General features: G+C 43.1%; 1 protein-coding gene across 6 annotated transcripts; it reads left to right on the top strand.

Moving 5' to 3' along the window:
• The first annotated feature begins 11,253 nt into the window (after positions 1-11,253).
• ldb1a (LIM domain binding 1a) lies at positions 11,254-59,204 on the top strand. Of its 6 annotated transcripts, none has more exons than XM_064934584.1 (12): positions 11,254-11,423; positions 27,614-27,696; positions 48,431-48,536; positions 48,649-48,693; positions 48,821-48,896; positions 49,015-49,117; positions 52,675-52,847; positions 53,109-53,231; positions 53,412-53,495; positions 53,650-53,773; positions 53,924-54,063; positions 55,130-59,204. In XM_064934584.1, exons 2-12 carry the CDS (start codon positions 27,669-27,671, stop codon positions 55,367-55,369), a joined length of 1,242 nt encoding a protein of 413 aa, XP_064790656.1. In that variant the 5' UTR covers positions 11,254-11,423; positions 27,614-27,668; the 3' UTR covers positions 55,370-59,204. The 6 variants fall into 6 exon arrangements, with proteins under 6 accessions (XP_064790656.1, XP_064790658.1, XP_064790657.1 ...); XM_064934586.1 differs by having other exon boundaries at positions 11,256-11,423; positions 53,924-54,057; XM_064934585.1 differs by having other exon boundaries at positions 11,257-11,423; positions 53,418-53,495.
• Positions 59,205-62,728: the final 3,524 nt, after the last annotated feature.

Genomic DNA, 62,728 nt, shown 5'->3' with positions numbered 1-62,728 from the left:
TCCCGCTTTGAACCTCCGGTTCAAGTCCCTGCTGCACCTGGATGCTGCTGCTCGTCTGAGAGACTACATTGAACTCACAGCAGAGATTGTGAACAATATACAACAGGTATTGTATTTATTTGTATAATGTGACATTTTTTATTTGATTAATTAGTAATTTAAGCCACAGATACCACAGGAGCCAACCCCTCTTCAGAGACAGCAGACGACAAGGGTTCTCCTCCAGAAAAGAAGTCTGCCATGGCTGAGATTTTTGGGGAGTTGTTCACGACCCAGGAGCAGGGAACCAAATCAAAGGTCAAGGTCATAGAGGAGGAGGTAACCTCATACAGGGACGTGGACTGTATTCCCCTGGATGCTGATTCACTTACATGGTGGAAGACCAAATAGTTAATATATCCTTGTGTTGCCATGTTAGCACGGCGCTACCTGGCTGTGCCTGGGACCTTTGTCCCTAGCGAGAGGGTATTCTCCTAAGCGGCTGACATTGTCACAGTAAGCCGATCTGTGCTCACTACAGATAATGTGGATAGACTAATCTTCTTAAAGAAAAACTTGAAAATCTGATTATTATTTTTTTTTCAAGTAACTAGTCTCAAGGGGTCCTATTTTGTTTAAGGCACTGCTATGTGACTTAATTTTGATATATGGTGTTGGACTATGCACTCTTGTTGAAGTTCTGTTTTAAATTACTATTTTATTTCATGTTATATGGCAGGCACTGCTGTTTTTTTGTTGTCCCTTTGTTTCCATATGCTACTGGGAATTCAAGCTAGTTTACTATTATAAGTCAAATGGAAAATCTAAATACAAATGACATATTTCTCAGGCATTTATTTTGTCGACGTATCGAAACCGTACTGAACCATGACACCACTGTACCGTATCGTACCGTGAGTTTTGTGAACTGTTTCACCCCTAGTGAATATGTATGTTATTGCCTCTGCAGTATAATATTCTTAGGGTTTTGTTAGTGTACTGTTTTAAAGATGAGATGGGTCCGTACCAAAAAAAATGTATCTATTATATGTATAAAGTATATTCTGACTTTATTTTACCCAGCACTTAATCTATTATTTTACACTATGAATGTAACGTTTGTTTTTGTGTCATATCCAGTACCAGTCAAAGGTTTATACACTCATGAAAGTTTATTTTTATTTTTTATTTTTTTACTATTTTCTACATTGTAGTATAATAGTGAAGACATCAAAACTATGTAATAACACATGGAATCACGTAGTAATCAAAAAAGTGTTAAACAAATCAAAATATATTTTGGAAGGCCTAACAAACAGCAAAAGCACTAGCCTATGTCAATCTACTATCCCCCATAGTCCTAATATTAAAGAGAATCAATGTGCTTTATGTTAGGAAGGTTGAGAAATATAGTAGGCCTAGCTTATAGAAAGCTGATGGGATCTTTCTCTTTTTAATAGACGCCATCACACTGTTTTCAAAACGTGATTGCATAGCCTAAAGAGATGTTGCTCAACATGAGCTCATGGACTCTCGAAGTGTTTGATTAGATTTTGGAATACATTTGCATTGATGTTAGAGTGATAAGAGGGACAATAGAGTGCTGAATACCAGGCAGTTAGCAAATTTGGTAGGTTGCTAATGACCAGCAGCAGCATCAGAGCTTGGAGAAGCCTAATTACCATGACTAAACGGTCACATGGAATTTGACTGCCATCATGACATACCACTGATGTGGCGTTAATACGGCCACCGTAACAGCCCTAGTTCACAACAGTGTAGCCTACTGTTGAGAGTGAACCAGAGCTACGCTACGCAAACACCGCAGAGACGTTGCCTTGGTGGTTGAGTCAGAGAAAGTCAAACATGGTGTGAAGGGCCCGCCTCCTTTACAGTTTCTAAATCACTTTGGATTTTTTTTTAAACAGTCTTAACTTCTTAAACATTCTCTAAACTGTAAGTGCAATTGTCACAACTGTTGCATGTCTCCAAAATGTAGTAACTCAGATGAAACATTTAGTTAATGCTTCAAAACCTAGTCATTGTGTCAGTAAATTGGCCAATGACATAAAAATGGAGAAAAATCATTTTGTGAGCCATACTGGTCTAAATGTTTTGATGTTTTTTCACCATGGCAGTCAAACTGGAAATGTTTGTTTTATACAAATTTCTGTTTTGTTATACTTTGTTGACACTGACTGCTTACTGTACTATACAACAATGTCAGTTTTGTCTAGCTGAATGTTATTGTGTATCACACTGAGATGTTTAGATACCGATTTCAACAGTAGGGAAAGGTTTACGGGGAAAAGGTATTACTGTAGTACACAGAAAAATGATATGCACATTTGTATGTACAGTTGAAGTCGGAAATTTACATACACTTAGGTTGGAGTCATTAAAAGTTGTTTTTCAACCACTCCACAAATTTCTTGTTAACAACCTATAGTTTTGGCAAGTCAGTTAGGACATCTACCTTGTGCATGACACAATTAATTTATCCAACAATTGTTTACAGCCAGATATTTCACTTATAATTCACTGTTTCACAATTCCATTGGGTCAGAAGTTTGCATACACTAAGTTGACTGTGCCGTCAAACAGCTTGGAAAATTCCAGAAAATGATGTCATGGCTTTAGAAGCTTCTGATAAGCTAATTGACATCATTTGAGCAATTGGAGGTGTACCTGTGGATATATTTCAAGGCCTACCTTCAAACTCAGTGCCTCTTTACTTGACATCATGGGAAAATCAAATGAAATCAGCCAAGACCTCAGAAAAACAATTGTAGACATACACAAGTCTGATTCATCCTTGGAAGCAATTTCCAAACACCTGAAGGTACCACGTTCATTTGTACAAACAATAGTACGCAAGTATAAACACCATGGAACCACGCAGCCGTCATACCGCTCAGGAAGGAGACGTGTTCTGTCTCCTAGAGATGAACATACTTTGCGAAAAGTTGCAGTCAATCCCAGAACAACAGCAAAGGACCTTGTGAAGATGCTGGAGGAAACAGGTACAAAAGTATCTATATCCACAGTAAAACAAGTCCTATATCGACATAACCTGAAAGGCCGCTCAGCAAGGAAGAAGCCACTGCTCCAAACAGCAATAAAAAAATCCAGACTACAGTTTGCAACTGCACATGGGGACAAAGATCATACTTTTTGTAGAAATGTCCTCTGGTCTGATGAAACAGAAATAGAACTGTTTGCCCATAATGACCATCGTTATGTTTGGAGGAAAAAGGGGGAGGCTTGCAAGCCAAAGAACACCATCCCAACCATGAAGCATGGGGGTGGCAGCATCATGTTGTGGGGGTGCTTTGGAGGAGGAGGGAATGGTGTACTTCACAAAATAGATGGCATCATGAGACAGGAAAATTATGTGGATATATTGAAGCAACATCTCAAGACATCAGTCAGGAAGTTAAAGCTTGGTCGCTTAATTGGGTCTTCCAAATGGACAATGACCCCAAGCATACTTCCAAAGTTGTGACAAAATGGCTTAAGGACAACAAAGTCAAGGTATTGATGTGGCCATCAAATCCCTGACCTCAATCCTATAGAACATTTGTGGGCAGAACTGAAAAAGCATGTGCGAGCAAGGAGGCCTACAAACCTGACTCAGTTATAACAGCTCTGTCAGGAGGAATGGGCCCAAATTCACCCAACTTATTATGGGAAGCTTGTGGAAGGCTACCCAAAACGTTTGACCCAAGTTAAACAAACAATTTAAATGCAACGCTACCAAATACTAATTGAGTGTATGTGAACTTTTGACCTACTGGGAATGTGATGAAAGAAATAAAAGCTGATATAAATAATTCTCTGCAATTATTCTGACATTTCACATTCTTAAAATAAAGTGGTGATCCTACCTGACCTAAGACAGGGAATTCTTACTCCGATTAAATGTCAGGAATTGTGAAAATGTAGTTTAAATGTACTTGGCTAAGTTGTATGTAACTTTCAACTTCAACTGTATACAGTACATTTATTTTTTGAACAATGTGTTACATGTAAACATAATTCACATTTACATGTCCATTTTTACATATAAAGTCATACAGTGAACAGAATTTGCCACAAAATTATATCCATGCAATTAAAAAAAAAATTCAACATGCAACAATGAAAAAACATGCAGTAGTTCTGTAAAAACAATAAATTGTACCTCCTCACAGTCCGTAACACTACAAATTCCCATCTTCTTGGTGGACATCCTGTCGCTGTTGTTGGTCTGGCCAGAGATTTTCGACAACATCACATCTGATGTTTTCCCTTGTGATGCACCGGGGGAGAAATCTCCTTGCGTGGCACAACCATCCCCTGCAATGATCACCTGTGATGTCCTCACAAGCAGCATTCATGGCATCTAACAGAGACATCTGATCTTGTGCCTGATAGTCATATACTTTCCACCTCCATGCTGAAAAAAACTCTTCTTTCGGATTCAGGAATGGGGAGTGTGGTGGATGAACTCCATTGCTATCTTTTCATGTGGAGCAAACCATTCCCTAACAATGTTGATTCGGTGGAAGCTGACATTATCCCACACAATTACATGATTTGGCAAATCTGGTCTAACTTAATTTAACCTCTTTCATATTCTGGTATTAGTTCTCTGTAAAGTGCATTTAGGAAGGTCAGGAGAAGTTGGGTGTTATAGGGCCCAATGTGTGGAAAATGTGTGCTCACACCATTCTCAGAAATGGCAACACACGTTGGCCTGGTGTGCCCATTTTGTTTCGGTGTCCAATGAGATTGCAGCCACGTCTCCTGCCTTTGGCCAGATTGAACCCAGCCTCATCCACAAAAACAAGAATGTGGGTCATTTCATGTCCTTCCAGCTCCGTTATTCTCTATATAGTAACACAGAAACAAAATATAGTTAGTCTATTCTAGAATCAGACAGTTTAGTAAAGTAGAAATGCTTTCTGTTCTTATGGGTATCTACAACTTCAAGAAGTATATACAGGCATCATTGAAGTACAGTAAAACTCCCTGTACAATATACCATGTGCACACCAATGGTTTTGCTGGACATACTTGTACCGCAGCTCCTTCAAATCGGTCACTATTCCTCTCAAATGGCACCTTGTAGAGCTGTTTCATAGTCAGTCGATTTTTTTTTTACCAAACTGTCTGTGGAAATGCTGACAAAATTGATATTTGCAAAGCTATTGTTGTCATTTATGATTGCACTTTTTGCACAATTGTTGGCACAATTTTTTTGCACAATTGTTGGCTATGACCATGTTGCAAATTTCTTGTTGATGGCTGAATACTGCTGCTCTGCCACCAGCATGAGGTCGTTGTGCAATCCTATATATATGACATGTAGAATTCACAATTAGATCACTGTTGCAGATAGTATATTGTATTCAGATGGTGCAGTATTACTGTATATTCCTCATACGTGATTTTCAGACTTGTGTGTACCTTTACAATAGTTGCTGTATTGTTGTGAATTAAATGCTGTAACAAAAGTAAAGAACGAGTACATATTTATCTGTTTTCACTACGGAATGTTTGCATAATTGATGACACCGTGGACCTGTTTACATTAGGCTGTACTCTCCAACCAACCTCTTCCATTGTAAGACCATGGTTTATGATATGGTCAACAATTGTGACTCTGATTTCATCAGGGATTCTTATTCTTTGCCTCTACCTCTTCCTCTATTATGTCTTCCTATGACACCACCACCACACATTCTTACACATCTTCTTATTTCTCTTCCACGAGCATGTAGCTGCTGCTCAGGGTTGTGATGTTCCGCCATGTTCAAAAATGGTAGTGATTGTGCTGTGGGCAAGCTTATATATGCCATATATATTCCATATATATGCTTCCAAACTTGATTGGTTGATTGGTAAGATTATGATTCCTATTTCATTACTATGTCACCTGGCAGGTGCCAATTTAGCAGACATCACAAACATTCCATGTCATAGATATTTATGGAATATACATGTATGTCTGACAGATTTTGATAATTGAATGGATCATTTTGTGATGGCTCACACGATGAAAGAATGTTTAAAAGTTGTGAAGAGTATGACAATTTCACTGAGAATCAACTCATCAGTTTTGATCAGCAAGCCATGTGCATGTATTTATTGTGCAAATTGTTGACAATTGTACTTAACTCTTTTGCCCACGTGCCGAAACATATGCAATTTACTTAAATGAATAAGAAATTCAATCTGGTGTAAACAAGAAACAAATTGTTCAGAAATTTGAGAATTGAGCCAAAGCGATTTGAGAAAAACTGTAATACTTCTAACATTTTTCAACATGATTGCATTTGACTACATGCCCTGTACCTTACTCTGCATATGTTGGCAAATGACCACACTATGTTTTGACTCAAAGTATTACCTGGTACACTGAGTCCTGGTACATGGGATGAGACATAGAACAAATCGACAAGAGGTTGCTTGCCATAAAACCACCAGTAAATGTCACAAGACCTCCACGCTCAATACGTTCACACAAATTCTGGAAAGCCTCAGACACTTCTTCTTGTTTTACAGTCTTTCTTGCTTAAAATGAATTATACCGTGGCAGTATCTAGAGCACTTACTGCTCCTTGTACAAGGAAGCTGCTGTTTCCTGATAGAGTTCCCCTCCTGCCATTGATGAAGCTGAAATGCTCCTCAAGATATTTATTTGTTGGTCGTTTTGAAAAATTGTATGGGAAGTGTCATGTTTCTTTCAACATCTACATACTTCTACAAACTGCATCATCAGTAAGAAATTGGGATCCTTTAAGGTGTCAGTGCCTTCATATTTGAGAGCCACAATGGGAACTTTCTGAAACTCTTCCATGGCACAGATTGTTGAGATGTCCTGTCTTTACCAACATGCACCAAGGCTTGTCGCAGTTGTTTCTGCCAGTAGTTCCAACCAGCAAAGTAAAAGCTTAATAGAAAGAATGCTGAGAGACTATAAGCTATCAACAAAGTGTGCAATGAAAAAGGATGTGAGAATGCCAACACCAAGGGAGGCTTCTCTCCTTGGAGAATCATGCTTAGTGAATGACCAGCCTTGCCGATTTCATCTGAGCGCAATAGTGCATGGCAATCACATTCATGCAAAATCTAGCGCCACACTATCAAAACAGGTCAAACATGCAGTTGTCACAAACTTATGGTCAGTGGTTCTGATAAGGAGTTTTGCAGGCGTGGGTCATAGCTGTGACGTGGGGTATGTATTCAATGACCCATTTAATACAAACAACTATACCGCAGAAGACAGAGACACAGGGGCTACTGCTTCAGGAATAAAAAGTGCGCAGTTAATAAAATGCTCAGACATCCGCACAACCTGTGTCTACATAAAAGACATCCCGGGTCTTGAGAGCAACTTGTTATGTATTCAGCCCAACAGATGGGAGGTAGATAAGGGTTGGGAATTTGAGGGTTATGCTACATTAAAGCCAGGTTAATAGTTTGTTCTGACCGTGCAGTACGCAATAAGTTGGTACTAGGAGGGGGGGTGGGGGGATAGGGGGGTGCTGTAGGTGGGGGGAGGAAAGGTGACGGGGGTGGATAATGGCAGTTTTAGATGGCAGTTGTGTAAGCACAGCACACTCATCCTTTTTATAAACAGCTTTGTTACTGAGAGCATGGCCTGACACTTCAATAATTTCAAATACAAAATGGTTGAGACTCTTCACAAAACTTGGTATAATAATGACATAGTATTTGCCTCTAGGGTCGATGGCCTCACCATGATGGATCATATGGCATTTTGGCCTGCTGAACCAATTTCCATGAAACTTCAGCATCTATAGACCAGGATCTTATTAATACGTTCCAAAAACTGAGATGATATTAAATGTCATGGTCGCTGTGAGCCAATGAATTTGAGTGAATGCGTGGCCTGACACCTCAAGTCTTTCAAATACAAAATGGTTGAGAATTTTCACAAAACATGGTAAAACAATTATATAGGAGCCCAAATGTAAAAGTTCCTATGATGGTAATATTGGAGGCATATATTCTGCCGTTCATACATACATGTATCATCGTCCATGGTTTTCAAACACGATATGTTCTATGAGGCATGCGTTGTGAATAAGGTTAGTGTCCTTTTCTGGTAATACATATTGAGTTCAAATCTGTTGTTTTTTTCCTTCAGATTTTCACAAATCTTTTAATAACAATTACACAGAGGTCACAAATGAGCCCAAATGCTAAATATGAATAAGATGTCAATATAGGAAGTATATTCTGCAATTCATACATGCATGCTCTTCCATGGTTTTCGAGCCTCAGATTTGCCTGAGGCGCTCATCTAGCAATAAATATAGACCCATGGTGGGCCAGGTTTGAATCATGTCACTGCTGCTTTCAGAAAGGGATCACTTGACAGTGAGGGATTGTTGATGTTGTGCCTAAACCAAGTTTGGTGACAAAATAATAAATAGCTTAAAATAAGGGTGTTATAAGAAAGCAAAAAGGGTAAAAGAACCCTGGGTCATCACTGCTTGAAGCTTTATTTATAGTTTTTTTTGTTGGATAATTTATTTGTTCATAAACACTTAATTGCCTACACATAAATACGGTCACTCACTTCACGGTGGTGGGCTTGGGACAGGGAGTTGAACTACGCAGTGACCCAGACCCTACACTGTCGGAGACAACACACTCGCGCAGCGGTTGAAGGCACTAAATAAAAAAGGATACACTGTACACCTGGCGACCGTGTCAGCATGCATTGACATTATACAGGATTATCAAAAATACTGCATGAATTTGCCATGAATTCATCTAGTCCTAGAAATAATTGTACAGAAATAAATCCTACAGGATCTGCCTCTGCCTATTAACTTAAATTGACCTTTCCCTGCACGAATTTGCTTTGTCTTGCAGAAATAAATTAATCCTGCAGGATCTGCCTCTGCAGTGTTCACTGCAGGAATTTGTCTTGAACGGCAGAAATGTACCTTGTCCTGCAGGAATATTTTTTTTAAACCTGCAGGACAATCAGAAGCATAGGAAAACTTGACAGTTATCAACTTTTGACCTGCATCTCACCTGTACAATTCCTTCACAGAGGCTCAAATTCTTGCAGATTTCCTGTTGGACATTTTTGGAGGGGTCAAATTGCAAGGTCTCCCGAGTGGTGCAGTGGTCTAAGACACTGCATCGCAATGCTAGTTGTGCTACTAGAGATCCTGGTTAGAGTAGAGGCTCTGTCGCAGCTTTCTGCGACCGGGAGACCCATGGGGCGGCGCCCAATTGGTCCAGCATCGTCTGGGTTTGGGGAGGGTTTTGCCAGCAGGGATGTTCTTGTCCCATCGTGCTCTAATGACTCCTGTGCCGGGCTGGGTGCAATGCATGCTGACACGGTCACCAGGTGTACGGTGTTTCCTCCATCACATTGGTGTGGCTGGCTTCCGGGTTAAGTGGACATTGTGCCAAGAAGCAGTGTGGCTCAGCTGGGTTGTGTTTCGGAGGATGCACGACTCTCGACCACCGCCTCTCCTGAGTCCGTACGGAAGTTGCAGCGATGGAACAAGACTGTAACTACCAATTGTATTTTTTTTAAATGCAAAATTACATTTGTACATTGGTTTCCTTACCCTGCAAGCAGTCGATGGACAAGGTTAAGACAGCAATCCATGCTTTAGTTTTGTGTAGCATTTACATTTTAGTCATTTAGCAGATGCTCTTATCGAGGACAATTAGGGTTAAGTAACACAAAACCAATGCAAGTGGATTTCCCTGATATATTATCACCTTCCATGTCCAAATCATCCGAAAGTGTCAAAATGTATTGTGTAGCTCAATAAAGTTTTGCTGACATTTTTTTTTTTTTTCATGTTTTTTTTTGCTATACTGTAAATGCTAAAAAGCTGGAGACAGCTACCAGGTAAACAAAACCCAAGCATGGATTGCTGTCTTATCTTGTTCATAGACTGCTTACAGAGTAAGGAAACCAATATGTAATTCGTGTGAACTATCCCTTTAAGTCCACATCCCAGGCCATTCATTGTGGAAATACACTGATATGCAAAACCCCCAAATGAATAAAAAAGATAAGCACCAAATAAGATCTGGAAATGATATGGTGTTCATCTTTTCCTGTTGGTGTTGAGGCATAGAGCTGGCTCTACACATGTAAATAGCATAGGTTGTGTATTCATCTTCCAAAAAGCATCAGCTGGCGCACACCACAATAAGTTAGTAGAGCTGCTTACTAATGGTGAGAAAATTGTAGGCTATAAAAATAATGAGAGTCGCAAACTCTATATATAATAATCTCCCAGTAATTTATCTTGTATTAATTTTGACAATTTATCTTAGATTTTTCTGTGTAACATCCTTTAACACAGTTTATATCAACCTTTGTCAGATGCTTTAGATTTTTAACTGTCATTTTTTTTAGTGTTTTAGTCTTTTTTTTGTTGCAGTGGTGGGACGCAAAAGCGTTGTGGAGGTGTGTGTGTGTGTGGGGGGGGGGGGGGGTGTTATAGCACTGTTGTTTGGTCAGCGGTGTATCTGTTGTGTACATAGTGTGATGGGGTTACATTATTCATTACTGTAACTGACAACAATGTCATGGTAATGAGAAATGGGCATTATGTTATTGAGAAGCCCTTAGCAAATGTTGCTAACAATGGCAGAATGACTCAGCAAAGCAATTGACATGATCAATTCATGCTCTTTCTAATCTATTATAAAGTTGAATTAATAATTTTGCTCAAACCTGAAGTATTACACAGTTACGTAATGAACATCTAAAATGGGTAATGTGTACGAGGACAATTATCAAATTTAAACTAGTCATATTTTTTGTCTAAAATATGACTAGTTTATGTGAATACCCAGCAATGTTAACTCTTTGCATATGTACCACTTTATACAATATTTCATTGGTTTTAATTAAATGTGTTAGTTATTTCTATAAATTAAATGCATCTAAAGTACATTTTATAAATAAGATTTAAGGCCAAAAAAAGTTAAAGAACCAGAAACCAAGCATAGTGAGTTTTAATGTGAGAGTAAATTATTAAAACATTTTAGAGGCTATATAGCTGAATTTATCACAGACATGGTTTCAGTTGGTTTCACGAGAATCACCCTGCTGTGCCCCAACATCTCAGTAACCACCACCTACTGCTGCTCGTTGTTGCCATGGATACAGTGCCCTCTCTCTGTGGGTATGAAGGGATGGGGTGGAGGAGAGGAGAGGAAAGAAGTGACTCTGGCTGCTGCCTCTGCGTCATATTTATACCAGCAGAGAGCTAGCCGGCTCCCTTCCTCATCATCTGCGCGCTCCACTACATCTCTCTCTTTTTGTCTCTTTTTCTGACAATCTATTTTTCTCTGCAGTTGACTTGGTGGATGTTTTAGTGAACAGGCTCTGGTGTTTCCACAGCCACAGACAGAGGACAGGAGGAGATAAAAGGGGGGGAAAGGTAAGCATGGATGGCGTGTGTGTGTGTGTCGTGAGGTGCCGAGTCGACAGACAGACAAAGAGGAGAGATAAGCATTATTTTGTGATCTCACCTAAAATGTACTGGGACTGGGGGATTAGGCTTGCTATACCAATGTCATTATTGTGTGTTTGTGTGTGTGTAAAATGTCATGTTCATAATGAGTGTTTGTTTACCTCCAGAGAACATGTTCTTCACAAGAGGTGAAGTGTGACCGTTCTCATTCAGGTGTGTGTGTGTGTGTGTGTTTGTGCAAGTACCTGACTCCCCCTGTGACATTGCTGTTGCTGCGTGCCTTCTGACAGGGAAAGATAGACCTACACCATCTTTGTTTTTGGGAAAAACTGCTTTAGAGAGTGAGCCCCAGTGCGAGAGACAATGCCTGTTTGTGCAGTCAGCGAAGTGTATATCTATAGCCTCAACGCCTTTCTGGCGTAGAAACAAAAGCCATTTCCCCAAAGCTGGAGTGGAGACAGACACACAGACATACACAAACAGAAATAAACACACACACTCTCTCTCTCTCTCTCTCTCTCTCTGTGAAATGACTCATATCTGCCTTTGTTCTCAGTGCACCCTTTTAAAAGCAGAGTTCTACTGTCAGCTGAGATAATTCAGTTTGGAGAGAGAGAGCGAGAGAGAGAGACTACAAATAGGAAAGGCCTTAGGGATGGTGTTAATAGTTCCTCAGAAATGTGTCTAACAGTATGTATGACATTCAGCTCCGATGGCTCTGAAAAAGCACGTAATAGCATTTAGGGAATGTCGTGTCCCACTTGTTATTTTTGTAAATTGGTTGTTTTGTTTCCTCAACGTATTGATCCTGACAGACGGATAACAAAGAGGTTGTTAAGAGCAGGAGGTTGTTAAGAGAAGCCCCGCTCCTACTGTGTGTGGTCTGTCTGTCTGTCTGTCTTGGTTTTGATGTATTAGGATCCTCATTAGCCGATGCCAATGGTGACAACTCGTCTTACTGGGGTCTGACATAACGGAAAATAAATTACAGGCAAAAGATTTTACAGTTTACATACATGTAATGTGTGTCAGTGACACATACATGTCAGTACATACACACAACAAGTAGGTCACATAGGGGAGAGGCGTTGTACCGTGAGGTGTTGCTTTATTTGTCTTTTGAAACCAGGTTTGCTGTTCAGTTGCGCTATATAAGATGGAAGGGAGTTCCATGCACTCATGGCTCTGTATAATACTATACGTTTCCTTGAATTTATTCTGGTGGCATGTCTGGTGGGGTAAGTGTGTGTCAGTGCTGTGTGTAAGTTCATTATGCAAACAGTGTACAAACAAGATTATTGATTTAGAGAGAAGACGCTTGATGGAGAGAGGTGGAGAGGGGAAAAGAGGGGAGGAGAAAGAGAGAAGTGAGCTAGGGTGAGGGACAGCTAAGAAGGCTCATACTGGAGGGTGACGTGTGTGTGTGTGTGTGTGTGTGTGTGTGTGTGTGTGTGTGTGTGTGTGTGTGTGTGTGTGTGTGTGTGTGTGTGTGTGTGTGTGTGTGTGTGTGTGTGTGTGTTTCATGGGTCTCCAGTGTCCCAGCGCCCCAGGTGGGCTTTGCATTTTTAATCAATGCTGTCTGTAGTGATTAACACTGCTGTTATACACACAGATACAAAACAGAGGGAGGACAAGGGTGAGAGTGGGGGGGAGTTGGGGGGTTTTGAGGTTATTTCTATTTTCACCATTTACAAAGTTGAACAAATGAGCTTTACAAAAGGATGCTCAAATCAATGAGCTGCACATTTAACAGTGGAGGCTGCCCAGAGGAGGTCCATCCTCCTCAGTGAAATTAATAAAGTTAAAAATAGTGAAACATTGAAAAGTTTTCCTTTTTAGATAAAACTAATACTAAATATATTCACATCACCAAATAATTGATTAAAACACACTGTTTTGCAATGAAGGTCAACAGTAGCCTCAGCAGCACTATGTAGGGTAGCACCATGGTGTAGCCGGAGGACAGCTAGGTAAAGCTTTTGGTTTTATGAATTTATTGCCACCAGGGCCTGCTGGTGTAACTGCTATCACATCAAATCAAATTTTATTGGTCCCACTCACATGGTTAGCAGATGTTATTGCGAGTGTAGCAAAATGCTTGTGCTTCTAGTTCCGACAGTGCAGCAATATCTAATAAGTAATCTAACAATTCCACAACAACTACCTAATACAGACAAATCTCAATAAAGGAATGGAATAATATATAAATATTTGAAGGAGCAATGACAGAACGGCATAGGCAAGATGCAATAGATGGTAAAAATTTGAAGTCGGAAGTTTACATACACCTCAGCCAAATACATTTAAACTCCGTTTTTCACAATTCCTGACATTTAATCCTGGTAAAAGAATCCCTGTTTTAGGTCAGTTAGGATAACAACTTTATTTTAAGAATGTGAAACGTCAGAATATGTCACGCCTTGGTCTTAGTATTTTGTGTTTTCGTTAATTAGTTGGTCAGGCCAGGGTGTGACATGGGTTTATGTTGTTGTATTTCATAGTGGGGTTTTTTAGTTATTGGGATTGCGGCTGAGTAGGGGTGTTGCATAGGTTTGGCTGCCTGAGGCGGTTCTCAATCAGAGTCAGGTGATTCTCGTTGTCTCTGATTGGGAACCGTATTTAGGTAGCCTGGGTTTCACTTTGTATTTCGTGGGTGATTGTTACTGTCTCTGTGTTAGTTTTCACCGGACAGTTGCGGTCACTTTTGGATTTTCGTTTTTTCTTGTATTGGAAGAGAAAAGAACGAGCGCCATTCTCCTTGCGGAGATGGTGCTAAATACATCATCACGGTTGATCCCTGGGATTGGGCTGGCTAACACGATTCGTTTTGCTTGGAAGGAAAAGGAGTTGGAGCCGTTAGGACGAGAATCTTTTGGAAGAATTATATTGATGGGGATTCTAAAGCTGACGGTGAAGGACGTGTTTTGTTTCCAAGGCAACTCGTTGGAGGGAGCATACGACGTCGCGCTATATACGGAAGAAAAACATGATGATATCCTTAGAAGGGCAAGAGCAGTGGGAGGTGAGAGGCCGATGTGCCACTACGAAATATCAAGTCTGGCGAAGAATAACTTTAGGGTTGTAACTGTTAACATGTACAACCCTTACGTTAAGGATGAAGAGGTGAGGGCTTTTCTGGGGAGATACATGAATAAGGTTTCCTCAGCTAGGCATCTCAAAGACTCCCTTGGGTTTTGGAATGGGAGGAGAGGTTTCCAGGCCCTCCTCAGGGAGGACCCAAAGGGACATGGTGGATACCTTCATCCTCCTGCTATGTTCTCCCTTGGGGCTGACAGGGGGACTTTGTTTTATGCACGTCAGCCCCCATTTTGCAGGCGCTGTATGGCCTATGGACACATTTTCACCTCGTGCAGCATGAGAAAATGCAGATTTTGTGGATCTGAGGATCACAAGGCGAGGGATTGTGACAAGCCTAAGACATGCCATGGGTGTGGCTCGTCAGCACACCTGTGGCGGGGGTGCCCGGCCCGTCAGAGGTCATATGCGTCTGCGGCTGGGGGGAGCAGGAGCGGGGATGGGGGAAGAAGAGGAGGGGAAGGAAACATGCCTCATGACAAGACTACAAGTCCAGAGGGGAAGGCCACAAGGAAGGAAGAGGAGCAAGAAGCGGTGGATGGAAGAGAGAAGGAAACGGAAGGCACGTGAGTAGGAGAACCAGGAAAAGCAGTGGAAGAAGGCAACCGAGTGGAGGAGAATGAGAGAGAAGAAAGTGAGGGAGGAATGGTAGAGAAGAAGACGGTGGAAGAGCAAGTGGACTGGGGGAAAGTGACATGGTGGAAGAGATGAGGGGTATGGTGGAGGAGCTGGCGGGGGGGGGGGTGGTATCTCTCCACTGCCGCCATCACCAAAGAAGAGAATGAAGAGGAGGGTGCGATTGGCCGACAGTGAGGGGGAGGGGATGGCCAAGAGAGTGATGGGGGTGGGAGAAACCTCTGGGTTGCTGCTGGTTTCCCAAGACTCTCAACTTCATTTGGGTGGGGACACACCTAACAAGACTCAGGACTGGGTACAGGAGGAGGTGGGGAGTTTTTTGTTTGGGGACTCAGCCTCCCCAATTTTCTTCCAAACCAGCTGCAACACTGGGGAGGGGGAGGATTGTGGGGGTAGACCCAGGGTGCAGGGCACCCCGTAGCCAAACACTATTCCTGCATCCTGGGATGGTGTGATGGAGGAAGAGGGGGGGATGTCGAGATTACAGATGGTGTTCTCACCGGTAGATATGGAGCAGGGGAGCATCGGGTGAGTCTCCTGTTTTTGTTTTTTTTCTGTCTGGGTTTAGTATTTGTGTGTATTACATGTTTTTTTTTTTTCATGGAGTCTAATTTTACTTTTGTTAGTTTAAATGTAAGGGGTTTAAGAGATATTGTTAAGAGGAGGGTGGTTTTTAGTTATTTGGAGGGTGTGGGGTTTGATTTTTGTTTTTTACAGGAGGTTCACCTGAGGGATGGAGGGGATGTTAGTAGATTTAAGAGGGAGTGGGACAAGGGAGAGTCGGTTTGGGGTGTAGGGGGGGTGCACTCATCTGGGGTAGGGATTTTGTGTGCGCACAGGGAGGTAAAAGTGGAAGATTCCTTTGTTGTAATGCAGGGGAGGGTTATAGGGGTGGATGTCACGATAAGGGATTGTAAATTTAGATTAGTGGTGGTGTATGGGCCACAGGTGGTGGCAGACAGGAAGGAGATGGTGGACTGTCTGACGCCCCTGTGTGTTACAAATAGGAAATTAGTGATAGGGGGGGATTTTAATACAGATTTAGGAAGAGGGGGGGATAACAGTGCAGGCGCCATTGCTAGGCTAATGGCTTGTCATGGTCTGGTAGATGGTGGTATGCACACTACTCCGAAAATGGACGGTCCTACATGGCGTAACTCCAGGGGGGTTGAGCGGAGGCTCGATTATATTTTTGTACCCAGGTCTTTGGGAAAGTTGTCTGGGCGGCTGTTGCCTGTTTTCTTTTCAGATCACGAAGGGGTGCTCCTGCAGGTGGGGTCGTCGGTCTGCCTCTTTGGTAAGGGGTACTGGAAGCTAGATCGGGATGTGCTGGAGGAGCAGGCTTTTGTTGACGGGTTTTATGTTTTCTTTAGGAGGCTTGAGGGTCTCCGGTCCATGTGTGAGGGGGTGTTAGAGTGGTGGGATTTAGTTAAGGTGAGGATTAGGGCTTTTATAATAGGGTATTGCAAGAGGAAAAAAAGGGAGGAGAGGAGGGAGGTGGATCGTATCCAAAGGTTAATTGAACTCGAATACGAGGCAGGCAACCTCGGCGGGTCGTTTGACTGGGAGAGATCCTCAACCCTAAAAGGCGCAGCTCAGGGAGTTGCAGGAGCGGAAGGCTCGAGCTTTCCTGGAGCGTGCGCATAGCGGCTTTCTAGAACATAATGAGACTTGTTCTGCTATGTTCTTTAAGTTGGTTAGGGCAAGACAGAGTAGGAAGGTAATGCATGGTGTTAGGGAAGAAAATGGTAGTATAGTTAGAGAACCAGAGGATATGGTCAGGGTGACAACTGATCATTTCCAAGGTTTATTTAAGGAAAGGGAAATAGATGTAGAGCAGGGAAATGTGTTTTTAGAACACTTGTCCAGGCGGTTGCCGGAGGACATTAGAGAAGTGATGGATGCCCAGATTTCACTAGAAGAGGTTGAGAGCGCTCTTAGGAGGATGGGAAAAGGGAAGGTGCCTGGGATGGATGGGCTGCCGGCTGAGTTTTATCTCAAGTTTTGGGGTATACTTGGACCAGTGGTCCTCGAAGTCTTGAAGGCCATCCTTGAGACGGGGGTCCCGGGGGGATCAATGGCTGTTGGTGTGCTGTCACTTTTATATAAGAAGGGGGAAGTAACTGACCTTGGCAACTGGCGGCCGTTGACCATGCTGTGTGTAGATTACAAGCTACTTGCAAAGGTTTTAGCAGACCGGTTGTGCACAGCCCTTCCCTACGTCGTTCATGAGGATCAGACGTGCGGGGTAGAGGGCCGCTCTATTAGATGGAACCTACAGTTAATCAGGGACTCCATCGCTTGGGTTGAAGATAGAGGACTGCCTTTTATGGTTGCAGCGCTAGATCAGGTGAAAGCCTTTGATCGCGTGAATAGATCCTTTTTATTCAGAGTGTTAGGTCGATTAGGATTTGGGGAGAAGTTTATAGGATGGATTCGTACATTATATGTCAGAGCGGGGTGCCGAGTTAGTGTAAATAGTCACTTGGGTGACGTTTTTGACCTCTCGTCTGGGGTCAGGCAGGGGTGCCCACTCTCGGCTCTCCTCTTCGTTCTGTACATGGAGCCTCTGGGGGCTGCCATTAGGGCAGACACAGGGGTGGAAGGTCTGCTGATCCCTGGAAGTGGTGGACTGCGTGTTAAGATGACGCAGTACGCCGACGACACTTCCTTGTTGTTGTGCAAGGACTCGTGCCTGACAAGGTCCCTTGCCATCTTTGGGGATTTCACTCGAGCGTCGGGAGCAGTTCTGAACCATGCAAAGTCTTCCGTCAAGTTTTTCGGAAGATGGCGCGGTAGAACGGATGTGCCTGGGGGTTTATCTCTCTGTGAGGGGGCCCTGAGGATTCTCGGGGTCCATTTTGAGACCTCCGGCTCTGCGACGCTAAACTGGAACATGCGTATTGCAGTGGTACAGAGGAAGCTAGCAATGTGGAAAGCTAGGTATTTGTCTTTTATGGGCAAAGTCCTGGTCCTAAAGGTGGATGTGTTGCCGTCGCTTTTGTATTTGGCATACATCTACCCATTGCCGGCTTGTCTGAGAAGGCCTCTAGTGAAGCTTGTGTTTCAGTTTATGTGGAGTGGCAGGTATGAGTGGGTCGCCAGGGCACGCATGATCTGTCCCATCGGGGAGGGAGGTAGGGGGTACCACATTTCCCCCTCAAGCTGGACACAATTTTTGTTTCTTTCTTGTTAACGGAGCTTGCTCAGCCAGTGATACACCCGTCCGGTTACCTCCTGCGGGTGTTTTTCTCGTATCAGGCGAGAAGCATAATGGTGTGGTCTAACACGGGTCCTCGGGCGGAACAGCTGCCGTGGCACTTTGGTCATGCGGCCAAGTGGCTGCGTGCGCACCCTGAGGTTGAAGTTGCCCGAGTAGGTTTAGATCATAGGCACCTGTACGAGGAGGTCAGAAAGGCAGAGAGTCGGGCGCCTGTAGTAGGCATCTCGGAAGCGGTCTGGGAGGGAGTGCAGGTGCGGGATCTGGACAACAGGCTCAAGGACCTGAATTGGTTGAGCCTTCATAAGTGTTTGCCAGTACGTTCCATCTTGTACCGGTTTAGTTTAGTGCAATCCCCCACCTGTCCAAGATCCTCTTGTGGCAGGGAGGAGACTGTGCGTCATGTCTTTTGGGAATGTGCCTTTGCTGGAGTAGTATGGGCTAGGGCACGGGGGTTGTTAGGTTTGGTAAAGGGGGATTTTGTATTGACGTGGGCCAGGTTAGAGAGGGGTGTAGGGAGAGCGAGAGGGACGGATAGGGACAGGTTTCTGCTCTGGCTTCTCATTAGTCTCTTTAAAACCTCTTGGAACTCCCCATCCCGGATCCGGGATCGTGACTAAAGCCTCAGGCTCATTAGCATAACGCAACGTTAACGATTTCTGAAAATCGCAAATAAAATGAAAATAATGCGTCTGCTCTCAAGCTTAGCCTTTTCTTAACAACACTGTCATCTCAGATTTTCAAAATATGCTTTTGAACCATAGAAATTGACTAATTTGTGTAAGAGTATGCAAAGCTAGCATAGCATTTTGAGTAGCATTTAGCACGCAACATTTTCACAAAAACCAGATAACCAAATAAATAAAATCATTTACCTTTGAAGAGCTTCTGATGTTTTCAATGAGGAGACTCTCAGTTACATACCAAATGCGCAGTTTTTCCTGAAAGCGTCTGTGTGTAGGAGAAATCGTTCCGTTTTCTACATTGCATCTGGCTACCGAAACGAACCGAAAATTCAGTCACCTACAACGTAAAACTTTTTCCGAATTAACTACATAATATCGACCGAAACATGGCAAACGTTGTTTGTAATCAATCCTCAAGGTGTTTTTTCACATATCTCTTCATTGATATATCGTTCGTGGAAGCTTGCTTTCCTCTCTGAATCGCATGGAAAAATACTGGCAGCTGACTTTTGCGCACCAATTTTGGCGCAGGACACCGGGCGGACACCTGGTAAATGTGGTCTCTTATGGTCAATCTTCCAATGATCTGCCTACAAATACGTCACAATGCTGCAGACACCTTGGGGAAACGACAGAAAGGGTTGACTCACTCCTCTTGCATTCACAGCCATATAAGGAGACAATGGAAAACAGAGCCTCAAAAATCCTGCTCATTTCCTGGATGCCGTCTCATCTTGGTTTTGCCTGAAGCTCACGTTCTAGGGCACGCACAGAAAATATCTTGGTAGTTCTGGACACGTCAGAGTGTTTTCTTTCGAAAGCTACCAATTATATGCATAGTCGAGCATCTTTTTGTGACAAAATATTGCGCTTAAAACGGGCACGTTTTTTTATCCAATAATGAAATAGCGCCCCCATAGATGTAAGAGGTTTTAAACGGGGGCTGTGGGAAGCAAGGCTGAACATGGAGAAGACAGGGAGAGATTGGGGGGTGGAAGGGATAGTGAGGAGAGTGGAAGGAGATTTGAGGGGAGGATGAAGAGGGAGGAGAGGAAGTGGGGGCAGCATGCTGCTCGGGAGAGGTGGAAGGGGGGTTTAGGGCTGGGTGTCATTTAGATTTGTAAGAGGATAGATTAGGGACAGGGAGATAGTGGAAGGTATTTTGTAGGGTGACGGGGAGGGAAGATGCTCCCCTGAGGTTTTGTTTGGGGTTTATGTCTAGTTTAATTTAATTAGTTTAATTAAAAATACCATTATTTGAGTATGTATGTAAATTATGAGTTGTAAAGAATGAATGGTATTGATGATAATAAATTCATTTTTATAAAAAAAAGACAGGCTGTATAGGTTTTTCACGTTCCGTTTGTTGTTTTTGTATTTATAAGTTATTTCATGTATCGCCATTTGTTTAATTAAAGACATGAGTAACCAACACGCTGCATTTCGGTCCGACTTTCTTGCGACAAACGAAGAACGCCGTTACAGAATAATAGTAGAGAGTGATTTATTTCAGCTTTTGTTTCTTCCATCACATTCCCAGTGGGTCAGAAGTTTGCATACACTCAATTAGTATTTGGTAGCATTGCCATTAAATTGTTTGTTTAACTTGGGTCAAACGTTTCAGGTAGCCTTCCACAAGCTTCCCACAATAAGTTTGAGGTCATTCCTCCTGACAGAGCTGGTGTAACTGAGTCAGGATTGTAGGCCTCCTTGCTCGCACACGCTTTTTCAGTTCTGCCCACACATGATCTATACTTTGACTTGGTTGTCCTTAAGCCATTTTATCACAACTTTGGAAGTATGCTTGGGGTCATTGTCCATTTGGAAGACCCATTTGCGACCAAGCTTTAACTTCCTGACTGATGTCTTGATGTTGCTTCAATATATCCACATAATTTTCCTGTCTCATGATGCCATCTATTTTGTGAAGTGCACCAGCCCCTCCTGCAGCAAAGCACCCCCACAACATGATGCTGCCACCCCCGTGATTCACGGTTGGAATGGTGTTCTTCGGCTTGCAAGCATCCCCCTTTTCCCTCCAAACATAACGATGGTCGTTATGGGCAAACAGTTCTATTTTTGTTTCATGAGACCAGAGAACATTTCTTCAAAAAGTACGATTTTTGTCCCCATGTGCAGTTGCACACATTTACATTTACATTTAAGTCATTTAGCAGACGCTCTTATCCAGAGCGACTTACAAATTGGTGAATTCACCTTCTGACATCAGTGGAACAGCCACTTTACAATAGTGCATCTAAATCATTTAAGGGGGGGGGTGAGAAGGATTACTTTATCCTATCCTAGGTATTCCTTGAAGAGGTGGGGTTTCAGGTGTCTCCGGAAGGTGGTGATTGACTCCGCTGTCCTGGCGTCGTGAGGGAGTTTGTTCCACCATTGGGGGGCCAGAGCCGCGAACAGTTTTGACTGGGCTGAGCGGGAACTGTACTTCCTCAGTGGTAGGGAGGCGAGCAGGCCAGAGGTGGATGAACGCAGTGCCCTTGTTTGGGTGTAGGGCCTGATCAGAGCCTGGAGGTACTGCGGTGCCGTTCCCCTCACAGCTCCGTAGTCTGGTCACACCGTAGTCTGGCTTTTTTAATGATGGTTTTGGAGCAGTGGCTTCTTCCTTGCTGAGCGGCCTTTCAGGTTATGTCGATATAGGACTTGTTTTACTGTGGATATAGATACTTTTGTACCTGCTTCCTCCAGCATCTTCATAAGGTCATTTTTCTGTTGTTCTGGGATTGATTGCAACTTTTTGCAAAGTATGTTCATCTCTAGGAGACAGAACGCATCTCCTTCCTGAGCGGTATGATGTCTGCATGGTCCCATGGTGCTTATACTTACGTGCTATTGTTTGTACAGATGAACGTGGTACCTTCATGTGTTTGGAAATTGCTCCCAAGGATGAACCAGACTCGTCGAGGTCTACAATTTTACAGTGAAATAAGGTCTACAATTTTACAGTAAAGTGAAATAATCTGTCTGTAAATTATTGTTGGAAAAATGACTTGTGTCATGCACAAAGTAGATGTCTTAACCGACTTGCCAAAACTATAGTTTGTTAACAAGAAATTTGTGGAGTGGTTGAAAAACAAGTTTTAATGACTCCAACCTAAGTGTATGTAAACGTCCGACTTCAATTGTATATATATATATGATATGAGTAATACAAGATACGTAAACATGAGTAAAGTTGCATTATTAAAGTGACTAGTGATCCATTTATTAAAGTGGCCAATGATTTCAAGTTTGTAGGTAGGCAGCAGCCTCTCTGTGTTAGTGATGGCTGTTTAACAATCTACACTCACAAAACGCATGATTGTAGCAGGTTTACTAATGCGTTAGTTCTAGTAGCTATGTTGACTGTGACATTGGCTAATATGGTGACAATGATGTCGGCTGTGTGTTGCGGTGCACGGTCATAATTTGAAAGTTTGCCTTGGAAAGGTTTTTTTACCTGGTCACAGACAGCTAATGTGTTGTGCACTGAAGTCCACATGCGAAGGGAAAAGGTGAGATGAGGAGTGTGAGTAGATAGTTGCGAGAAGGAATTATATATACAACGAGTGAAGTGAGCATGATGTTTTATGTGGCTACTATAAAAGTGAACTGTGTTTGCATGGGGTGTATTCATTCTGCCAATTCTGTTGAAAAAACGTTTCTTAAACGGAGCGAAATGGGGATAAACATACCTGAATTTGTCCAATAGAACCTCTTATTTTCAGCTGTTGGACTGATTACAGCTAGATCAGCTAGATGCAGGCAAGCGTGTGCAAGGCTGTATTGAATGTGTCACTGTCTGTCACCTTGATTGCAAAACATTATCTCGACCTGTGCACCTATGTTGTAAACTTTCATTCATAGGCTAGGGTACAGGGAGATGGGTACAGGGAGAATTAGAGTATCATGTAGTAGCCTAAACCTATCAATGTTACGTTGAGCTGAGTGAATGGAATATGAATGACAGTCATCCAATATACTTTATTAGAAATCATTTACATTTACATTTAAGTCATTTAGCAGACGCTCTTATCCAGAGTGACTTAGAAATTGGTGAATTCACCTTCTGACATCAGTGGAACAGCCACTTTACAATAGTGCATCTAAATCATTTAAGGGGGGGGGGGTGAGAAGGATTGCTTTATCCTAGGTATTCCTTGAAGAGGTGGGGTTTCAGGTGTCTCCGGAAGGTGGTGATTGACTCCGCTGTCCTGGCGTCGTGAGGGAGTTTGTTCCACCATTGGGGGGCCAGAGCAGCGAACAGTTTTGACTGGGCTGAGCGGGAACTGTACTTCCTCAGTGGTAGGGAGGCGAGCAGGCCAGAGGTGGATGAACGCAGTGCCCTTGTTTGGGTGTAGGGCCTGATCAGAGCCTGGAGGTACTGCGGTGCCGTTCCCCTCACAGCTCCGTAGGCAAGCACCATGGTCTTGTAGCGGATGAGAGCTTCAACTGGAAGCCAGTGGAGAGAGCGGAGGAGCGGGGTGACGTGAGAGAACTTGGGAAGGTTGAACACCAGACGGGCTGCGGCATTCTGGATGAGTTGTAGGGGTTTAATGGCACAGGCAGGGAGCCCAGCCAACAGCGAGTTGCAGTAATCCAGACGGGAGATGACAAGTGCCTGGATTAGGACCTGCGCCGCTTCCTGTGTGAGGCAGGGGCGTACTCTGCGGATGTTGTAGAGCATGAACCTACAGGAACGGGCCACCGCCTTGATGTTAGTTGAGAACGACAGGGTGTTGTCCAGGATCACGCCAAGGTTCTTAGCGCTCTGGGAGGAGGAAACAATGGAGTTGTCAACCGTGATGGCGAGATCATGGAACGGGCAGTCCTTCCCCGGGAGGAAGAGCAGCTCCGTCTTGCCGAGGTTCAGCTTGAGGTGGTGATCCGTCATCCACACTGATATGTCTGCCAGACATGCAGAGATGCGATTCGCCACCTGGTCATCAGAAGGGGGAAAGGAGAAGATTAATTGTGTGTCGTCTGCATAGCAATGATAGGAGAGACCATGTGAGGTTATGACAGAGCCAAGTGACTTGGTGTATAGCGAGAATAGGAGAGGGCCTAGAACAGAGCCCTGGGGGACACCAGTGGTGAGAGCGTGTGGCGAGGAGACAGATTCTCGCCACGCCACCTGGTAGGAGCGACCTGTCAGGTAGGACGCAATCCAAGCGTGGGCCGCACCGGAGATGCCCAACTCGGAGAGGGTGGAGAGGAGGATCTGATGGTTCACAGTGTCGAAGGCAGCCGATAGGTCTAGAAGGATGAGAGCAGAGGAGAGAGAGTTAGCTTTAGCAGTGCGGAGCGCCTCCGTGATACAGAGAAGAGCAGTCTCAGTTGAATGACTAGTCTTGAAACCTGACTGCTTTGGATCAAGAAGGTCATTCTGAGAGAGATAGCGGGAGAGCTGGCCAAGGACGGCACGTTCAAGAGTTTTGGAGAGAAAAGAAAGAAGGGATACTGGTCTGTAGTTGTTGACATCGGAGGGATCGAGTGTAGGTTTTTTCAGAAGGGGTGCAACTCTCGCTCTCTTGAAGACGGAAGGGACGTAGCCAGCGGTCAGGGATGAGTTGATGAGCGAGGTGAGGTAAGGGAGAAGGTCTCCGGAAATGGTCTGGAGAAGAGAGGAGGGGATAGGGTCAAGCGGGCAGGTTGTTGGGCGGCCGGCCGTCACAAGAAGCGAGATTTCATCTGGAGAGAGAGGGGAGAAAGAGGTCAGAGCACAGGGTAGGGCAGTGTGAGCAGAACCAGCGGTGTCGTTTGACTTAGCAAACGAGGATCGGATGTCGTCGACCTTCTTTTCAAAATGGTTGACGAAGTCATCTGCAGAGAGGGAGGAGGGGGGGAGGGGGAGGAGGATTCAGGAGGGAGGAGAAGGTGGCAAAGAGCTTCCTAGGGTTAGAGGCAGATGCTTGGAATTTAGAGTGGAAGAAAGTGGCTTTAGCAGCAGAGACAGAGGAGGAAAATGTAGAGAGGAGGGAGTGAAAGGATGCCAGGTCCGCAGGGAGGCGAGTTTTCCTCCATTTCCGCTCGGCTGCCCGGAGCACTGTTCTGTGAGCTCGCAATGAGTCGTCGAGCCACGGAGCGGGAGGGGAGGACCGAGCCGGCCTGGAGGATAGGGGACATAGAGAGTCAAAGGATGCAGAAAGGGAAGAGAGGAGGGTTGAGGAGGCAGAATCAGGAGATAGGTTGGAGAAGGTATGAGCGGAGGGAAGAGATGATAGGATGGAAGAGGAGAGAGTAGCGGGGGAGAGAGAGCGAAGGTTGGGACGGCGCGATACCATCCGAGTAGGGGCAGTGTGGGAAGTGTTGGATGAGAGCGAGAGGGAAAAGGATACAAGGTAGTGGTCGGAGACTTGGAGGGGAGTTGCAATGAGGTTAGTGGAAGAACAGCATCTAGTAAAGATGAGGTCGAGCGTATTGCCTGCCTTGTGAGTAGGGGGGAAGGTGAGAGGGTGAGGTCAAAAGAGGAGAGGAGTGGAAAGAAGGAGGCAGAGAGGAATGAGTCAGAGGTAGACGTGGGGAGGTTAAAGTCGCCCAGGACTGTGAGAGGTGAGCCGTCCTCAGGAAAGGAGCTTATCAAGGCATCAAGCTCATTGATGAACTCTCCGAGGGAACCTGGAGGGCGATAAATGATAAGGATGTTAAGCTTGAAAGGGCTGGTAACTGTGACAGCATGGAATTCAAAGGAGGCAATAGACAGATGGGTAAGGGGAGAAAGAGAGAATGACCACTTGGGAGAGATGAGGATCCCGGTGCCACCACCCCGCTGACCAGAAGCTCTCGGGGTGTGCGAGAACACGTGGGCGGACGAAGAGAGAGCAGTAGGAGTAGCAGTGTTGTCTGTGGTGATCCATGTTTCCGTCAGTGCCAAGAAGTCGAGGGACTGGAGGGAGGCATAGGCTGAGATGAACTCTGCCTTGTTGGCCGCAGATCGGCAGTTCCAGAGGCTACCGGAGACCTGGAACTCCACGTGGGTCGTGCGCGCTGGGACCACCAGATTAGGGTGGCCGCGGCCACGCGGTGTGGAGCGTTTGTATGGTCTGTGCAGAGAGGAGAGAACAGGGATAGATAGACACATAGTTGACAGGCTACAGAAGAGGCTACGCTAATGCAAAGGAGATTGGAATGACAAGTGGACTACACTTATCGAATGTTCAGAACGTTAAACCTACGTAGCAAGAATCTTATTGACTAAAATGATTGAAATGATACAGTACTGCTGGAGTAGGCTAGCTGGCAGTGGCTACGTTGTTGACACTACACTAATCAAGTCGTTCCGTCGAGTGTAATAGTTTCTACAGTGCTGCTATTCGGGGGCTAGCTGGCTAGCTAGCAGTGTTGATTACGTAACGTTACGTTAAAAGAAAGACAATAGCTGGCTAGCTAACCTAGAAAATCGCTCCAGACTACACAATTGTCTTAGATACAAAGACGGCTATGTAGCTAGCTAGCTACGATCAAACAAATCAAACCGTTGTACTGTAATGAAGTGAAATGAAAATGTGATACTACCTCTGGAGCGAGGCGGAATGTTGACCGGGTTGTTGAAGTTCAATTCGGAAGACGTTGGCTAGCTGTTGGCTAGCTAGCTAGCAGTGACAAATAGCTGGCTAGCTAACCTCGGTAAATTAAGATAATCACTCTAAGTCTACACACTCTAAACTACACAATTACCTTGGATACGAAGACAGCAAAGACAACTATGTAGCTAGCTAACACTACACTAATCGAGTCGTTGAGTGTAATAGTTTCTACAGTGCTAGTGGACGTTAGCTAGCTGCTGTGCTAGTGGACGTTAGCTAGCTGCTGGGCAGAAAGCAGTGTAGACTACGTTAGGACGACGAAATACGATAATTACGCAATTATCTTTGATACAAAGACGGCTATGTAGCTAGCTAAGAAGAAATTGCTAAGATTAGACAAATCAAACCGTTGTACTATAATGAAATGTAATGAAAATGTAATGAAAAGTTATACTACCTGCGGACCGAAGTGTAGATGCGACCGCTCGCTCCAACCCGGAACCGGAAATAATGCCATGCTCAAAAAATTATCAACCCTCCTCTTAAACGGAACCAATCGGCACTGACATTTAGATCACCAATTACATACCAGAGCAGGCAGTGGCCGTTCAATGTTTGCAAAGCATAGCCTCTGCACATCATACGTTTTGAAAAACAGAAGATTTCCCTCTCTGTTGCCCCGTGCAAGAATATCTGTTGCCCTGTATATGCATAATTACTGATATCTTTGCCACAATAAGCAATTTCAAGAGAGCTATGGTTCGTGTGTCTCCCCCCTCTCATATTTATCTCTGACCATGAGGATTGCAATTTGCATATTAATAAACCAACCAGAGTACTATATTTCCTACTTCTTGACTGTTAAATAGAGCTAGAAAGAGAGAGCTCCGATCCTGTTGTACTTCTCATTATATGTCCTGTTCTTCTAACCCCTATTTCTCACTTTCCTCTGTTTCTTGCTCTCTCTCTGCATGTGTATCCTTGCATACGGAGGGAGGACTGGAGGCAGCTGTTTCCAGCAGAGCAGAGACCTACAACATGTGAGAAGATGTCTGTTGGAGGCTGCGCTTGCCCTGGTAAGTCTCACCATTTCTCGCTCTCTGTCTCTCTGCTCTCTCACTCTCTATTGCTCTCTCTGTCTTCTGTCTCTCTCTCTCTCTCATGTGCCTTTTCTGCTGTAAAGGTCAAGTCCAGCAACTGGTTTACAGTGTGTTCCTCACTCAATATTCAGTGTACTTTATTTCTCAGCAACACTGCACAACGGCTACGAGCACTCACTAGCTATTACTAGCGCACATCTCCTACATACACTGATACGTCTTTCCCCCATGTTGAATGACACAAGGTTTTCTTGCTCGGACAAGTTTGGTCAGTGGAATACTCCTGTCACCTCAGAACAACATAGTTCCTTATGGAGGTGTGTCTGGTTTGTGTGAGTGTGTGTTTGTGCGCATGCACGCACATTTGATTGTCACTCTCTCTGGCAGCGTCATCTATTTGTTGCTTACTAAGTGGTTACTAACTGTAACTTAGTCTGAGCTTGATCGATATCTTCATCAATACGCTTTGTCTCTATTCTTTACCTTTCTCTGATTGTCACAAGAAGTCACTGTGTGTGTGCGTGCGTGTGTGCGAGAGAGAGAGAGAGAGAGAGAGAGAGAGAGAGAGAGAGAAAGTGTGTACATATGGGCTTTATTTGTTGAGTGAAATGGTCAGTCTGACATTTTGTACAGTTCGCCTCAATCTCTTATCTGTATCAGTATCTTATCCTGGTCAGTTTCCTGTGCAAATTCAAGTATGTCCAAGTCTGAATCACTCTATTCAGAACAAGCATGAGGCCTACCAGGGTTGGAGAGTCTATGTCAGTCCCATCAGGAACAAAATCTTCTTAATTCAATGTTCATTAATTGGCTAATGGAATATGCCCTAACACTCCTGCCTGTCAAGTCAACACATCCATTGGCAGGGACAATTTGCTATCTTACAGCAGGGTCATGATCAATAGTCACCAAATGGAAGAAAGTCGACTGAAATAGAGACTACCCGAACGTAACATTAACAAATACTCATCCTAAAAACAAATGCTAATTTCCGATTGCCATTACAAAACATTTTCCATTGTGTGCCCTATTAATGAGCATGACCCAGATCTGTGTAGATGAAAGCCTGTTGGCCAGTGAAGCACACAGCAGAGTCCATCATCAGCTCTGCCTAACCTTTTACAGGAAACACTGAGAGTGCAGGGTTTGAGTGGTATGGCTTGTTAATGAGACTATAGTTAACCCTCTTTTGAATAAGATCTGTCTGTGTTTGAACCGGGACCGTCTGAGTTTCAATATGAATTCCCCATGGGACATTACATTTTACATTACAGTCATTCAGATGCTCTTATCCAGAGCAACTTCCAGCATCAATTAGGGTTAAGTGCCTTGCTCAAGGGCACATTAATAGATTTTCCCCTTTTCGTCTTGGGCATTTGAACCAGCAACCTTTCAGTTACTGGTTACAACACTGTTAACCGCTAGGCCGCTAGGCTACCTGTTGTTCAAGGATGTAAATTCGATCAGTATTCCAGTCGAATAAAACTAAATTATGTAAAGCATTCTGATTTGACACAGATGGTTTGATGGAGCAGAGTGAAGTTAGGAGGTATTCAGGAGGATAACAAGAGGGCACCAAATCATGTTTCCTACTTGTCATGATTTCCAAAATGTTTGTGTATAGTGCCCCCTATAGATAATGTGTCTATTGTACAGGAAACACAATGGCACAGTGGAGTGCATAGGGATTACTGGCTTTAACAGGCTGTTCTGGCATACAAGCACATTGTACCGCTGTTTCCAAGAACTCTCACGTACACACAGCACACACGCAGGAACACACACACACCCACACAGGAACACACACACTGTTGTCTCTATTGAGCCTGACAGCAGCAGCCCCACCGTAGTGCAGCTGTGTATGCGTGTGAGTGCATATGTCTACAGTATTCTGCTTTCCAGCATCGTGCTGCTGAGACTAGATCTGTTTTCCTGTGGGCTTTTATCCACCAATAACATATCGCACTGTCAGTTATTTTGGGATCCCGAGTGGTGCAGCAGTCTAAGGCACTGCATCTCAGGACAAGAGGCATCACTACAGTCCCTGGTTTGAATCCAGGCTGTGTCATATCCGGCTGTGATTGGGTGCACAATTATCCCAGCATCGCCCGGGTTTGGCTGGGGTAGGCCATCATTGTAAATAAGAATTTGTTCTTAACTGACTTGCCTAGTTAAATAAAGGTTCAATTAAAAAATAAAATCTTATTCGGCTCCATGGTCAAAAGAAAGGACAAGCTGTTTTTCAGCTGGTTTATTTGAGGGGGAATGCTGTTTCACAAATCTCCTCTTTTGTTCCCTCACACTCTCCTTCTCCATCTCTCGTTCTTTCTTTCTTTCTCTCAATCTCTCTCAATCTCTCCCTCTACAGAAGGCAACAGTTAGTTAGGCGTGACTGAGCACATGCCTCTCACAGGGGACAAAAATCAGGCCTGGAATTAGGCTAGTAGTTGAATTCTCATTCCTGTTTCCATTATACAAAATGCTACTTTCTTATGCCCTTTACATTCCCCTTCCTTTCTTCCCACCTTCCATCCCTCCTAACTTTCTTTTTTGCCACAGTGTCTCACATGGCTTTGTTCTGTGTATGAGTCCACTGCCTGTAAATCCATATCACCTCTGCCTCTGACAACATAATGGTGATGGGGTACACTACAGGTCAGGAGCTCGTAGTGTCGTGATGAAGTGAGCCACGCTCATTCATAAGCAGTGGTATAAAGTACTTAAGTAGTACTTTAAAATATAATTACTTAAGTAGTTTTTTGGGGTATCTGTACTTTACTTCAGTATTCATATTTTTGACAACTTTTACTTTTACTTCACAACATTCCTAAAGAAAATGTACTTTTTACTCCATACATTTTGCCTGACACCCAAAAGTACTAGTTACAATTTGAATACTTTGCAGTACAGGAAAAATGTCCAATTAACAGACTCATCAAGAGAACGTTCCTGGTCATCCCTACTGCCTTACATCTGGTGGACTCACGATACATAAATTCATCCTTTGTAAATTATTAAGTGTTGGGAGTGTGCCCCTGGCTGTCAAAAAAATCTATAAAAAAGGAAATTGTGCCATCTGGTTTACTGAATATAAGGAATTTGATGTATAGCATTTACTTTTACTTTGTACTTTTACTCAAGTATGAAAATGTTCCACCACTGTACTTAAAGTACATTTAAAATCAGATACTTTCAAACTTTTACTCAAGTAGTATTTTACTGAGTCACTTTTACTTGAGTCATTTTATATTAAGGTATCTTTACTTTTACTCAAGTATGACATTTCCAACTCTGTCTGTGAGAGCCGGAATTCTTACTGGTTGGTAGGTGATCAAATACTTATGTCATGCAATAAAATGCAAATTAATTTCTTAAAAATCATACAATGTGATTTTCTGGATTTTTGTTTTAGATTCCGCCTCTCACAGTTGATGTGTACCTATGATAAAAATTACAGACCTCTACATGCTTTGTAAGTAGGAAAACCTGCAAAATAGGCCGTGTATCAAATACTTGTTCTCCCCACTGTATATATGTAAACAACAGCTGGTGCACGATATCTAAGGAAGTCTCAAGATTTTGCTCACCTGAGGTAGAGTATGTCATGACAAGCTGTAGACCCCATTATCTACCTAGAGAGTTTTTATCTGTATTGTCCATAGCTGTCTACATACCACCGCAGACCGATGATGGCACTAAAACCGCACACAATGAGCTGCATACCGCCCCGCCATAAGCAAACAGAAAAACGCTCATCCAGAGGCGGCGCTCCTAGTGGCCGGGGACGTTAATGCAGGGAAACTTAAATCAGTTTTACCTCATTTCTATCAGCATGTTAAATTCTAGACCACCTTTACTCCACAGAGACGCGTACAAGCTCTCCCTCGCCCTCCATTTGGCAAATCTGACCATTATTATATCCTCCTGATTCCTGCTTACAAGCAAAAATTAAAGAAGGAAGCACCAGTGATTCAGTCAAAAAAAGTGGTCAGATGAAGCAGATTCTAAACTACAGGACTGTTTTGCAAGCACAGACTGGAATATGTTCCAGGATTCTTCCAATGGCATTGAGGAGTAAACTACATCAGTCACTGGCTTTATCAAATAAGTGCATCGAGGACATCGTCCCCACAGTGACTGTACGTACATACCCCAACCAGAAGACATGGATTACAGGCAACATTTGCACTGAGCTAAAGGGTAGATCTCCCGCTTTCAAGGTGCGGGACTCTAATCCGGAAGGTCATAAGAAATCCAGCTATAACCTCTGACGAACCATCAAACAGGCAAAGCGTCAATACAGGACTAAGATCGAATCGTACTACACCGGTTCCGACACTCGTCGGATGTGGCAGGGCTTGCAAACTATTAAGGACTATAAAGGGAAGCACAGCTGAGAGCTGCCCAGTGACACGAGCCTACCAGATGAGCTAAATTACTTCTATGCTCGCTTCGAAGCAAGTAACACTGAAACATGCATGAGAGCACCAGCTGTTCCAGACGACTGTGATCACAGCCGATGTGAGTAAGACCTTAAACAGGTCAACATTCACAAGGGCGCAGAGCCAGATGGATTGCCAGGACGTGTACACTGAGCATGCGCTGAACAACTGGCAAGTGTCTTCACTGACATTTTCAAGCTTTCCATGTATGAGTCTGTAATACCAACATGTTTCAAGCAGACCACCTTTGTCCCTGTGCCCAAGAACACTAAGGTAACCTGCCTAAATGACTTCTGGCCTGCAACACTCACGTGTGCAGCCATGAAATGCTGGTCATGGCTCACATCAACTCCATTATCCCACAAACCCTAGACCCACCCCAATTTGCATACCGCCCACAGATCCACAGATGATGTCATCTCTATTGCACTCCACACTGTCCTTTCACACCTGGACATAAGGAAAACCTATGTGAGAATGCTATTCATTTGACTCCAGCTCAGAGTTCAACACCATAGTGACCTCAATGCTCATCACTAAGCTAAGGACCCTGGGACTTCCTGACTGGCCGCCCCCAGGTGATAAGGGTAGGTAACAACACATCCTCAATACGGGGGCCCCTCAGGGATGCGTTCTCAGTCCCTTCCTTTGCTCCCTGTTCACTCATGACTGCACGGCCATGCACGACTCCAACACAATCATTACGTTTGCTGATGACACAATGGTGGTAGGCCTGATCACCGAAGACAATGAGACAGCCTATAGGGAGGAGGTCAGAGACCTGACCTTGTGGTGCAAGGACAACAACCTCTCCCTTAACGTGATCAAGACAAAGGAGATGATTGTGGACTATAGGAAAAGGAGGTCCGAGCACGCACCAATTCTCATCGACGGGGCTGTAGTGGAGCTTCAAGTTCCTTGGTGTCCACATCACCAACAAACTAACCTGGTCCAAGCACACCAAGACAGTTGTGAAGAGGGTACGACAAAACCTATTCCCCCTCAGGAGACTCAAAAGATTTGGCATGGGTCCTCAGATCCTCAAATGATTTTACAGCTGCACCATCGAGACCATCCTGAAGGGTTGCATCACTGCCTGGTATGGCAACCGTTCAGCCTCTGACTGCAAGGCACTACAGAGGGTAGTTGGATTATATTTGGTTTGACCTCCAGCGCTATCTGTGGTGTTATCAGCTCATCACTCAGAGCTGTCATGTCAGGCCTCTAGTGTAGGAGTACTACTTTGTGTGCCTTGAGCTGTTGCCAGGTTTTGTCCTAAAGGTATCACCAATGTTGACCAATTACCCAATTTATTAGATGCATATTTATGAGCTGAACTTCTTTGATCAGTCAGTGTGTGATAAGGTGCTACACTCGAACTTTTTCTCTGCATTAATTTTGTAAGCTAGTACTGACTGAATGAGAGGCAGTGAATGTGATTGTTTTAAAAAGGCTAGCTTGATACTGACTATTATTTATTTTAATACACCTACAATTCATAGCAAATGTTTAGAGCTTTACTACATAGCTATTAGTTTGTGAATAGGAGGGAGGGTGTTGTAAAGGCAGATTACATTTCGATTAAACACGATTGGGGGAGCCCATTCTGCAGAGGGAATGTTTACGCAAGCAGGGAGGAGAGACGTAAGAGCAGAGACGGGGGCCATTGTTCGCGTCTGGTTAGGAACAAAGGGTTTGGCTTCGTCTCTAGCTGGCTAGATCCCCACTTTTCAACATCTGGGTTGCTTAAAAAAACGCGACTTTGTAAGTGCAAAAATAACGAGACCGAGGACGTACTCATTCGCTTTTACTTTTGTTTTGCTTTTCGTTTTGTTTCGGAGAGGAAAACGGAAATAAGGACTACGCTGAAGGTGCTCCAAATTGGGACGGCTAGCATCCAAGCTAGCCTGCTAACACCGAGCGGTGCTTTTACTGTTGGAAAGAACACCGCGTTTCGGTGAATCATTCTGTGCAGGTATGGTGGATTAAAGTTAGCAATTTACTATACTAGTTACTAACTTGCCTTGTTGCAGTGTAAGTATAAATTATATTATTAGGCACATTTCAAGTGTGGTCCGTGCAGCTAACTAACGTTATAGCTAGCTTGTTTAGCATTGGCTAACCCCAGTTAGCTATTCACTGCCACACTAGCTAGTTTAGCATTGACTAACGCCAGTTAGCTAATCACTGCCACACTGGTCAAGACAATCTTGCTGCTGTTTTAGCTAGCTTGTCATCAGCATCAGTCAAACCTTTTGTTCAGTTGATCTCATTCTTAATATTAATCAAGACAATGAATGAGGAATTCACCATGTAGTTGGCTGCTATAGGTTCTCAGCTCTGTGACTTCCATTGTATTTAATGCTAATGATATAATTATGGTGCCTTTCTGTTTATTTTTTAAACCTCAAATCAATGGACGATTTTAGGGGATTAAATTATCGTTCTAACCATGGTGGTTTTATATTCTGTCGTGTGACCCCGTATTCAATAGCAAAACATGGATGGTGTATTTCCAATGAGGTTCTACCCAAAAGGCTCAGACTTCTCTGTTTCGATCTCTACGCGGGCCGTCACCTGTGTCTCACTGGGCCATGCATGGCTCCGGTGGACCTTCCTGGACTTGGGGCCAAGCCCAGGTTCTGGGTCAGGTTACTTTTTAGCGTGCGTTTACATAACAATTGCTACATGTTAACACCTTACAGAATAAAACATATGTAGTGTCACACTCCTGATGGAAACATAATTACACTTGAGCTTTCATTTAAAAAACACTGGGGACCCACTAGTGTGGGGTTAAATCTCAGTGGAAAAGCACCAGTTAATCCACCATCTCCAATCATATCTGTAGGGCTAGTGAAATTGTCATGTAGGCTCAACCTAACAGATATAGGATCAGCTTATCCTCCCCAAATCCCATTGAAGAGAACATTCAAAGCAGACCTTAGATCAGTTTCTGTAGTAGGGGCAACACACACACCAGCTATCATCTGGAGAAGAGGGGAGAGGTCTGTCACCCCTTCTATATATGGGCCATCAGACGGAGTGCGTTTTACACACCTAATGCGTATATACTCAAATCAAATTTTACTTGTCACATGTGCCGAATACAACCTTGAAATGAATTGCGTACTTACTGTTTTCTAGTCGAGGCTCATCCCATATAACCACTGCTGTACACCTTTTCTATTCATGTACTGTCCATAATGTGTATATACACCATCATATACATATATTTTCCGGACTCTGACATTGCTCTTTCTAATATTTTGATATTTCTTAGTTCCTTTCTTACTTTTTGGGGGATTTGCATGTATTGTTAGGAGTGATGCACCCATATGACATTTTTGGCCGATATCTGATATTTTCCTTGCAAAAAAAAAACAATACTAGTACAGTTAAATAGTTTACACACACATGGATGCAGCAGTCTAAGGCACTGCATCTCAGTGCAAGAGGCACCACTACAGTCCCTGGTTCGAATCCAGGCTGTATTGTTTACTCGGGATTATTTACTAGGATTAAATGTCAGGAATTGTGAACATCTGAGTTTAAATGTATTTCTCTAAAGTGTATGTAAACTTCTGAATTCAACTGTATGTAGCTTGGTGTCATCTAAAATAACCCTAATTTATAAGAAAAGCTACAATAGTGGACTTTGTGGTTAACCTTCAAAATAAAAGTATGGCATAATTCTACTATTTGTATTAATTTGCATTGCTGTCAATGACATACTTTTAATTTGAAGGCAAACCGCAAATTCCACTATTGTGCCTAATCCTTATTGTGACTAGCATCCCAACACATAATCCGGTCCGGTCGAGCCTCACTAGCCAGATGAAGCTAGCTGGCTGCTTATAACATTAGCTTTGCGCAACAGGGTTGAGTAGCTGGTTAGCTATTTATTTTCATGACCTGAAGTTTAATTTTAATAGGCGAACAACAAGTGGCAACCTAGCTAATACATCTGTCATGCTGATCCTCAACACTGGAGCTCCCCAGGGGTGCGTGCTCATTACTCTCCTGTACTCCTTGTTCACCCACGACCTCATGGCCAGGCACAACACCATCATTAAGTTTGCAGACGACCCCAACAGTGGTAGGCCTGCTCAACGACGAGACCGCCTATAGGGAGGAGGTCAGAGACCTGGCCGTGTGGTGCCAGAATAACAACCTATCCCTCAACGTAACCAAAACTAAGGAGATGATTGTGGGCTACAGGAAGAGGAGGACCGAGCACACCCACATTCTCATCCACGGGGCTGTAGTGGAGCAGGTTGAGAGCTTAAAGTTCCTTGGTGTTACTGTAATTTAAATATACCAATGTGTTTTCATTAATTGAATTCACTTAATCTGTTTCATGAGAATTTGTAAGATTCTTGTTTGCATAAAATAGACGGAGACCAGTCTTATCAATAATAGGTAACAGCATTTATTCTCTGAGCGCATTACCACGAGCAACAGTTTATATACAATAACATGAAATTTCATTGCTCCAAAAATGAATCTCCTCCTCCAGACCGGGTCATAGGGAACTTTAAAGGTTCATTCTGACCCCCCTAGCACATACACAGGACACACAACTTAATTAACTTTTGACCCCTCAACATTATCGATCACCACTTAGCTGACAGTTCTAATTAACAGAACCTTGGAATGCACTCACTGTCTTATCTAAAATACCCCAGAGCTAAGTTTCGTCGGTTCAACCATAGGTTAACTACCTTATCTGCTTACTTAATCCACAACCCATTCGTTTCTGCCTAGTTGGAATGGTGTTCATTAACTTTAATTACTCCTTGTCCGTGTCACACAATCCCTTCTTATGAACTCATATTGTTAATCAGATATAATAAAACAGAGTATACGTTTACTTAGTTACAGTTCCATTTAAAATTATTTGTTCAGTCATTTAACTTCTTTGATATAGGGGGCGCTCTTAATTTTTGGATAAAAAAATGTTCCCGTTTTAAACAAGATATTTTGTCACGAAAAGATGCTCGACTATGCATATAATTGACAGCTTTGGAAAGAAAACACACTGACGTTTCCAAAACTGCAAATATATTATCTGTGAGTGCCACAGAACTGATGCTACAGGCAAAACTAAGATGAAATTTCAAACAGGAAATGGCCCAGATTTTGAAGGCGCTGTGTTCCAATGTCTCCTTTATATGGCTGTGAATGCGCCAGGAATGAGCCTACACTTTCTGTCGTTTCCCCAAGGTGTCTGCAGCGTTGTCACGCACTTGTCGGCATATCATTGGAAGATTGACCATAAGAGACTACATTTACCAGGTGTCCGCTTGGTGTCCTCTGTCGAAATTATTGCGCAATCTCCAGCTGCGTCCACTTTTCCATTGGGTTCAGAGGCGAAAGGCAACTGCCACGAATTATTTATCATCGAATAGATATGTGAAAAACACCTTGAGGATTGATTCTAAACAACGTTTGCCATGTTTCTGTCGATATTATGGAGTTAAATTTGGAAAAAAGTTTGGCGTTGTAATGACTGAATTTTTGGGGTTTTTTCTTTAGCCACACGTGATGAACAAAACGGAGCGATTTCTCCTACACAAAAAATCTTTTGGGAAAAACTGAACATTTGCTATCTAACTGAGTCTCCTCATTGAAAACATCCGAAGTTCTTCAAAGGTAAATTATTTTATTTGAATGCTTTTCTTGTTTTTGTGAATGTTGCCTGCTGAATGCTAGGCTAATGCTATGCTAGCTATCAATACTCTTACACAAATGCTTGTGTAGCTATGGTTGAAAAGCATATTTTGAAAATCTGAGATGACAGTGTTGTTAACAAAAGGCTAAGCTTGTGAGTGAATATATTTCTTTCATTTCATTTGCGATGAACACCATGTCAGATTTTACATGTCAGATTTTAAAAATGCTTTTCGGCAAAAGCATGAGAAGCTATTATCTGATAGCATGCACCCCCCCTGAACCACCTGAACGAGTTGTAAACAAAAGAATCAGCGTAGCCGGCGCTACACAAAACGCTGAAATAAAATATAAAACATGCATTACCTTTGACAAGCTTCTTTGTTGGCACTCCAATATGACCCATAAACATCACAATTGGTCCTTTTGTTCGATTAATTCCGTCCATGTGTACCCAAAATGTCCATTTATAAAGCAGGTTTGATCCGGAAAAAACAGCTTTCCAAAACACAACGTCACTCCAAAACATTTCAAAAGTTGCCTATAAACTTTGCCAAAATATTTCAAACTACTTTTGTAATACAACTTTAGGTATTTTTTAAAGGTTAATAACCGATCAAATTGTAGACGGGGCAAACTGTATTCGATAGAGAAAGTAAACAAAACATGCTCCTTTTTCCCTCTTGCGTAACTATCAAAAGTGTAACGTGTACCAGGAAGTGCCTCTTCTTCGTTTCACCAATGATTAACTTCAACCCAATTCCAAAGACTGGTGACGTCCTGTGGAAGTCGTAGCGCCCATTTTACAGTTCCTATCTAATTTCCCTTGACAAAGACAATTGAGGGAACTGTCAGAGGGAATTTATTTTATTCTGAACAGTTTTTCCTTGGGGTTTTGCCTGCTACATAAGTTCTGTTATAGTCACAGACATGATTGAACCAGTTTTAGAAACTTCAGTGTTTTCTATCCACACCTACCAATCATATGCATATAATATATTCCTGACATGAGTAGCAGGAAGTTGAAATTGTGCACCCTATTTATCAAAAAGTAGAAATGCTTCCTCCTATCCTTTAAGAGGTTGAGACTTAACTAAAGGCTTTCAGCCAGACCCCTGGTTCAAACAGCTCTTATTCGCTCCCCTTTCATAGTAGAAGCCTGAAACAAAGTTCTAAAGACGGACATCTAGTGGAAGCCCTAGGAAGTACAATATGGCCCCATAGACAGTATATTGGAAAGGCAATCACTTTTTTTAACAACAAACCTCAGATTTCCCACTTCCTGGTTGGATTTTTCTCAGGTTTTTGCCTGCCATATGAGTTCTGTTATGCTCACAGACATTATTTGAACAGTTTTGGAAACTTCAGCAGAGTGTTTTCTATCCAATACTAATAATCTGCATATGGGTCTGAGTAGCAGGGAGTTTACTCTGGGCACCTTATTCATCGAAGTTAATCAGGACAACAGTTTTTGTGCATAATTGCAAAAGGGTTTTCTAATGATCAATCTGCCTTTTAAAATGATAAACTTGGATTAGCTAACACAATGTGCCATTGGAACACAGGAGTGATGATGGTTGATAATGAGCCTCTGTACGCCCATGTAGATATTCCATTTAAAAAATCAGCTGTTTCCAGCAACAAGTCATTTACAACATTAACAATGTTTACGCTGTATTTCTGATCAATTTGATGTTATTTTAATGGGCAAAAATGTGCTTTTATTTAAAAAACAAGGACATTTCTAAGTGACCCCAAACTTTTGAACAGTAGTGTATATATTGTTATGCCTTTACTTAGATTTGTGTGTAATTGTTAGATATTGCTGCACTGTCGGAACTAGAAGTGCAAGCATTTCGCTACACTCGCAATAACATCTCTTCACCGTGTGTGATCGATTTAAGGTTTGATTTGAAGAATGAAGCTATATAGAGGGAGTAGCAGTACCATTTCAATGTGCAGGGGTGCGAGGTGTTTGAGGTAGATATGTACATAAAGGCAGGGTAAAGTGACTAGGCCTCAGAATTAGGGTTGGATATTTTCCTCCCTCCTGGGTGAGGATCAAAGAGAGGCCCCCCTCTCCCACCAGAGAGGGAGGGGAGAGTGGGCTGGTCCTGTGACTTTAACGACCGATCATAGTCTATCTGAACTGCAATATGAAGAAGTCAAACATCCTTTGTGTGTAGAGACTCTGCCCCAAAGCTTTAACATCAAAAGGTTGGACATTGAAACAATATTTCTAATGTAAATAATGTGGGGATCTAAACAATAATCATGTCAAATCAGTTTTGTGATATCATTTAGGTCAAAAATGACCCGCCACTGTTTAACAGTGGAGAGAACCCCTAAATTATATTTTTTCAACTTGAAATTTGATGACTTTCCCTAGAGTGACCCCCAACATTAGAAAAAGTGAAAACATCGCCTTTGTTCATATTTCCATGAAAGCTGTATACCACCAGGGTACAAAGATTGTCTTAGGGTCATTTTTGACCCGGCAGTTAAAATCATTTACACACACACACACACTGAGAAATTGAGATTGTGTGCTACTGATTGAACTCAGACAAAACTAAAATGTAATTGTGCATGTGCAGCATCTCCCCTCCACAACCCCACACGACTCAAGTTCACATACAAAATAAAAACAATTTCAAACAAAATAAACATTTATTGAAAGCATTGTTTACTCATGGGGAATACAGTCAGACTGCAGATGAGTCCCCCAGTTCCATCTTTGCTGAAGCTGTGAGTGCATGTTTCAGTGCCCCGCAAGTTGTAGTATTGATTTTTTTTTATATATGTCCAGGAGGAACAAGAGAACAATGATTTAGAAAAGGAGGTATCTGAAGAAGATGGGGGAAGAATTGCAACCCAGAGCATGATGCATCTTCAGATGAAGAAATCTCCCACGCCGAAAGAGACATTTTTGTCAAAGACTGACAGTAAACAGTAAAATAACATGGTCCTTGTCACCACATAACAACCAGGGCAAGATGGCAGCACAAAATGTCAAGGATGACCCCCAGGACACAGGACATGCAGTTGCCCAAGCCCAGGATTTCGCCTCAACATTCTACATGTTCATCACATCAGCCATGGAAAAAATCATCCTGGAGATGACCAATTTGGAGGGTTTCTGTAAATATGGAGTCACCTGGAACAGGATGGATGAGATTGACCTCCCTACCTACATATGGCTGCTTATCTTAGTGGGTGTGTATGGGTCCCGAGGTCGAGGCCACATGTAGTCTCTGGGATGCAGAGAGTGGAAGGGTGATTTTTCTGTGCCACGATGCCACTGGAAGTCTTTCTCACTATCTCAAGAATGCTACGATTTGACAACCGTGAGTCAAGACCTGCAAGATGTGTGAGACAAACTAGTGGCCATAAGAGAGGTCTGGGAGAAGTGGGTGGAGCCTCTGCTGTACCTCTACAACCCTGGGCCTGAAGTAAGTGGATGAGCAACTGGTTCCATTCAATGGTTAAAACAAAAAAAATAATCATCATCATCTGCAATTTAATATTTTTAACTTTTATTTTGTATTGCTGTAATATCATTGAGTAATCTCTTTTGTCAAAAGGTCGCTGTCCTTTCCGGCAGTATATGGCCAGCAAAGCATGGCATCAAGATATGGGTGGCCTGTGACGCACAATCCAGCTACGCTTGGAAGATAGAAGTCTACACAGGGAAGCCGACCAGTGGAGGCCCGGAGAAAAACCAGGGGATGCGGGTTGTGCTTGATGTGACAGATGGACTGAGGGGGCACAATTTCGTGTGTGCAAATTTCTTCACTTCTTATGAACTCAGCCAGCAGCTCCTGAAGTGGAAGATCGCCATGGTTGGCACAGTTAGAAAGAACAAGCCCGAGCTCCCCTCTGTACAACTCGCAGTATGGGGAGGGATGCCTTCTCATCAAAGTTTGCCTTCACCACCAGTAGTTTCTTACCCCCCAAAGAGAAATAAGAATGTGGTCCTCCTGAGCACACTGCACAAAATGGCTAAGATAAGTGATTGTGAGGACAGGAAGCCAGCCATCATCCTGGACTACAACCACAACACATTTGGCGTGGACATCCTGGACGGATGGAGGCTAAGTTGAAGCTTACTGTGCATAACCCATCCTCCATTAGCAAAATATAAGGCTAATACTGCATTGAATGTATTACCTGAAAGCGGTAGGCTAGGACATCCTATCTATATGCCTTTATCAATCTTGAACAGGATTGTCTATTTCGGGTGCAATTAGAATAGCATTTAAAACGGCAGCTGCAATAAAATAAAATCTTTACTATTTAAGGTGACCCCTGAAAGCCAGATGGAGATGTGTGAATTACACGCGCGTTCGGTCCTTATATTCATGTAGAAAAGGCTATGCTGCAGCAAATGTAGGGCCATCCTGTCATAAGAAAACAAGTTACCATGACAGGTCTACATGCATTGATACTACCCATCCCGTATCCGGGATCGTGAATACAGCCTCAGGCTCATTAGCATAACGCAACGTTAACGATTTCTGAAAATCGCAAATGAAATTAAAATAATATGCCTGCTCTCAAGCTTAGCCTTTTCTTAACAACACTGTCATCTCAGATTTTCAAAATATGCTTTTGAACTATAGCAAATCAAGCATTTGTGTAAGAGTATTGCAAGCTAGCTTAGCATTTTGCGTAGCATTTAGCACGCAACATTTTCACAAAAACCAGATAACCAAATAAATAAAATCATTTACCTTTGAAGAACTTCGGATGTTTTCAATGAGGAGACTCTCAGTTACATAGCAAATGTTCAGTTTTTCCTGAAAGAATCTTTGTGTAGGAGAAATCGCTCCGTTTTGTACATCACATTTGGCTACCGAAACGAACCGAAAATTCAGTCACCAAAACGTACAACTTTTTCCAAATTAACTCCATAATATCGACCGAAACATGGCAAACGTTGTTTAGAATCAATCCTCAAGGTGTTTTTTCACATATCTCTTCATTGATATGCCGTTCATGGAAGCCTGCTTTAATCTCAGAATCCCATGGAAAAATACCAGCAGCTGAAAATGAGGCACCAATTTCGACGGAGGACACCGGGCGGACAACTGGAAAATGTAGTCTCTTATGGTCAATCTTCCAATGATATGCCTACAAATACGTCACAATGCTGCAGACACCTTGGGGAAACGATAGATAGGGCAGGCTCATTCCTGTCGCATTCACAGCCATATAAGGAGACAATGGAAAACAGAGCCTCAAAAATCCTGCTGATTTCCTGGTTGCAGTTTCATCTTGGTTTTGCCTGTAGCTCCTGTTCTGGGGCACTCGCAGTCAATATCTTTGCAGTTCTGGAAACTTCAGAGTGTTTTCCTTCCAAAGCTATCAATTATATGCATAGTCGAGCATCTTTTTGTGACAAAATATCTTGTTTAAAACGGGAACGTTTTTCATCCAAAAATGAAATGGCGCCCCCAGAGTTTCAAGAGGTTCAAAAACTGCACTCCGTACTGAGATGGATTGTATGTCCCCACCCTGAGCATTGATTGATCATGCAGAGAGAAAGCAGGAGAGTAGCCAGATTTAGACATAATTTAACAGTTCCATTTCACATCATGCTGTTCATATAAATAATTTATTATAATGTATTTATCCTGGGAAAAGAGGTTTTGGTATGGTAAATATGAGGTTCCCGCCATTCAACCCTAAGCAGAATAATAATAAGAGTACGAATAAGGAATAATGAACGGAGTAGCAGCAGCATATGATGAGTGAACATTTGTGTACGGTCTTGGCCATAAGTTTTGAATGACACACATATTCATTTTCACAGTCTGTTGCCTCAGTTTGTATAATGGCAATTTGCATATTCTCCAGAATGTTATGTAGAGATCAGATGAATTACAATTAATTGCAAGATCCCCCTTTGTCATGGAAATTTAACTGAATCCCAAATAAACATTTCCATTACATTTCAACCCTGCCACAGGACCAGCTGACAAGTCAGTGATTCTCTCGTTAACACAGGTGTGCGTGTTGACGAGGACAAGGCTGGAGATCACTCTGTCATGCTAATTTAGTTCAAATAACTGACTGGAAGCTTCAGAAGGAGGGTGGAGCTTGGAATCATTGTTCTTCCTCTGTCGACCATTGTTACCTGCAAGGAAAAACGTGCCGTCAACATTGCTTTGCACAAAAAGGGCTTCACAGGCAAGGATATTGCTGCCAGTAAGAATGCACCTAAATCAACCATTTAACGGATCATCAAGAACTTCAAGGAGAGCGGTTCAATTGTTGTGAAGAAGGCTTCAGGGCACCCAAGAAAATCCAGCAAGCGCCAGGACCGTCTCCTAAAGTTGTTTCAGCTGCAGAATCAGGGCACCACCAGTACAGAGCTTGCTCAGGAATGGCAGCAGGCAGGTGTAAGTGCATCTGCACGCACAGTGAGGCGAAGACTTTTGGAGGATGGCCTGGTGTCAAGAAGGGCAGCAAAGAAGTCACATCTCTTCAGGAAAACATCAGGGACAGACTGATATTCTGCAAAAGGTACAGGGATTGGACTGCTGAGGACTGGGGGAAAGCTTGAAAAAGCTTGTCCGGAGAAGACAAGGAAAGCGATACCATCAGTCCTGTGTCATGCCAACAGTAAAGCATCCTGAGACCAATCATGTGTGGGGTTGCTTCTCAGCCAAGGGAGTGGGCTCACTCACAATTTTGCCTAAGATCAGAGCCATGAATAAAGAATGGTACCAACACATCCTCTGAGAGCAACTTCTCCCAACCATCCAGGAACAGTTTGGTGACGAACAATGCCTTTTCTAGCATGATAGAGCTCCTTGCCATAAGGCAAAGTGATGACTAAGTAGCTCGGGGAACAAAACATCAATATTTTGGGTCCATGGTCAGGAAACTCCCCAGACCTTAATCCCATTGAGAACTTGTGGTCAATCCTCAAGAGGCGGGTGGACAAACACAAACCCACAAATTCTGACAAACTCCAGGCATTGATTATGCAAGAATGGGCTGCCATCAGTCAGGATGTGGCCCAGAAGTTAATTGACAGCATGCCAGGGCGGATTGCAAAGGTCTTGAAAAAGAAGGGTCAACACTGCAAATATTGACTCTATGCATCAACTTCATGTAATTGTTAATAAAAGCCTTTGCAACTTATGAAATGCTTGTAATTATACTTCAGTATTCCATAGTAACGTCTGACAAAAATATCTAAAGACACTGAAGCAGCAAACTTTGTAGAAAATAATATTTGCTTCATTCTCAGCTTTTGGCCACGACTGTATATGTGTGTGTATATATATTACTACCGGTCAAAAGTTTGGGGTCACTTAGAAATGTCCTTGTTTTTGCAAGAGAAGCACATTTTGCCAATTAAAATAACATCAAATTGATCAGAAATAAGGTGTAGACAAGTTGTAAATGACTATTGTAGCTGGAAACGACAGGTTTTTATTTATTTATAATAATGGAATATCTACATAGGTGTACATTATCAGCAACCATCAGTCCTGTGTTCCAATGGCACGTTTTGGTAGCTAGTCCAAGTTTATAATTTTAAAAGGTGAATTGATCATTAGAAAACCCTTTTTCAATTATGTTAGCACAGCTGAAAGCTGTGGTGCTGATTTAAAGATGCAATACAACTGGCCTTCTTTTGACTAGTTGAGTATCTGGAGCATCAGCATTTGTGGGTTAGATTACAGGCTCAAAATGTCCAGAAACAAACAACTTTCTTTTGAAACTCATTAGTCTATTCTTGTTCTGAGAAATGAAAGCAATTCCATGTGAGAAATTGCCAAGTACCTGAAGATCTTGTTCAAAGCTGTGTACTACTCCCTTAACAGAACAGTGCAAACTGGCTCTAACCAGAATAGAAAGAGGGGAGGCCCTGTGCACAACTGAGCAAAAGGACAAGTACATTAGTGTATCTAGTTTGAGAAACCGACACCAAGTCCTCAACTGGCAGCTTCATTAAACAGTACCCGCAAAACACCAGTCTCAATGTCAACAGCGTAGAGGCGACTCCGGGATGCTGGCCTTCTAGGCAGAGTTCCTCTGTCCAGTGTCTGTCATCTTTTCTTTTTATTGGCCAGTCTGAGATATGGCTTTTTCGTTGCAACTCTGCCTAGAAGGCCAGCATCTTGATGTTGCGATTGGTGTTTTGTGGGTGCTATTTATTGAAGCTGCCAGTTAAGTGCGGTGTCTGTTTCTCTTACTAGACACTAGTACTTGTCCTCTTGCTCAATTGCAAAATGGTTTTCATTACTTTTCCTCTTGCTCAATTGCAAAATGGTTTTCTAATGATCAATTAGCCTTTTTAAAATTATAAACTTGGATTAGCTAACACAACGTGCCAACGTACGCCGATGTAGATAATCCATAAAAATCTGCCATTTTCAGCTCAAATGGTAATTTACAACATTGTTAATGTCTACACTGTATTCTGATCCATTTGATGTTAATTTAGTGGACAAAAAAATGTGCTTCTCTTTCAAGAACAAGGACATTTCTAAGTGACCCCGAACTCATGAACGTGTGTGTGTGTGTGTGTGTGTGTATATATACGCTGCTCAAAAAAATAAAGGAAACACTAAAATAACACATCCTAGATCTGAATGAAATATTCTTATAAAATAATTTTTTCTTTGCATAGTTGAATGTGCTGACAACAAAATCACACAAAAATTATCAATGCAAATCAAATTTATCAACCCATGGAGGTCTGGATTTGGAGTCACACTCAAAATTAAAGTGGAAAACCACACTACAGGCTGATCCAACTTTGAAATGTCCTTAAAACAAGTCAAAATGAGGCTCAGTAGTGTGTGTGGCCTCCGTGCCTGTATGACCTCCCTACAACGCCTGGGCATGCTCCTGATGAGGTGGCGGATGGTCTCCTGAGGGATCTCCTCCCAGACTTGGACTAAAGCATTCGCCAACTCCTGGACAGTCTGTGGTGCAACGTGGCGTTGGTGGATGGAGTGAGACATGATGTGCCCAATTGGATTCAGGTCTGGGGAACGGGCGGGCCAGTCCAGAGCATCAATGCCTTCCTCTTGCAGGAACTGCTGACACACTCCAGCCACATGAGGTCAAGCATTGTCTTGCATTAGGAGGAACCCAGGGCCAACCGCACCAGCATATGGTCTCACAAGGGGTCTGAGGATCTCATCTCGGTACCTAATGGCAGTCAGGCTACCTCTGGCAAGCACATGGGCTGTGAGGGCTGTGCGGCCCCCCAAAGAAATGCCACCCCACACCATGACTGACCCACCGCCGAACCGGTCATGCTGGAGGATGTTGCAGGCAGCAGAACGTTCTCCACAGCGTTTCCAGACTCTGTCATGTCTGTCACGTGCTCAGTGTGAACCTGCTTTCATCTGTGAAGAGCACAGGGCGCCAGTAGCGAATTTGCCAATCTTGGGGTTCTCTGGCAAATGCCAAACGTCCTGCACGGTGTTTGGCTCTAAGCACAACCCCCACCTGTCGGACCCTCATACCACCCTCATGGGGTCTGTTTCTGACCGTTTGAGCAGACACATGCACATTTGTGGCCTGCTGGAGGTCATTTTGCAGGGCTCTGGCAGTGCTCCTCCTGCTCCTCCTTGCACAAAGGCGGAGGTAGCGGTCCTGCTGCTGGGTTGTTGCCCTCCTACGGCCTCCTCTACGTCTCCTGATGTACTGGCCTGTCTCCTGGTAGAGCCTCTATGCTCTGGATACTACGCTGACAGACACAGCAAACCTTCTTGCCACAGCTCGCATTGATGTCCCATCCTGGATGAGCTGCACTACCTGAGCCACTTGTGTGGGTTGTAGACTCCGTCTCATGCTACCACTAGAGTGAAAGCACCGCCAGCATTCAAAAGTGACCAAAACATCAGCCAGGAAGCATGAGAAGTGGTCTGTGGTCACCACCTGCAGAACCACTCCTTTGTGGGTGTCTTGCTAATTGCCTATAATTTCCACCTGTTGTCTATTCCATTTGCACAACAGCATGTGAAATTTATTGTCAATCAGTGTTGCTTCCTTAGTGGACAGTTTGATTTCACAGAAGTGTGATTGACTTGGCGTTACATTGTGTTGTTTAAGTGTTCCCTTTATTGAGCTGTGTGTGTGTGTGGAGGGAGAGAGGTGGAGGGAGAGAGGTGGAGGGAGAGAGGTGGAGGGAGAGAGGTGGAGGGAGAGTGGAGGGAGGAGGGTGGAGGGAGGGAGAGGTGGAGGGAGGAGGGGAGGGAGAGAGTGGAGGGAGGTGGAGGGAGGGAGGGTGGAGGGAGGGGGAGAGAGGGAGGTGGAGGAGGGAGGGAGGGAGGGAGGGAGGTGGAGGGGAGGGAGGGAGGGAGGGAGAGAGAGAGGTGGAGGAGGGGGGAGATATAGAGAGGGGGGGAGAGAGAAAATTGTGTGTTTATTTATGCTTGTGAGTGTGCATATTCAGTGCAAGATAGTTACATTGCATTGACCCTATTTAGCAGTCTAATGGCTCAATTGTGGGGCGTGTTGGTGCGAGGCTACAATTCATTGGTCGATTTTTGTTGTTGCTGTGTACAGAGCACCAAATCGCTCAATCTCCTTTTTCCCTCTCTCTCGCTCTCACTCTCTAGGCTGTTCATCTAAGTCGTTCAAGCTGTACTCCCCCAAGGAGCCCGGCCCTAACGGCAGTGCCTTCCCCCCCTTCCACCCCGGCACCATGCTGGACAGAGACGTGGGGTAGGAAACACACAACTTCCACTTAGCTCATACTGTTAGTACTGTAGGTTGGTACTATTAGTACCTATATAATTATTATAATACATTTTCACTCTCGCCTGTCTGTCTGCAGGCCAACACCAATGTACCCTCCGTCATACCTAGAGCCTGGCATGGGGTGAGTACACCGACTGAGCATACATCACAGATTCAACAATCACCCCTCAGGCCTCCAAAAAGTGTTGGAGAAAAACTTTCAACCGGAAAATAAAGTTGTGTACTGACCCTGCTCTGTCCTGTTGCAGGAGACCTACACCATACGGCAACCAGACAGACTACAGGATATTTGAGCTCAACAAGCGGCTACAGAACTGGACAGAGGTGAAAGCCCAACACACACACACATAAACTCAATTATTCCGGTTGTCAGTCTTACTGTGCTCTTGTAAGACTCTGACAACTTGTGATGGCAGATTTATTAATTTATTGTGTGTTGTAGGACTGTGACAATCTCTGGTGGGATGCCTTCACCACAGAGTTCTTTGAAGATGATGCCATGCTGACCATCACCTTTTGTCTGGAGGATGGGCCCAAACGATACAGTAAGACACTTAGACTTTCAGGGAGGCTTTAAAATGGGATCGTATAGATTTCACCCTGTTACACATTATGGTTACAGTCTTTATTTTACACAAGAATATTAGGGCCAAGTGAAGAGAAAAAAAATATGAATGGTGATTGGTGAGGGTATTGTGTGTGGAGAATATTAAAAAATCATATTTGGAATAAAGTCAAAATACAAATTCATGAATAAAGTCGCAATATTTGGAGAATAAAGTCACTCTCTCCAGAATAAAGTATTTCTTTAATAGGCTACAGCAGGATATTCTTCTCAGCCATAATCGCACTGACATGCGACTGCTGGGATGAGCTGGTACACAAGTGTATGGAATACATATTAGGAACTCTCATTCTTCACCCCTCGCCATGTCAAGTATCAACCCTGCACTAGTTAAGTGTCACTCCTTCTCCTCAATCTTCCTCACCCCTGCATTAGTCAAGCCTCACTTCTCCTTCTCACCCTTGCACTCATTTGTTCACAATGAGCTTTTACATTGGCCAAAAAAATATGCTAAGAGCTGACAACACATGGAAGGATAATATTTGGAAAATGTAGCTGGCAATTAAGAAATACCATAATTTGCTATGATTAAATTGATTTCCATTACAAAGTTACTAGCTATGGATGTCGTAGGCACTCCACTGGCTGCATTGGTCCACATGGGAAAATTGAAATGTGGTACGGAAGCAATCTTTCACCATTCAGTCAAGCCTGAATTCAAGCAATAAGACAGTTTACATTATTTTGTATTATAACTCGCGTCCAAATGTTGTGATATATATATATATATTCATGTCATAGTCACCAATCAACTCCCATTACTCTTAAGATACTTCAACCAGTGAATGCTAGTGATGTTTAGCCATGCAAGCTATTCTACCAGTCTGTCTTAAAGTAAAACAACATCACCAATGTATGTTGTATTGGACATTTCAAACATTCCCAGCTAATGAGAAAACAGTCATGGTATTTAATTGAAGAGAATGAAGAAGATTTAACAAGGCAACCTTGAGGCTAATTTGTATGTGCGCCAACGGCAGATTGAGGGATCTTTACTAATTAATCCTGCTATGTAACTAGACCTACCCAATCTAGTTTTTGTGGCTAGCTATCCTGTAAATAAGTTCATAGCTGGCAAGCAAGTGAAGGACTCTAGTTTGTGTATGTCAACATAATTTCCCTAAGCTATTCTTGCTAGTACCTTTTTGAAATTAATATGTCACCATGATGCTAAATGATCATTCATAGCTGGCTGTTTAAATGTATTTCGGCCAATAGTCATGGTCATTGTGGTTTTAAAAGAATGTGGTGTAATGCAAGGGTGAGAACTGACTCAGTCACAGATGAGTGATGAGGCAGGATTATACCTGACCAATGCAGGGGTGAGGATTGAGAAGGTGGGGTGATGCTTAACTAGTGCAGGGCTGATACTTGACTAGGGGAGGGGTGAGGTCTGAGGAATGATGAAATTCCTAATACACTGTATATATACAAAAGTATGTGAACACCCCTTCAAATTAGTGGATTCGTCTATTTCAACCACACTTGTTGCCGACAGGTGTATAAAATTGAGCACACAGCCAAGTAATCTCCATAAACAAACATTGGCAGTAGAATGGCCCAACTGAAGAGCTCAGTGACTTTCAACGTGGCACCGTCATAGGATGCCACCGTGCCAACAAGTCAGTCAGTCAAATTTCTGCCCTGCTAGAGCTTCCCCGGTCAACTGTAAGTGCTGTTATTGTGAAGTGGAAACGTGTAGGCGCAACAACAGCTCAGCCGCAAAGTGGTAAGCCACAAGCTCACCGAACTGGATTGCTGAAGCACATGGTGCGTAAAAATCGTATGTCCTCGGTTGCAACACACTACAAACTGCCTCTGGAAGCAACGTCTGCACAAGAACTGTTCGTTGGGAGCTTAATGAAATGGGTTTCCATGGCCGAGCAGTGACACACAAGCCTAAGAACACCATACCAAGTGTCGGCTGGAGTGGTGTAAAGCTCGCCGCCATTGGACTCTGGAGCAGTGGAAACATGTTCTCTGGAGTGATGAATCACGTTTCACCATCTGGCAGTCCGACGGACAGATCTGGGTTTTGCGGATGCCAGGAGAAAGCTACCTGCACGAGTGCATAATGTCAACTGTAAAGTTTGGTGGAAGAGGAATAATGTTGTGGGGCTGTATTTCATGGTATGAGCTAGGCCCCCTAGTTCCAGTGAAGGGAAGTCTTAACGCAACAGCAAACAATGGTATTCTAGAAGATTCTGTGCAACTTTGTTGTAACAGTTTGGGTAAAGGCCCTTTCCTGTTTCAGCATGACAATGCTCCCGTGCACAAAACGCTGTCCGTAAAGAAAATGTTTGTTGAGATTGGTGTGGAAGAACTTGACTGGCCTGCACAGAGCCCTGACCTAAACCCCATTGAATACCTTTGGGATGAATTGGAACACCAACTGCGAGCCAGGCCTAACAACCCAACATCAGTGCCCAAACCTCACTGTTTGTGGCTGAATGGAAGCAAGTCCCCACAGAAATGTTCCTACATCTAGTGGAAAGCCTTCCCAGCAAAGTAGGGACTAACTCCATATTTATGCCCATGAATTTGAAATGAGATGTTTGACGAGCAGGTGTCCACATACTTTTGGTCATGTATTCTGTATAATATTTTTGATTTCACTTTGCAATAGGCTCTCTCATCCAAGTCGGTTTGGCTCCTCCTTCTGAAAGACCCAATCTGTGCCACAAGGTCCTAATACTTATAATAATATTATGTGCTAAAAGAGTAAGGATTTCCTCGTTTCTAAAGCCAATTCCAAATGATAGTTTCACTGAATGATATAAATATAAACCCTGGATTGCTGATGCTATGTGTTGGCTATTGAGAGGCTTTGAAGCCACCTGTCGGCCATACTGGCCCTCCCCAGTAGGATCAGTCTTCCATAGGAATGAATGGGATTCTACAGTGTTTCAATTAAATGTTTCAAGGACAAAATTACATGCATTTAAAAAAAAAAATGTTTAGTGGGGACAGTAACATTAGTAATAAAAAAAAAGACACCGTAAGGAAAATTGTAATGCTTTTAATGTTTAGCTTACATAATATAACTAACATGTATTAAATATATTTCTATTGGTTCCAAATTATAATTTTTTCCCCCAATGGTGGGTGAGTTCCAAGATGGAGGCATGGTTGCTTCAATACCCCCTGTCAGTCATGTTGTGTGTGTGTATATAAATCATTGGTTTCATCAGGTCATCTAACTCAGGCATTTCAACGGTGCACGGCAACAGGGAGGCATGCAATTAACCAAATCCCCTCTTTAATCTTGAACTATAACTGACACTTTATTTCAATGTTTACTTTTTTCTCAACTGAAATTCCGAGTTTTAAATATTTGACTTTATTATCAACTTTGATATTTTATCTATGCAAAAATACTTATGTTAGTACAAAAAAAAATTTACTCTTCGCCTATCCCTAATACTTGTCCGTAGTATTTTATACAAAGGAATGTCATTAAATTATTCTTCTCCTTAGCTATTGGCCGGACATTGATCCCACGGTACTTCCGAAGTATCTTTGAAGGGGGCGCCACTGAGCTGTTCTACACATTGAAACACCCTAAAGAGTCATTCCACAGTAACTTTGTGTCTCTAGACTGTGACCAGTGCACCATGGTTACACAGAACGGCAAGCCCATGTTCACACAGGTATGTAAAATACACTTTCTCGTCCATTTGAACATACAGACCTTTGTACACATTCCATTCTCCATTTGCAAGCACACATTCAACTCTCAATTGCAAATATACATTGTTCTGCATTTCCAAATCCTCAAATGTCCCATCGACAGTTCCACAACTCAACAAATCCAAACACTAATTTCAGTCCCCCCCCCACACACACAAACAATGCTTTATTTTTTCCTCTCTCATCCTTTGTGTTTGACCTTCAACTTCTCTCCCCTCTAGGTGTGTGTTGAGGGCCGTTTATACCTGGAGTTCATGTTTGACGACATGATGAGGATCAAGACATGGCACTTTAGCATCAGACAACACAGAGAGGTCCTGCCTCGTAGCATACTAGCTATGCACGTGAGTCACACTTTAAATACTTTATTTGAATCCACAAATCACATTACAATCCAAAATGATTCATTTACATTTCAATGATCATTCACAATTAAAAGGGAACAGAAACAGTTATTGATTGATGCCGGTGTTACTGACCACCATTCAGTCATTGCTTCCCTGCTCTCCTCCCCCTCTTCCAAGGTGCAGGACCCTCAGATGCTGGACCAGCTGGCCAAAAACATCACAAGATGTGGTCTGTCCAACTCCACACTCAACTACCTTAGGGTAAGTCACCCCCAGTTAGTGCTTGAAGTAGAATGAAAAAGGAGGTTGTACTCACTTTAATTTGACCATACCGGGGTTCCTACCGAGCTGGCATTCTATTAGAGGTGCTGAAGTATTGGCAGTCTGACTGTCAATGTCTTTCTCTTTCCTCTAGCTGTGTGTGATCTTGGAGCCGATGCAGGAGTTGATGTCCAGACACAAGACCTACAGTCTGAGTCCCAGAGACTGTCTCAAGACCTGTCTCTTCCAAAAGTGGCAACGCATGGTGGCCCCACCAGGTAAACACACAGTCATCACACTCTCTGTATACAGACAACACACTTTTATATGGTGAACCAAACTTGGGTGATGAGTAACCTGATCAAGACACACACACACACACACACTGCAGATCTCAGTAACACCTCTCCCCCTCTCTTTATATCCAGCTGAGCCGGCCAGACAAGCGCCCAACAAGCGGAGGAAAAGGAAGATGTCTGGTGGAAGCAACATGAGCGCTGGAGGAGGAAACAACAACAGCAAGAAGAAGAGTCCTGCTAACAACTTCCCCCTCTCCACACAGGTACCTGTAAGCATCCCATCTACATGACCTTGTGGGGTGGGGACAGGTAACATGGGAGTGTGGGGCCAGGAAAGATGGGGATGGGGGCTGGTATGATAAGGATATGATTTCAAGGCACGGTTGTTTGGGATAAGGGAATGCAGGATAGGGGTTGAGAGGAGGAAGGGTGGAGGTGGGGCTTTTGGTCTTAAAATCAGAGTGGGGAAAGTCGGCTACAGGTATTGGGGGATAGTGCAAGTGTATATTATGCTTATTATACCAAAGACTCCCTGTCTGACGTGAGCCAGTGCTGGGCAGTACCTGGTCCTCTGGGGCCGCACTCTCATTCAGTAGGTAGACATTACCCCTTACCGCTGGCCCAGGACCTGATACAATATCATCCCTCTAACTATTAAAGTTAGGAGTGAAGATATGCCAATCTGATCCTATATTGTGGTTAGGGATAGCGTCTACCTGGAGCGGGTGAGACATGCCGCTCAATCTGCTTTATCGTCCTACAACCTTAAAAGCCGCATCTACCTGAGCCTATCAAAACATAGAATTCACAGGCAGCTGAGCAGCTATTGATTGAGTGAGCCAATGAGACCCGAGGTGGAATGAAAACCCCCATGATGCAGCACTCAAGGATTAGGGCTGCCCACCGCTGACAAACAGGGAAGGGCGATATTACCCAAATCCCTGGAACAGAGGCTGGCATTGGGCCTGTTATAGATGTTGAGTATTTGGGCTGGGTGCCTGAAACCCAGAGTTATGTCTGATTGTAAGTGGGGTGAGCATGGATGGACAGTCACTGAAACATGAATTATCCTTATTTTCAGAGGTCCCAAAAAGCTTTACTTTAAAATGTCCATATAATTTTAGGCCTTCAAGGAACTAAAAGATATGTAAAACATTAATCATAAAAACACTTTATATCCCATAAGTCTCATCTAGCCCAAAACTCACCATTACGAGTAACAACGGTAGTCCCAGCCCCATCCATCCCATTTTCTAAGTCCTTTGGGATCGTCCATGCTCGGTTCTCCCCCATGGTTGTGGGGATAATGTTCCGGCCCTTGCTGTCCCTCTCTAGGACGTGATGATGGTGGGCGAGCCCACTCTGATGGGAGGGGAGTTTGGAGACGAGGATGAGCGTCTGATCACGCGGCTGGAGAATGGCCAGTTCGACACGGCCAATGGAGGGGGGGGCCTGGAGGACGAGGACAGTTTCGGCAGCTCCCCTGCCCTGGGGGGTGCAAACTCACCCTGGAACAACAACAAGACCCCCAACAGCCAGGACAGCAAGAACAACGACTCTCAGTCCTCACAGTAGAGCCACAACCATAAACCCTAACTCAGCACCCAGATACGCAATTCATTTACCTGCAGAATGAATCGCTACTCACGCTCTCTCTCTCATGCTCAGTGGTATTCAACCCCGGCCCTCTTCTCCTGGCTCCCCTCGCGTATCAGCGCTAGGCCTGACTCTGCTCTTTTAGTGTCTGTGCTTACCGGTCAGAGTGTTTGAGTCAGAGCTGGATTCTGCCTTTTATGATCACAGTGCTAGCCGTCACGGCCATATTGGCGGGTTCTTGTTCCAACCTCGGGTCTCTGGGTGTTTTGCCTTGACAACGTACCTCTGTTTCTGTTGTGCTCACCTCACAGGGAAGGAATACCTAGCTTTATTTATTATCTCTTAGATTTAGCAGAATAAAAAGTCTTGTGTGCACTACAGCATAAATCCAACGTTCAGTTTTTAAAAACGAAATTATTTGTTTTGTAGGACCTGGTTGGAACAAAAACCTGTACACTGCCGGAGCTTGAGGACCGGAGTTGAGAACCACTACGCTAAACCTTAAACACACAACACACACACAAGCAACACATACACACATGCAAATCTCATACACACACAAGGGTACTGGAGAGCGGTCCTACTTCCCCACCTGGACCAGAGCGCCTGGCCATACAGAAGTGGGTTTCAATGTTCTATGTTTTTAATTTGATTTCAATTTTTTATTTTTATATCAATTTCTAAAAATGAAACAGACAAGCAAAAACAAAGTAAAAAAACACCCCTGAATATTCTTTGCACTTTTTTCCCACTAACTTCAATCTATTTTTCTTATGAATTGATGGTGTTTTGTTATTTTTTATTATGGCTTATATGAAGAAATTGTAAAGATTCAGAAACCTGTGACTGGAGAGGAGAATCAGCGGTATATAACTGTATAATTATTACTGTTAGATCATTTGTATTATTGTGATTGATTACTACTTCTATGTAATATTGTGTTGTCTATGTCTGAATCAGTATGTAGCCTGTCAGTGTCCGATATGGTTATAACGAAGCCCAGTGTTTCTGATCTGAAGGGAAAGGCCACCTCTTTAGTGTTCAAGGCTGTGCCTTTAATGGCACCTATTCCCCATGTAGTGAACTATTTTTGACAAGGACCTATAGGGCTATGGGCAAAAGTAGTGCACTTAGAGGATAGGGTTGCATCCCAAGTGGCACGCTATCCTCTGTCTACTTATCTGCTCAGTACCTTGCGTCCACACCTCAGACAATGTTTGTTTCTCTCCGATTTGCTACTTGAAACATTTGAAGACAATTTTGACAAGGCATTGTAAGATTTAAGATAAAATGTTTGGGAAAACAACACAAACTGTTTATCACAATTTTTGAAAGCTACAGACCAAGAATTTACTTTGCAAGACCTTTTTGAACATCGATCCCCAACATACTATTGGTTTGTATTAAGAATAATTTTGTGGGCTTTTCCCCCCCTCATGTTTTATGTGTCTTTGTGCTTGTATATTTAAAGGTAGTTTCTGTATAATTGTAATTCTATGTATTCTGCCTTAGGGTGTTGATCTAATGCATCTCTCTAAAGTAAAGATACAAAAATACCATCATTTTTGAACTGTTTGGAAAATACATTCAATGAGCTTGGCTATGAATTTGGATTCAACGTACAATTTATAGATTTTTTTTATGCCAATGGAGCCTGTCTGGCTTAAATTCACAAGCTCATGTACAATATCCATGTCTTTGCCTCCAATGTCAGATGTTGGTGAGCTGCTCTGGCTTTGTCATCTAAATTATACTTTACCTTGTCAATAACCCACACCAATGTCACTTTATCAACATTCAGATGTATGAGAAGAGTAAAAAAAGGGCAATCATTTCAAATGGTGTAGCTTATGTTTCTCATAGTTATCTTCACATGATTTTCAGTCAAGTCAATACAGTGATGAATGAATCCTTTCTGTGCATAGTTGGTGTAGATACTAAGTTCCACCACAAGGGGTCTCTCCTGAGCTCCATGACAAGTTGAGCAGCCCCCCAAGTCCACAGGACCAACCCTCAAGCTCTCTAAATCCAGCCAGACTTAACTGTATAATGTTTGACTATCCAATCATGTTTTCTAACATCCCTATCTTCTGGTCCAGCACTTCTGCAGTGACTGAATAGAAAACTGAGGGCACGCCTCAAATCACACCCTTTTCCCTAAATAGGGCATCACCGCCTGTGGTGTACTTAACTCAGCAAAAAAAGAAAGGTCCTCACTGTCAACTGTGTTTATTTTCAGCAAACTTAACATATGTTCATACAAATATTTACACAAGATTCAACAACTGAGACATAAATAGAACAAGTTCCACAGACATGTGACTAACAAATGTAATAATGTGTCCCTGAAGAAAGGGGGGCAAAATCAAATGTAAGTCAGTATCTGGTGTGGCCAGCAGCTGCATTAAGTACTGCAGTGCATCTCCTCATGGCCTGCACCAGATTTGCCAGTTCTTGCTGTGAGATGTTGCCCTACTCTTCCACCAAGGCACCGGCAAGTTCCTGGACATTTCTGGGGAGAATGACCCTTGCCCTCACCCTCCGATCCATTAGGTCCCAGACGTGCCTAATGGGATTCGAATCTGGGTTCTTCACTGGCCATGGCAGAACACTGACATTCTGGTCTTGCAGGAAATCATGCACAGAACGAGCAGTATGGCTGGTGGCATTGTTATGCTGGAGGGTCATGTCAGGATGAGCCTGCAGGAAGGGTACCACATGAGGGAGGAGGATGTCTTCCGTTTAACGCACAGCAATGACAACAAGCTCAGTCCGATGATGCTGTGACACACCGCCCCAGACCATGACGGACCCTCCACCTCCAAATCGATCCCGCTTCAGAGTACGGGCCTCGGTGTAACGCTCATTCCTTCGACGATAAACGCAAATCTGACCATCACCCCTGGTGAGACAAAACCGCGACTCGTCAGTGAAGAGCACTTTTTGCCAGTCCTGTCTGGTCCAGCGACGGTGGGTTTGTGCCCATAGGTGACGTTGTTGCCTGTGATGTCTGGTGAGGACCTGCCTTACAACAGGCCTACAAGCCCTCAGTCAGCCTCTTTCAGCCTATTGTTGGACAGTCTGAGCACTGATGGAGGGATTATGCGTTCCTGGTGTAACTCGGGCAGTTGTTGCCATCCTGTACCTGTCCCGCAGGTGTGATGTTTGGATGTATCGATCCTGTGCAGGTGTTGTTACACGTGGTCTGCCACTGCGGGGATGATCAGCTGTCCGTCCTGTCTCCCTGTAGAGCTGTCTTAGGTGTCTCACAGTACGGACATTGCAATTTATTGCCCTGTCCACATCTGCAGTCCTCATGCCTCCTTGAAGCATGCCTAAGACATGTTCACACAGATGAGCAGGGACCCTGGGTATCTTTCTTTTGGTGTTTTTCAGAGTCAGTAGAAAGGTCCCTTTAGTGTCCTAAGTTTTCATAACTGACCTTAATTGCCTACCGTCTGTAAGCTGTCAGTGTCTTAACGACCGTTCCACAGGTGCACATGCTCATTAATTGTTTATGGTTCATTGAACAAGCATAGGACACAGTGTATAAACCCTTTACAATGAAGATCTGTCTAGTTATTTTGGTTTTTATGAATTATCTTTGAAAGACAGGGTCCTGAAAAATTGACGTTTCTTTATTTGCTGAGTTTATATAAGGAGTAGGGTGTGATTTGGGCCAGTGGTGTGAAGTACCCATACCTATTCCCATTAGCAGCTCATGTCATAGGGCTGTGTTGATATATATAATATTTTGCCTAGTTTCTGCCATTGATTTGTGTTATGGTATCAATAAAGAATAATTTTCACTTAAGCGCAGTTGACTCAGGCTCTTCACTTGTTCTGTCTGTTATTAGGGGCAAATACTAACTTCCGCTTAAGTCACACATTGATGTTAATAGGAAGTTAGGATTTGCCCCAGATTTACCTGCTGGCTTACCTGCTAGACGGACAGACTTTGGGTAAATTGTTCTCCATGTTAGCACGGAAATCTCCAAGACAATAATGCAATTTCCGTTCTAAAATATCACCTCTGTACCAGAAGACCGTTGATCCATTTTGGTGTTGTAGCAGATGTGATGTGGGAGATGACTAGGCTTGATAATGACTGACATTTCCATGGATGGGTGTAAGAATACTGGCTGATTCTCTCCTAGGCCAAGTGTATGATTCCCATTATGCTGAAAGACTGCATAGCATTAGCACGCCTTTTGGGCTGTACATTTAGTGCAGATGAAAAAAGATTAGGAATATAAAGCAGACGTTATCGTTTACATTTCACCTGAAGGCAGTCTTGGGAGGCTCTAGCTGAAATGTCAAAACGTCTCATTCATACTCTTGTACTCTTTATCCATTTTATACTGAATGTCCAAAACATTAGAAACACCTTCCTAATATTGAGTTGCACCCCATTTTGCCCCCAGAACAGCCTCAGTTCGTCAGGGCATGGACTCGACAAGGTGTCGAATGTTTTCCACAGAGACGTCGACTCCAATGCTTCCCACATTTGTGCCAAGTTGGCTGGAAGTCCTTTGGGTGGTGGACCATTCTTGATACACATGGGAAACCCAGCAGCATTGCTGTTCTTGACAAAACCAGTAAACCTGGCACCTACTACCATACCCCGTTCAAAGGCACTTTTTCTTGCCCATTCACCCACTGAATGGCACATATACAATCTTTTGTGAGGCTTAAAAATCCTTATTTAACCTGTCTCCTCCCCTTCATCTACACTGATTGGTTTTCACAGGTGACATCAAAGGATCATAGCTTTCACTTGGTCAGTCTGTCATGGAAAGCTCAGGTGTTCCTAATGCTTTGTACACACTGTACATCATCTGTGTTTATGCTTTTCCTTTGGTATGATGCAGACCAGACAGTGACAGTGCTGCCATCTTTCTTAGGAACAAGCCAACCCAGAGATCTGCCATGTCATAGCACATTGCATGCAATGAAACTCCTAGACATTGATCTGTCAGTTTTGGTTTTAAACCCCTAATGGTTCATGTTTGGATTGGGGAAAAATGCACAGATCCTGGATCTGTTCCTATGGGCAACTTTCACTTGTTCTGAATCCCAAACTTTTAAGATCCACATGAGTGCGGGGGGAGGGTGGGGGAATTTAGCACAGGTGAAAGTTGCCATTGGGCAAGGGGGATTGTTTCTGGACAGGGCCTGTGTGTTTTTTAGGCGGTAGGGTCAGTTCAGCAGCAGCTGGTAAGTTCAGCAGCAGCGGCGGATGGGAGATTCTGTAAATGGGCTGTCAGGGTCGGCTCAGGTAGAGCGATAGACTGATTAACAGACGACATGGGTGGTGAACTACAGGACGTAGGATACCGTTGGAGCTAGAAACACAAGCATTTCGCTACACCTGCAATAACATTGCTAAACATGTATGTGACCAATAAGATTTGGTTTAGAGATGGAGGAGAGTTGGAGGTCGTTGCTCACATCCAGAGGATAGGTCAGTGATAGGTCAGGATAGCCACTTCTTTGCCAGGAAGTGGTAAGCTACTCTGCTATTAAGACTTATTTAAAATACAGCTTAAATTAAAACTAGACTTTGAGAACCAAAAATAGATCAGTGCCAGCTAACCATCTATCTGAGGGAACATCCCAGGGATGTGTAGGAGAAACAGTCTGAGATAAACATTTCAGCTCTCTGGTAAGCTCCATTCTGTTTTCTACAGTAAAATGCCTTTTATACACCTGAGTTTAAACAGGGAAATTTGAATTATGGAAAGTCTTTTTCTCTTGTGCTATGCAAATGTACAGTACCACCTCTCTCTGGCCCGATGACAAAAGATAACATGTTCACTTTGGATTGCAGTCAATCTTACAACATGCAAAATAGACCTGTGTGATAGAATATGTCACACGTAATGTAGACTGGACTGTATACATTTGTTTTGTCTGCCTTTGAATGAAGGGAAATGTAATGTTAAATGGCAAGACATTTTCTAGCTTTTTTACTTGGTATGACAGAAGTGTCCAACCGTATGTCTGTATTTGATGCAGCCTCCATCTTGATGGTAAGCGTGTCCTGTCATCTGGGTCACATATCCTCAGGTAAGGATGCTCTATAAATGACACTAAACATGCATAACTCCTGTTCAAACAAAACGATCATGTTCTGTTTTAACATTATTTTATTGCCCTGACCTATTGGTTATATGGTGGTTATATCACTAGCCACTTTAAACAATGCCACCTAATATGTTTACATTTATTCATCTCATATGTATACGTATATACTGTACTCTATATCATCTACTGCATCTTTATGTAATACATGTATCACTAGCCACTTTAACTATGCCACTTTGTTTACATTCTCATCTCATATGTATATACTGTACTCAATACCATCTACTGTATCTTGCCTATGCCGCTCTGTACCATCACTCATTCATATATCTTTAAGTACATATTCTTTATCCCCTTACACTTGTGTGTATAAGGTAGTAGTTTTGGAATTGTTAGCTAGATTACTTGTTGGTTATTACTGAATTGTCGGAACTAGAAGCAAAAGCATTTCGCTACACTCGCATTAACATCTGCTAACCATGTGTATGTGACAAATAAAATTTGATTTGATTTGGTTATAAGCTCTTATATTCCAGTAGGGGCCTGTTATTTTGACGCTGATGGCTTTTATGTGATCAAGATTGTTTTATTTTTTTTACATTCCAAGCCAACCTAAAAATGGATACGCACATCAATATTACCACCAAAGGGAACCGAAGGATCTTCATGATGAACCACCGTTGAATGAATGGGTAAAAATAACTAATGAAAAAGCATTAATTCATTAGATAACTATTTAAAGTAGACATTCAAGCATAAGTCATAAGCATGTATAACATTTATAATGGCATTAATGGTCTTTTTTTAGGGTGTGTCTTATTCACCAGCTCAACCCAATTTAACATTTATGGGAGTTTCTGGATTGGCGCCCGAGACAGCATTTCCACCACCATCAACAAAACCCCAAATTATGGAATTTATTGTGGAAGAATGGTGTCGCATCCCCTCAAGAGTACTAGGCACTTGTAGAATTTATGCCAAGGCGCATAGAAGCTGCTCTGAGGGCTTGTGGTGGCCCAACGCCCTAATAACACACTTTGTTGGTGTTTCTTTTGTTTTAGCAGTTACCTGTTTGTTCTAATTAATGTGGCCAGCCTTCTTAAAATATTAGAAAATACTTTATCTATTGATATGTCCAGTAAATAACAGGGATGGCTAAGTAACGTTCACATTTTCCAACTTAGTCTATTTGAACTTTGTTGGGCTAAAGTTGACATTTCCTGGCGATGTTCCATTGTCCACTTGGGGTTG

This window comes from Oncorhynchus masou, chromosome 24 (assembly GCF_036934945.1).
Source record: "Oncorhynchus masou masou isolate Uvic2021 chromosome 24, UVic_Omas_1.1, whole genome shotgun sequence".
Taxonomy (NCBI): domain Eukaryota; kingdom Metazoa; phylum Chordata; class Actinopteri; order Salmoniformes; family Salmonidae; genus Oncorhynchus; species Oncorhynchus masou.
The sequence above is the reverse complement of the archived record's forward strand: the minus strand, read 5'-3'. Positions and strand labels throughout refer to the sequence as shown.

Coding starts and splice junctions, on each gene's coding strand:
- ldb1a (XM_064934584.1), top strand. CDS start 27,669: ATGTCTGTTGGAGGCTGCGCTTGCCCTG. Junction 49,118..52,674: donor GGATGGGCCCAAACGATACA/GTAAGACACTTA, acceptor TCTTCTCCTTAG/CTATTGGCCGGACATTGATC. Junction 53,774..53,923: donor ACGCATGGTGGCCCCACCAG/GTAAACACACAG, acceptor CTTTATATCCAG/CTGAGCCGGCCAGACAAGCG.